The sequence below is a fragment of the Oryctolagus cuniculus genome, chromosome 7 (assembly GCF_964237555.1).
Source record: "Oryctolagus cuniculus chromosome 7, mOryCun1.1, whole genome shotgun sequence".
Taxonomy (NCBI): Eukaryota; Metazoa; Chordata; class Mammalia; order Lagomorpha; family Leporidae; genus Oryctolagus; species Oryctolagus cuniculus.
The window spans coordinates 145344903-145405850 of NC_091438.1; the positions used below are offsets into that span (position 1 = coordinate 145344903).

Sequence of the window (60948 nt, forward strand, 5' to 3'; positions counted from 1 at the left end):
GACAGGCAGATTTTAGACAGTGAGAGAGACAGACAGAGACAGAGAGAAAGGTCTTCCTTTCCGTTGGTTCACCCCACAAATGGCCGCTACGGCTGGTGCGCTGCGCTGATCCAAAGCCAGGAGCCAGGTGCTTCTCCTGGTCTCCCATGGGGTGCAGGGCCCAAGCACTTGGGCCATCCTCCACTGCACTCCCGGGCCACAGCAGAGAGCTGGACTGGAAGAGGGGCAACCAGGACAGAATCCGGCGCCCCAACCAGGACTAGAAACTGGGGTGCCGGCTCCACAGGCGGAGGATTAGCCTAGTGAGCCACGGCGCCAGCCTCGTCTGATGCTTTTGTGAGTAAGAAGCCCTGGACACATGGCTCTCCTCCCTCTCCGACTGGCTCCGTTTCCTGGGAGACTGCAAATACTTAAGCCCCTCAAAGGAGCAAAGAAGTGAGCAAGGGATGAAGAAGCTGGAACCAGAGGAGGGGGTTGGGCAGAGGCAAAGGCCCTGCCTGCTCCCAGCAGAGCTGTTTCCTCTGGGCAGGCACAGATGTCCCCGTCACTCGATTCCCCACCCCGGGAGCCTGGAGACGGCCCCTCTGCTGGCCCTGGCCCTGCCCCCTGGGGCTGTCACAGGGCCGGAGCCAGCAGGTCTGGTCCTGCTGGGTGTCCCCTAGAAAGGCAACTTCCTGGAAGCTCCCCGGTGCCTCCCCGGCCCCATCCCGGTCGCCTGTGTTCCTGGAAGTTAAGGAAATTGAGCCCCGGCGCGAGTACGCCCGGAGCAGGAGGCCTGCCTTTGGCTCTCACCACCCCCGGGAGGAGAGGACAAGGGCTTGGTGCTGCTGGCCCACAGGTTTTGGGTTTCTGCTCTGCGGCTCACTTTGCTGTGTGGCCTGGGCCAAGTTACGTGCGCGCTCACAAGCCTCGGTTTCCCCGTGTGGAGACCCTCAAAGTACCTGAGGCCGTAGCCGTAGGATTGCTGGCAACGAGGAGGGTGACGCGTGTGGCGCATGGTCTGGCGCCCTGGAGCACCGCACACAGGTGGCTGTCACGCCCTTCAGGGGCACGGAGGCGCGGAGATGGGCTGAAATGGCGCTCTTGGCTGCCAGCGGGAGACGCTTTCTTATCGGCACCGACGTCAGAGCCTGGTTATTAATACCCGGCCGGCCCCACCAGCTTTGGATTTAGCTTGCCAAAGACCTGGGAGAGAGGTGGGGAGCGTGGGCTGGGGAACAGGTGGCGGGCAGGGGAAGGCCTCCCTCTGGATGGGAGCACCCTTTCCGGCCTCTGCGGCACCTGGCGCCTGCTCCCCGTGCCAGAGCCCTCCACCTGCAGCCCAGGGTCTGGGAGGGTGTGAAATTCCTGTGTGAAGTCCCGCTCCATGCGGGCAGCTTCTCACCCCTTAAGGGCACAGCTCTGCCCTTCTAGGGATCCGCTGCTCGAGGGAGTCCGGCTGGAGGAAGAGTGGCTCCCGTGTCAGCGGTGGGCTTCGAGAGTCCTGGCAGCCTAAGCAGCTCAGAGCTCGGCTTCTGGCCTCGGAGGACCCCTGTGACTGCGACAGTCTCCGTCCTCACACTCAGCTTTCTTGGGATTAACTGGGAATCCTTACAAGTCTGAACCTTTCCCCGGAACATAAGCGTTTTCATCTGTGCTGGGAGAGCAAATGAAATAATTATTTTCCTTTTATCTTACAACATTCTTTAATGTTTGCATTTTCTTTAACATGTAACATGTCTGCATTCAGTTCAAGTGTAGACACTACATGCATGCACATATACACCATCTCTTCTCAAAAAGAGATTCCAGGGGCCGGCGCTGCGGTGTGGAAGGTTAAGTCTCCGCCTGCAGTCCCGGCATCCCTTAAGGGAGACAATTCGAGTACCAGCTGCTCCGCTTCCGATCCAGCTCCTTGCTGATGAGCCTGGGAAAGCAGTGGAAGCTGGCCCAAGGGGGCCCTTGAATCTATATGGGAGACCCAGATGAAGCTTTTGGCTCCTGGCTTCTGGTCGGCCTAGCTCTGTCTGTTGTGGCCATTTGGGGAGTGAACCAGTAGATGGAAGATCTCTGCATTCTCTCTCTCTATGCCTTCCAAGTAAATAAATAAATCTTTCTTTTTAGATATTAATAGATAAACTTATCTTTTCATTGCATTTTCCATGGACTTTTAAAGTGCCCTTATATTTACTGGGCACTTATTACACACTAATTCCTATGCTTTTTTTTTTTAAAGATTTATTTATTTGTTTGGAAGGCAGAGTTACAGAGAGGCAGAGGTAGAGACAGAGAGAGGTCTTCTATCCACTGGTTTACTCCCCAGATGGCCACAACAGCTGGAGCTGGGCTGATCAGGGGCCAGGAGCCAGCCTCAGTAGAGCAGAGAATCAGAGAAGGGGGATTGGGTGGTATGTGGGACCAGATCATTCGTTCATCCCACAAGCACTGGGTAACTCCTGCATACCAGGTACCATTCCAGGAGACAGCAAGCCCACTCAGTCCCCACACTCCTGGATCAGACCTTGTCTGTGTGTGTATGTGTTGGGGCAGGGGGTAGACATGGACAAAGAAATTGAGTAAAACAGTGATAGGTTGTAATGAATAGTAGCAAAGAACCCAACAAATGCTGACCCTATGAGTAATAGGGTGGGGACCTATCTGAACAGGATGGTTAAGGAAGTTTTCTTTGAAGCTGAGAAGGGGAAGGTGATTATAGGCAGAGCACACAGCCTGTGAAAAGGCCCTGCGGTAGGACATCGGGCAGAAGAGACTCTTCAGGGATTGTAAGTTCAGAAGTCGTTTCAGAGCGCCCTGAGCATGGGACTCTTCCCGCGTCCCAGTCTGCTTTCTCGTCTGCAGTCGAGGGCATTGGTCACTTCCCAGCCAGCTTGCTAACCCGTGCGGTCGCCTCAACCAGCCCCTTCCTCCTCTCCTGCAGCTCTGAGCACTCCCCCTTGCCTGCTGCTGAACACCTGGATTCTCCTTCCTTCCTCCTTCTCCCACAGCCGTCCCCGTCTTGGCCACCTCCAGGGAGACGGCAGGGACCATGGTGTGAAGGCACCACGTACAGCACGTGGAGCACGCAGACCTGGCTTCAGATTCCAGCTCTGCCGTCCAGTTCTTGCCCCCGAGTCCAGCGTTATGGTCTCGGGGCGGAGGGGAGTCCTGTGAGACAACGTGGCGGCACACGTCGGGCTCCCAGCAGGGGCAGTGCCCTGCTCTTTCCCCAGCAGCCTTGGGGCGCTGTTCTGCTTGCCTCCCTGTGTCTGGGAATCAGAGAGATGGTTACAGTTCTGGCTCCCAAATGTCTCTCTCAACAGCTCCAACTATTCCTGTTTCCAAGGAGTTTTTTAAGGTTTATTCTTTTTATTTGTTTGAAAGGCAGAGTGACCAGGGCACAAGGCTGGGAGAGAACAGAGAGAGAGAGAGAGAGAGAGAGAGAGAGAGAATCTTCCATCCACTGGTTCACTCCCCAAACAGTTGCAAGCCAAAAGGCTAAAACTCTGTCTGGGTCTCCCATGTGGGTGGCAGGACCCCAAGCGCTTGGGCCTGCTTTCCCAGGCGTAGTAGCAGGGACCTGGATCAGAAGCGAAGCAGCTGGGATTCAAACTGGTGTTCATATGGGATGCCAGCATTGCAGGAGGTGGCTTAATCCACCACGCCACAATGTTGGCATATTTTATTTTATTTTAAAGCTTTATTTTATTTATTCGAAAGACAGAGATAGAGAGGTAGAGCCAAAGAGAGAGAGAGAGAGAAAGAGGAAGAGAAAGAGAGAGAGAGAGGAAGAGAAAGAGAGAGAGACAGAGAGAGATCTTCCATCCGCTGGTTCACTCCCCAAATGACTGCAATGGCCAGAGCTGCACTGATCCAAAGCCAGGAGCCAGGAGCTTCCTACAGGTCTCCTACATGGGTGCAGGAGCCCAAGCACTTGGGCCATCTTCTACTGCTTTTCCAGGCCATAGCAGAGAGCTGGATCTAAAGTGGAGCAGCCGGGATTCAAACCAGCGCCAATATGGGATGCCGGCACTGCAGGCCGGGGCTTTAAGCCACTGCGCCACAGCGCCGGCACCCGCTGGTATATTTAAAAACAAATAATTTGTCATCGCAATACCTGTCGTTAGCAGGGGACTCCCCACATGCTAAGTGCCTGGTGCGTGCCCTCTCCTTTCAGCCCCACGGAGGAAGATCCGTTACCTCCTATTTTACAGCTCAGGGTACCGAGGCTCAGGAAAGCCAACTGTCCAGCTCAGAGTCAGGCAGCTAGTTAAGTGGGTCTGCATTTTTCTGGCACCCTAAGCCCATGTGCCCAATCACCAGGCCCTCCTGCCTCACAGCCCACTTGGCAAAGGCAGGGAGACACAGCACTGGCCCTTCCTGCACGGCCGGAAGCCCAAGGGGTGAGCGTTTCCTCCGAGTCCCACAATGGCCTGGACACTACGCCAGACCAGGCGGCTGTGGCCCAGGCCCCAAGCCTGCCCCAGCAGAGCGCACTGGGGGGCTGGAGCCGCCAGGGCAGCACCGACCTGCCTGCTGGAGCTGGAGGCTCCCCAGAGCCAGGGACCATACACACAAGTGGCCCTTTCGGCAGCAGGCTGGGCCTGAGTCACTGCGTATTTATAGAGGTGCCGCCTCTGCCCGCCCCAGCGCTGCCAGGGTTTATCAGGTTCGCCTGGGGCTCGGAGGGTGACAACCTGTTTATCATCCAAGGTGCCCAAGCAGGCTGCGAGGAAGAGAACACGACCTGGAGGGCCGCCCGCCTGGGGACCTGACCTGACCCCTCGCCCAGACGGCGCTGCCGCTCCCTACCCCAGTCCTGCCTCCCCCAGACGCACCCCACGCCCACGCCCAGGGAACTCGTGGTCATGGTTAAATGGGTTGGAAACGCTGCTTCTTTCAGGAAGTCCTGGGTTGACCCCGGAAGGTCACGCTTGCCCAAGCCCCCCGTTAAGGAGTGAACCTCTTGTTGGATCAGTCACAGCAGTGGTACTGAGGGCCTCTGTGTGCTGGATACCAAGCTCAGAGTTCCAACATCATCCTCTCAAACCTTCTCAAAGGTTCTAAAATTTGAATATTAATTTAATATCATCTTGATGGTGACACTGATGATCAGAGAGGTTGAGGACCTGGCGCGAGGGCTCACAGTTGTGTAAGTAGCAGAAAATCTAGGTCCTCCTTGGGTGAGCTTGGGGGAGTTCCTTCCTCCCCGGGCCTCAGTTTCTTTATCTGTAAAATGGAGACAGTGATCCTACTTACCTCTCACAGCGTGAGGACGGGATAAACTTGGTACGCAGAAGGCCCCCAGCTACCGGCTGCTGGCCCCAGCCCTCCACTGTCCGCACTTAGCCTGCTCAGAGCTGTGGGACACCCCGCTGGGCCACATCGGGCTCCAACTTCAGGGATTTGAATCCAGGACCAAGGCTGTTCCAGCCCTCACTCATTGCTTCTCCCTGACAGCCGGGCTCTGTGCCCTGGGTGACTCAGAACCCCGGAGGCTGGGGCGGGGTGGAGGGCGGGGCAGGAGATGGAGGGGGTGGGGCATGAGCTGGGCTTTTGGGGGTGGCTGTGGGAGAGGCTTGGTACCCGGGCTGGCTCTGGCTGCCGGGATCTATTCTGGAAGTGGCAGCGTCCACACTGCTGGGAGCTGGAGCCCGAGGTGTCGGTGTGGAGTTAGCAGAGAGGCTCCCGGGGCCAGGCTTGGCAACTGGCTGCAGGCCCAGGCACAGCTGCTTCTGTGGCTCTGAGCCTGTGCAGAAGGCACCCTGCTGCGTCCACCGCCTGCCTGGGGCCCCTCATTGAGGTTCAGACAGAACGGGTTCAAGGCCCGGCTGTTGCGCTGATTAGCGGTGTGTCCTTGGGCAGAGCACTTAACCTTAGCGTCCTGAGGACTGGGGGCGCTGCTTGGGGTCCCTCGGCAGTGCTGGACCCCGCCTTCTCCCCTCTGTGCTGGGCTCCAGGAAGCCCAGGCCCCAGGCCTTGACCTGGCTGTTCGGGGGTCCCAGGGCACCCTTGCCCAGTCCAGACACTTTGATCCTTGGTGCCCCTGGCCTGCCGGCTGGGGCCTGGCTCTAACCGAGCTGAAGTGCAAGCTTCCCTCTGGGCCCCCTTATGGGCCTTTTTTTTTTTTTTTTTTTTTTTGCTTTTCAATATTTTTTTATTTATTTGAAAGTCAGAGTTACACAGTGAGAGGAGAGGCAGAGAGAGGGAGAGAGAGCTTCCATCCACATGGGAAGACTTGGAAGAAGCTCCTGGCTCCTGGCTTGGGATTGGCTCAGCTCTGGCCGTTGTAGTCTTTTGGGGAGTGAACCAGCGGATGGAAGACCTTTCTCTCTCTGCCTCTCCTTCTCTCTGTCTATAACTCTAGCTCTCAAATAAATAAATAAAATCATAAAAAATACTTTGAAATGTGCATATATGAAGCATCTTCAAATGTGTGTTATAAAAAACCCAATAGACATCACTTTTTTAATTTTTTGCACCAAAATAAATATCTTTTCACCCCATCTTCCACAGTGGTTTGAAGAACCCTCATGTTACTGATCACATAATGTATGGGTATTTGGTTTGGACAGCCCATGTCCGTTTTTTTTTTTTTTTTTTTTTTTTTAAGATTTATTTATTTATTTATTTGAAAGGCAGAGTTACAGAGAGGCAGAGAGAGAGAGAGGGAGAGAGAGGTCTTCCATCCGCTGGTTCACAATTGACCACAATGGCTGGAGCTGGACCGATCTGAAGCCAGGAGCCAGGAGCTTCCTCTGGGTCTCCCACATGGGTGCAGGGGCCCAAGGACTTGGGCCATCCTCTGCTGCTGTCCCAGACCATCAGCAGGGAGCTGGATGGGAAGTGGAGCAGCTGGGACTCGTATGGGCGCCCATATGGGATGCCGGCACTGCGGGCGGCGGCTTTTCCGGCTGCGCCAGCACGCGGAGCCCGTCTTGTTTCACAGCTGGAGGAACGTTCATGTGTTTCCTGTTCTGCACCGAGTGTTGGGATGCTTGTGTTTTATTCTTCAGCGAAGCCTTTCTTCAGGTGTGATGCAGGTGGAGACAGCCACGCGGTTCCGTTTCCACGGTGAGCCCCCGTGTCACCCACCCCCGCTCAGGCAGGAGACGCCCCAGCCCTCCCCGGGGGTCACCTTGATCCTGACTGCTCGCGGTGTGGGGCAGCTTTGCTTCTCTCCAGCTGCACGTAAACAGAATCACAGAATGTACTCTTGCACAACACCCTGTGGCTCTCCCCGCGCACTGGGCCGTCTGCTGATTCCGTAGCGCTTCCTCCCACCGTGTGACCACACCACAGCCCTCTACTGTCCCATGGCAGACACTGGCGCGGTGTCCAGGGCTTGGCTACCACGAGCAGTCTTTCACCAAACAGCCTGGTGTGTAAACAGGTTGATACGTTTTAACTATCTGTCATCTGTCTGTCTGCCCCTGTCATCTGTCTGTCAGCCGTACCCTTCTGAGATTTCCTGACACGACGGAGTCCTCAGAATCCAATTGCCTCCTCACGTGAATGCACAGCTTATGTTTTGATTTTGTGAAGTCGCACGCCTCAAGGTCAAGTATAGTGGCAATGCCACCAAACTTGGACATGATTCATCTTTAATATCTTTGTCCATTTGGTAGGAGAAAAATCAGGTTTGATTGGGGTTGAGTGTGATTCTTTTTTTAAAAAATTATATCAAGATTTTTTTTTATTTTTTAACTTTTATTTAATAAATATAAATTTCCAAGAGTGTGATTCTTTAACTTCTTGAGGATTGCCCTTTCTTGGTTTTTGTGTTCGCTCTGGGGGCTTTGGCCGGCTTTGCCCTTGATTCTTTTGCCAGTTGCCTTTTTGTACCCACGCTTGTTCTTGGAACTGCAAGGGACTGTGGATGTTGATGCTTGGTTTTGCTTGTGTCACTAGTGTTTTCTCCCAACTGGTTACTTGTCTTTTCACTTTGTTTCTGGAGCAACTGTTGGTTTAAATATAGTTTGTTTTCCTCCCGCTCACTGTTTATGATCTGGATAGTCCCAAAGGGCGTGTGTGGCAAACCCCGTGTGCGAGCTGATGGAGGTGGGAGAGGCAGGCCCTGCGGAGTGGGCGGCCGGACCCCAAGACTCTCTCTCTGGGGTGCGAACAAAGGAACATCTGGGCCCCACAGTTTGCACGAAGGCTTTGTCCAGTCCTGTCTCCCAGTCTCAGGGCCACCCCGAGCCCCTGGTCGGTGAAGAGAGTCTCAGCCCATGGACTAGACAGGAAGCAGAGGGAGTCGGAGCCAACCTTGTGGGCAGGGGAGGGAGGGTGAGCTTGAGAGCAAGTGTCAGGCAGCCCCAGTCTCTGAGTTCCAGTCCGGAACCCTCTGAGCACAATGCCTGTGTCAGGCCGGGTGGCTTCGCCGACAGATATGTCTTCTCGCAGTTCTGGAGGCCGGAATGTCCAAGGTCAAGGGCCAGCAAGTGGGCTTTGCTCTGAGGCTTCCCCTTGGTTGGCAGGCAGCTGCCATCTCACAGTGCACTCATGGAGCCTTCCTGGGCATGTGCGTAGAGAGAGGGCGGGTGCACTTGGGTCCTGCTGTGCTTCGTGCATTAGCTGGGTGGTGGACGTCTCCCAGAGGGTCTGGTACCCATCGTCTTAATGATAATTGTGCCGGGGGTGATTGGGTTGGAATGGACGTTAGAGTGGGTGGGGTTATCAGAGTCACAGAGACAGAGAGGCTTGCTCCCCCTTGCCAAGTGATGCTCTGTGCCGCCTTGGGGCCCTGGACCAGGAGTGAGAGGCCTCTCCAGGTGCGTGACCCAGTGGGGCCTGCCTGATCTTCGACTGCGAACCTCCAGAACTGCGAGCCACAGTGAGCCTCTCTTTCCTGTGTAAGTAGCTCATCTCAGGTGTTCTGTTACAGTCCCGAAAAGATGACCAGTCCATGGCCCTTCCTATGGGGGCACTGATTCCACTGGGCAAGCGTCCCACTGTCATCACCTCCTCTCGCCCTGGTCACCTCCCGGGAGGCCCATCTCCATGCACCATCCCACTGCGGGTTAGGGCTTCGTCTATGACTTTTGCAAGAGCACAAGTCGTCAGCCCATAACCACACCATTTGCTAATCTCTCTGTGACCCAGCTTCTTCCTCTGTGAAGTGGGGATGAATGTAGTACAGACCTCCTGAGTTACCCAGATGAGTGAGTGCTTAGCCGGCCAGCTCCTCCCAGACCATCCTCAGCAAGTCTTGCCTCCTGACATCCATGGGCTCGTGCCGTCCCCTCCCACGCCGTGTCAGGGCTGGTCCATGTGCCCAGAAGAACACGGAGGAAGTGACGGAAGTGATAGTGTGTGACTGCTGATGTCATCACTTGTCTGGCTTCTTTGGCTCCTCCATTCAGGGGGAGCCAGGCCCCACGTTAGGCGGATGCTCAGGCAACCCCATGGAGAGCCGTTTAAGCTGAGAAACCGAGGCCTCCCAGCGACTTCCCAGCTGGCTGAGCGCACCGTCTTGGAAGTGGATCCTGCAGCTCCGATCAAGCCTTCAGACCAACGGAACTGCAGCGCCAGCTGACCTCCGACTGCAACCTCCCTAGAGACCCTGTGCTGTCCCGCAGGAACCCCCTGCCCAACTCAGTCCTTTGGAGGGAGTTCCTGTGTGACGTAATGAATGGTTTCAGCATTTGAAGTTGCTACGTCTGGGGAGACTTGGTCATGCGGGGTTATCCACGGTGACTGCTCGGCAGGTGCTGGCCGGGCTGTTCTCCCGACATCAGCCGCGTGCCGTGGTCATGGGCAAAGGGTCTGCCACCTCCATGACATCCACTTCCAGCAAGGGGCAGCATGTTGGAGAGCACAGCGACCCCGAACCCTAGAGCCTTGGGGCGGGGAAGGCCCAGCGAGGCCATCACTGTGCTCAAGTGTCATTTTCTGGGTGAGGAAACAGGCACTCAGGGGAGTGAAGTGTCTTGCCCCAGGCAGGAGAGCGGCTCCGCAGAGGAGGCTGGGAACCGTGCTCCTTGGGGGGCCTCTGTGCAGCTCTGTGCCCGCAGTTGCTTTTACAGCTTTGCTGCTGAGGCCCTGCAGACCCTGCCGGCCCCTGAAGCAGCCCTTTCCTCTAGAGACCACCCTCTCCCTAGAGCCCTCGTCTGGACCTGGGACGGCAGCAGGAGGCCTGTGGGGCTTCCGGCACAGGCCGTGAGAGACAAGGGCTCAGGACACACAGCTCCCCTTCTCTGGCACTTGGGTCAGGCCCAGTGGGCTTTGCCATGGCAACCAGGGCATTGCACCGTGCCCCAGACCCCAGGAGCCTGCCTCCAACTGTCGCGGCTGCAGCCTCCGGATCAAATGACCCATTGGTCTGACCCTGGGACGTGGGATGATTCTTCGATGAGGATGTCAGGAAAGCATGTGACAGGGATCTCAAACCGTCAAAGAACAGCGCCTGCCCCACCCTCGGCCCCCCTTCAGAGGGTGCTCCAGGCACCACCCCAGAGGCTGCAGGGGACATCCAGAGCAGAGGCGGGGTGGACCCCACCCTCCAGGGAGGCACCCAAGGAGGACAGGCACATGTATGTGAAAGAGATCTGCTCCGTGACGAAGCCAGGAAGCATTTAAAGAAACCCGAGCTCCGTGACTGTGACAGGGCAGCCGATTTCCTGTGTGTGACAGCGCCCCCGCCCCGCCCCTCCCTGGGCCTCGGGAACCGGCCCCTGGGGACATGGGGGGACCCTCAGAAATCACGTCCTGTGCTCGCTCCATTTGGCAGGTGAAGAAACCAAGGTGCGTGTGCCTCGCTGGGCGTCACACTGCCAGGCCCCGGCAGGGACGGACAGAGCCCAGGTGTCTGGGCCCCAGGCCAGCACTCTCTCTCCTGAACTGAGAGGCATCAGAATCTCAGGTTTCCAAAAAGTCCCCTTTCTAGTGACAAAGAAAAACAGCCCCGACTTTGGGATTGAACACGCCTATTCCAGCTTTGCCGACACCAGCTGTGGGACTGGGGCGACTCCACACGCTGACCTGAGCCTCAGTTTCCTCATCTGTAAAGGGCATAATACGCATGGCCCACGTATTTGAAAGTTGTTGAGAATAGATTTCATGTGTACTCATCACCAACATGTGAGGGAATGCACGTGGTAAGTGGCTTCATTAGCACTTCATGGTACACACGTACACGGACATGTTGAACATGACGGATATTTATGTTTTGTATTTAACAATTAAAAATGTTTTTATGGATCAGTGTTGTGGCGCAGTGAGCTATACTGCCACCTGCAATGGGAACATCCCACATCAGAGAGCCAGTTCAAATCCCAGCTGCTCCACTTCCTATCCAGCCCCCTGCTAATGCGCCTGGGAGAGCAGTGAAGATGGCCCAAGTGCTTAGGTCCTTTCACCCACGTGGGAGACCCAGAGAAGGCTCCTGGCTTTGGCCTGGCCCAGCTCCGGCTGTTGCAGCCACCTGGGAAGTAAACCAGTGGATGGAAGACCCCTCTCTCTCTCTCTCTCTCTCTGTAACTCTGCCTTTCAAATAAATACATAAATCTTTTTTTTTAAAAAGAAGTTGCTATTTTTGTTAAGGGTGACCACAGCGTGTGGATAACATACAAACTCAATGTCAGGACACTAGAGTGTATGTAGGTGAAAGACTGAGTGGCTGAGATTTGGTTTACAATGTCTCAGAAAAGGGGCAGGCAGCTTAGCCCAGCAGGTGCCCCACATCTGAGTGCCTGGCTTTGGTTCCGGGCTCTGGCTCCCGGCTCCGCTTCCTGCCCGTGCAGACTCTGGAAGGCAGCAGTGACGGCTCAGGAAGTTGGGTTCCTGCCGCCTCGTGGAGGTCCTGACTCCTGGCTTTGGTTGTGCCCGAGGGCTGCTGTGCGAATCTGGGACCTAACCCAGCCGATGGGCGCTCTATAGGTCTCTGTCTCTCAAATAAAAATAGATTTTGCGGCACCTCAGAAAAAAAAAAGTGCGGGGGCACAGATGAGATAAAGCTGGGGAAAGGGGCCCGCATGGTGGCACAGTCAGGTAGGTCACCACTTGTGATGCCAGCATTGCACCTTGCAGTGCCAGTTCAAGCCCGGGCTGCTCGGCTTCCCATCTAGCGCCCCGCTAATGCTCCTGGGAAGGCAGCAGAAGATGGTCCAAGTGCTTGGGCCCCTGCACCCACGTGGGAGGCCCCAGTGGGCTTCCTGGCTCCTGGCTTTGGCCTGGCTCAGATCTTGCTGGTGCAGACATTCAGGGTGTGAACCTGGGATTCATAGATCTATCGTGCTCTTCTATCTTCTGTAGGCTTGAAGTTTTCAACAATATAAACAGTCAACACCAGCACGTGCGGGGCGGGGGGGGGGGGGCGCAGGAAAGCGGAGGTGGTGCCGCGCTCGGGTGCAGACACACCGTGCACCAGGGCCCGGCTTTTCTGCTCCCTGGCCAGCACCACCTGACAGTCTGTTCCCATACCTGCTAACAATACTGGTTTGCAACGTTCTGTCACTCAACGGCGGCTGGACCTGGGCCAAGTGACTTTACCTCTCAGAGCCTCTGGGGCTTGGCTAAAAGCAGGGGAAATCGCGATGCCTGCCTCATTCAGAGCATGGGAGGATGGGAGGGAGGGAAAGGGCTGGGCACACGCCGGGCACACGCCGGGCACACAGCAACCTTTCAGTAAGCGCTGCAGTGAGGGGCACGCAGGCTGCTTGGGACGTGAACCCCAGCTCTGCTGCTGGTGGCTGTGTGACTGTAGCCAAGTCACTGAACTCTGGCGCTCATGCTGCCTCCCCACGGGGCTGCTGCGAGGATAGAGTGACAGGACATGTTTTGATGCCCAGCCTGGCCTGCATGGGAGTCTCCTTCCTCAGCCCTCGCCTTTCAGCAGGGCCGGCCTTGCCAGCCCCCAGGCTGGCCTCCGTCCCACTGTCCATTTGCTGGGTTTCTGCACCTGCACTGCCAAGTGTGGCTGGGAACAGTCAACAGGCCCACGTGGACGGCCCCTTGCAAATGACACATCGGAATTGGGAAACATCAGCCGGGCCTGCTGAGCCCAGACAGCCCTTCCACCTCTCTCCAAGGCACACCCTGCTGTGTCCCACACCGGCTGGCAGGGCCTTGTCCCCACCCTGCAGGCCACCCTCCCCGCCGCCTGAGCCCTGGAAGTTGACCTCAACTCTCTCTGGATTGAGCACCTTTCTCTGCGCCTCCCAGTACCCCCGGGCCTCACCTCCGTCCCTTCCTGTCTTTCGTTCTCCCAACCCAGAGGTTGGACATGGAAGTTCCTCTCCTTCCCCGGGCTTTAGACCCCAGCCCCCATCTTCCAGAACTTTCTACTGGCTGCACCGACTCGAGTGCCTCAGTCTTCCCCAAGCCTGACAACAGCCCAGCTGCTCCCGCACTTGACTCGCTCATTCACTCCCCGGCTCGGCTAAGAAGCCGCTGTTGAGGGGCTGTGAGCCAGGCCTTCAGCGTCCATGGGGAGAGTCAGACCCACACCTGGGCGGTAGCCATGTTGTGACAGGGGAGACCCTGAGACGGGAGGGAGGGGGCCCCCGAGCGGATGCTCAACTTCCTGGTTGGTGCCTGTGAGTCGATGGCAGTAGTGCCGTGCCCGGGGACACTGGATTGGGACCGTGGGAGGAGGCGCTGCGTGTCTGGGACGTGGTGAGAGTGGGGATGCCGTGGAGGGTCTCCCGAGAAATGCCCAACAACCCTCCAGCTCAGGGGAGAGAAAGGTCAGAAGTGGAGTTAGCGACTTGAGAACCCCTGGCGTATCTGCGCTGGGGCCCCCAACACTAGCAGGGTGCTCTCTGCTGAGAGTGCCCAGGAGTTACACCATGATGGCGTCCGCTGTCTCCGCCTCAGGCAGTCACAGCTGGATTCGCTGGAGGCACGGTGACGGCCTGGAGACAGCACAGACACAGCTGCCGTGCGCTCTCCCCCCATTCAGAGGCAAGACCGAAGCTTTCTCCTTGCTGACTTTTGTCATGGAGGAACTCCGACGTGTCCTTGGGTCTCCTGGGTATTTGGCCAAAGGGCGTGGAATGAGCAGGAAAGGCCTCAATTAGATGAGACCTCTCTCCCATAGCAGCAGAGGGGGAACAGGGTAGGAGGCCACCGGATGCTCGGACAAAACCGAGGACCCGTGGGCAAGGAAGGGGCCAGGCCTTCCCTCTTCAGCCCCTTTCCTCTTGTGGCCCCCTGCCTGCCTGGCAGCGTCTGTGTGATCCAAACAGAGCACAGCAGAGACGTGTGAGTTTGAATTCCTCGGCCCAGCAGCTCTGGTTCCTGTCCTGGAGCCACCTCTTGCTTGCTGTGTGACCTCCACTGAGCTGTGTTGCCTCTCTGTGCTCGAGCTTCCTCGCCTGGGGAAGGGGGTTTAATGGTTCCTACCCTGCTAGGATGATAAAGCAATCATACAAAGTATGAGGCACAGGGCCTGGCACATAGTAATTGCTCAGCAAAAGCTAGCCGTCGGCGTTTCAGGGGCGAGGACCAAGGCCACCTCCTCTTTCTGCGGTGATTCCTCCTCTTCTCCGGTTTCCTCCCTGTCCTCAGGCTGGCCCCCTGCCCTGGCTACTCAGGGTCTCATGACCCCTTTCCTGAGCTCCCGCACGTTCCTCCTGGATGTCCCATGGCCTCTTAGGCGTAGCCAAGGCCCTGCGGCCGCTGCTCTCAACCTTCTGCTCCAGCGCCTTGGACCAGGCGACCCCAAGGTCCTTGCATGAGGCTCTGCCTTAAAAACCTCCCTTGGGCCTGCTCAAAGGACTTCTACTGCCAAGGTGAAAGATGCCCTTGCGAACGTGGAGGAAGGGGCCGGCGTCGACGCAAAGCAGGTGAAGCTGCCTTCTGCAGTGCTGGCACTGGTTTGAGTCCCAGCTGCTCCATTTCTGGTCCAGCTCCCTGTCAATGTGCCTGGGAAAAGCAGTGGAGGATGGCCCAGTGCTTGGGGCCCTGCACACATATGGAAGATGTGGATGAAACTCCCAGCTCCTGGCTTTGGTCTGGTCCAGCTTTGAATGTTGCACGCATTTTGGGAATGATCCAGCAGATGGAAGATCCGCTCGCTCTCTTTCTCTCTTTCTCTCTCTCTCCAACTCTGCCTTTCAAATAAATAAGTAAATATTGGGGCTGGAGCTGTGGTGTAGCAGGTAAAGCCGCCACCTGCAGTGCAGTGCCGGCATCCCATATGGGTGCCGGTTCAAGTCCTGGCTGCTCCACTTCCTTTTTTTTTACTTGACAGATAGACAGTGAGAGAGCGAGACAGAGAGAAAGGTCTTCCTTCCGTTGGTTCACCCCCAAAATGGCTGCCACAGCCAGAGCTGCCCCAATCCAAAGCCAGGAGCCAGGTGCTTCTTCCTGGTTTCCCACGCGGGTGCAGGTGCCCAAGCACTTGGGCCATCCTCCACTGCCTTCCCGGGCCACAGCAGAGAGCTGGACTGGAAGAGGAGCAACCAGGACTAGAACCCGGCGCCCATGTGGGATGCCGGCGCCACAGGCGGAGGATTAACCAAGTGAGCCATGGCACCGGGCTGCTCCACTTCCTATCCAGCTCACTGCTATGACCTGGGAAAGCAGTAGAAGATGGCCCAAGTCCTTGGGACCCTGCACCCACGTGGGAGACCGGAAGGAAGCTCCTGGCTCCTGGCTTCAGATTGGCACAGCTCCGGCTGTTGCAGCCAACTGGGGAGTGAACCAGCAGATGGAAGACCTCTCTCTATGACTCTGCCTCTCTGTAACTCTGTCTTTCAAATAAAAGAAATAAATCTTTAAAAATAATAAGTAAAGCTTTTTTAAAGTGGAGTAAAATTGAAAATGTGTGCCGAGACCCAGGGGAGCCTTCCGGCCAGTGCTGAGCGTCCAGGCGGGGTTTCCATAAGAGCTGCTCCCCTCTGCTCCTTCCTGGGCTGTGCACATCCCAGGGCAGGAGACCGCTCCTCTGCCTGTCACCTTGGTCCCTGCTGCACTGAAGAATGTCTGGTGTGTGGATAAGGTTCCTGGCTTTGCTGCTAGGAAGTGTAAAGTCTTCTCTTTGCTGGGACTCATTTCAAACTCTATAGAATGAGGGGACTGGACTCAAGGGAGCCCTTTCAGCGTTAAGGGGAATAAGTGGCCAAGAGAGGGAGACAGACACCCCGGGTGGGGCCTCCCCTGTCTACATGAGACGCTGGGCTCAGGTGCGAGGCTCAGAGAGGGGCGGCCCTGTCCCTTATCTTGAGAGCTGCCCAGGACTCCAGGGGAGTGGCAGGCACTGATTTACGTTAATGAGGGGGACAGTGACTATGAACCCCTGAATCCCCGAGGTCCCCTCCCTGGATCCCATCCCTGGCCCAGCAGCCTAGCTAGGGGGACCCAGTTTCTGGAGGGAACTCTGGGTACCCATGCCCCCGCCAGGCTGCCTCCGAACAGGTTGTTCTTGTTTTCGACCCCCTATGCCCGGGGAACAGCGATTGCTCAGGCTTGCGTGTGATCTGAGAGGGCCGCGTCTCCCAGGCTTGGAAGAAACTCAAGCCCCACCGCGCACTTGGCATCGGAATGCTCAGCTGGTCCCCTCCCGGGCTCATGTGACCGAGACCCAGCTATAAATACCAGAGGGGCCCCAGTCCCGGACAGAATTCAGACGCGGGGAGAAGAAGGCCGAGAGATTCCGAGCGGGTGTTTGTGACAAAGGCACAGGTCTCCGGAGCCAGCAGGTGGAGGAGGCAGCCACCCCAACGTTATGGATTACAAGTCGGGCCTGATCCAGGATGGCAGCCCCATGGAGAACCTGGAGAAGCAGCTGATCTGTCCCATCTGCCTGGAGATGTTCACCAAGCCGGTGGTCATCCTGCCGTGTCAGCACAACCTCTGCCGCAAGTGTGCCAACGACATCTTCCAGGTCGGTGCTGGCCATGGCCGCTCCTGGGTCCCTGGGCGGCAACTCGGCGGCCCTTTGCTCTTAGCCGAAGGCCCTGCAATGCGAGCTGATTCTTTCCGCTTCCGAGTGATCCCCTGTGGAGGCCTCTGGCCTGGGCTGGGGCTGGGGCGGTGGCTCTGGCGGCCCCGCTGCCTCTCCATGACGCATGTGTCCCTCCCAGCCTGTCCACAGCTCCCCCGCCTGCCCTGGGCCCGCTGAGGACTGAGAGTCAAATGCCTCAAGTGATAAGGGGGAGGCAGGCAGAGAGGGGAGAGAAACCAGACCCCTGGGGCCCGGCCAGCGCCACAGTGGCAGGGGGCCCGGAGCTGTGGGAGGAGGGGGACGGGCAGGCACGAGGCCTAGAGGGCCCCCCCACCGAGGCTGTCCTCTTCAAGGTGGGAGCCGGAGGGGCTCTAGGGAGGTCTGGCAGGCAGGCAGGACCCAGCGGTCCCCAGGAGCACCGTCTCCAATGCCACTTCACTGCTTCACCTTTGCCCTAATTATAGCACCCATTTCTTGAGTGGGCAAACTGAGGTTTTGAGAGAGAAAGTCACTGCCCAGGGTCAGGCAGAGACGGAAGCCAGGCCTGCTGACTGCTCGGGGGCTCTCCGGGCAGGGGTCTGTTCTCACCTCAAGAGCGGGAGAGACTCAAGAGGGAAGGGGCTGAGGAGGGAGCACTGGCCTCACCTCTACCTTGGCCACCGCAGGCCGCAAATCCTTACTGGACCAACCGGAGCGGCACGGTGTCCATGTCCGGCGGCCGTTTCCGCTGCCCGTCCTGCCGCCACGAGGTGGTCATGGACCGGCACGGCGTGTACGGGCTGCAGAGGAACCTGCTGGTGGAGAACATCATTGACATCTACAAGCAAGAGTGCTCCAGGTCAGCTCGCCGGCCCCGAGACCCTGCCCCCAGAACCCGCCACTAGGGACCCCTCGGGCTGCACTGCCGGGGGAGATGGGAAGCGAGAGGGAGGGACAGGCCTGGGACCTGTGAGGTGGCCGGCTGGGCAGGGAGAGTGCCCAGTGACAACATAGCCAGGAGCTGCAGCGATGGCTACATTGTCTCCCTTGCCAGCCCTGGGGAGGCTCTGCCTGCCTCGCAGCCACCCTGTAGACCGGGAGGGACTTCTGTAATCCCCAAGAAGCCAAGTCAGTGACTCAAGGCTTCCCAGCCGAGAAGGGGGCGAGCTGGGGCTGAGCCTGGCCCATCGGGTGCTGAGTCTCCCTGTTAATAAGAGAGGCAGCATCTGTGAGTGGTGGGGCCGGCTGGAGACACAGCCGCTGCCGGGAGAGCGGTACAAATGAGGACATCCTGACACCACTCCCAGCTGCTGACCTCACAGCCTTTTTGGTCTAAAACCTCCACCAAGCACGTGGCAGCAGGCAGTGGCCTGCCCAGAGGTGCTGCCAACCATGCCCGCGGAGGAAGAGCCCTGGCCTGGGGCCTGTGATGGCCGCTCTGCCCCGTTGTTAATGCATTAAGTGGCCGAAGCGTGGCTGTGACTGTGGGCTAGGACACCGATGGGCAATGTGACACAGTCAAGTGCTCCCTGAGCACACGCTGTGCTCAGGCACTGTCCGGAGTACTTCCTGTCTCAGTCACTCTGTGAGGCATTCGCAGCTCCATTTTCCTATAAGGAAACGGAGGCTCAGAGAGGGTCGGAGATTTTCCCAAGGCCACACAGCTAGAAGAGAGAAGGTGTGACTGACTCCATGGTGAATGTGCTTTTTTCGTTTTAAAAATAATGTATTTATTTGAGAGAGAGAGAGAGAACACATTCCCATCTGCTGGTTCATGCGTGAAATGCCCAGCGGGGGCTGAGTTGGAGCTGAATCTGGGAGCCCAGAACTTAATCTGGGTCTCCTACGTGGGTGGCAGGAGCCCAATTACTTGAGTCATCAGCACAGCTTCCCGGGTCTGCATCGTAGGAGCCCGCGTCAGGAGCTGGAGCCGAGGATCCACCTGAGAACTCAGCTAGGGGGAGCAGGTGTCCCGAATGCCGGGCTCAGTGCCTGTGCCTGGTGCATATTCCTCACCGCTGGTCTAGATTGTGGCTACAGGATGCACACGGGCTGTGGGTCGCTATAAAAGTAGTCCAATCTGTATTGCATGGGAATACCAGCCCCCTCGGGGAGCACCTCCGCTGAGCGCGCTGTGTCGGAGCCCCTGAGGCCTCTCCAAGGGGAGGAGCGTCACAGCCGCTGCGCTTTCCTGGGGCTCTGCTCTGTGCTGGGCACTTCCTGTTCCCGCAGAGAGCTTCGGCAATTCTTCCTCCTGTCGGAGGAAACCAAACCCAGAGGAGCCAAGCAACTTGCTCCAACGGTCTGGACGGAAGCCAGAGGGAAGGATGGGCACCCAAGGGTCAGGGGTCACAGCTTGTCTCTGTGCACCACTGCTGGCCCCAGGGCTCCTCTCCCAGGGCCGGGAGACCCCTACCAGCATGCAGGCCCTGGGCGGCAAGATGCAAGAAGACAAGTCTGGCCAGGGGCTTCTTTAAGAACTGCGGGGGGAGGACAGAAAGCTGGGCTGTGGGCAGTCGTGCAGGCTGTTGGAGGTGAGCCCTTGACACTGAGAGGGAGTTGTCTCCATCCGACACTTGGGAATCAGAAGTGGCGTGGATACGGCGCTGGCTCTAAATGAGTATGTAGGCCAGTTGAGGAGGTAAGATCTGGACTCAAAAAAAAAAAAAAAAATCAAACGTACATGCCATCACTGTGGCTCAGAGGCTTGGGCCACCGCTTACAGTGCCAGCATACCATATCACAGCTCTGTCCGAATCCTGGCTGCTTTGTTTCCAATCCAGCTCCCAGCTCATGAGCCTGGGAAGACAGCGGAAGATGGCCCACGTACTTGGGCCCCTGCACCCACATGGGAGACCCAGAAGCTCCTGGCTCTTGGCTTAGGCCTGGTCCAGACCTAGCTGTTGCATACCATTTGGGGAGTGAACCAGCAGATGGAAGACCTCTCTCTCTCTCTCTCTTTCAGTTGCTCTGCCCCTCAAACAACTACATCTTAAAAAAAAAAAAAAAATAGAACCCAGGTTAGGAAGGATGGGGCTGTTGGAGGCCAGGGCCTGACCTGGGGACACCCTCATGGTGTGCTTACTGGTGAAGCCCTTTGACTTGTATTTAATCACTACCTCCTGGGCACCAGGCACTGTACACTGTCGACTCTGGGAGGGAGGAAACAGGTGAGTTTCCCGATGGAGGTTACAGCCTGCTGGATTAAATACAGAATTCAGTGAGGCCATTAGGATAAACACCCCAGCTCTCAGTGAGCAGGAGCCACCAGGAGCCATGGGGACTATAATTAGAGCGAGCGGGCTCTGGCCTGCCCTGCCCTGCCCTGCCCTTATGTGCCTGGTGACCTTGGGCAAGTCAGTTCACTTCTCTGGGACCCAGCTTCCTCCTGCTTCAAACCTCTTCATCTGCTGATCCTCCCCAACGTCCGCTGCCCTGACAGAGCCGGGGGCTGACTCCAGCACTAGAGTTTGGGTCCCAGGATGTGGGGACATGTGTGATGTCACTGGCTTCCCTGGGCTTGAGTCCCCAGAGGATGAAAGGAAAAGGTTTGGGGCTTGTGTTCTGGCACAACTGCCTGTGGTGTCAGCAGCCCTATGGGTGCCAGTTCAAGTCCTGGCTGCTCCGCTTTTGATCCAGCTCCCTGCTGATTCACCTGGGAAGGCAGCAGAGGGTGGCCCAAGTGCTTGGGCTCCTGCACCTGTGTGGGAGACTTGGGTGGAGCTCCTGGCTCCTGGATTTGGCCTAGATCAGCCCCAACCATTGTGGCCATTTGGGGAGTAAACCAGAGAATAGAGGGTCTCTCTGTCTCTCCTTTTCTCTCTGTCACTCTGCATTTCAAACAAACAAAATAAATCTCTTTTTTTAAGATTTATTTATTTTATTTGAAAGTCAGGGTTACACAGAGAGAGAACGAGAGGCAGAGAGAGAAAGAGAGGTCTTCCATCTGCTGGTTCACTCCTCATTGGCTGCAATGGCTGAAGCTGTGCAAATCCGAAGCCAGAAGCCAGGAGCCAGGAGCTTCTTCCTGGTCTCCCACCTGGGTGCAGGGGCCCAGGCACTTGGGCCATCTTCTACTGCTTTTCCAGGCCATAGCAGAGAGCTGGATTGGAAGTAGAGCAGCCGGGTCTCGAACCAGCACCCATATGGAATGCTGGTACTGCATGCAGCAGCTTTACCTGCTATGCCACAGCACTGGCCCCTAATATAAATCTTAAAAAAAAAAAAAAAAAAAGGGAAAGGTTTGGAGGCCTCCAACCACTGAGAGCCCAGGGACAGAACTGGAGTGAGCTCCAGTGACCAGAGCCGGGCTGAGACGGTCCCCCAAAGCCCCCGTGACCTGTGACGGTTCTCCTTTCAGTCGGCCCCTGCAGAAGGGCAGTCACCCCATGTGCAAGGAACACGAAGACGAGAAAATCAACATCTACTGCCTCACGTGTGAGACGCCCACGTGCTCCATGTGCAAGGTGTTTGGAGCCCACCAGGCCTGCGAGGTGGCCCCGCTGCAGAGCGTCTTCCAGGGCCAAAAGGTACCGGCTGCAGCCGCTGCTGCCCACAGCCTGGGCCTGCAGAGCAGGACCTGCTGGTTCAGGAGGCAGATCTGCTGAGCCGGCCTTTCAGGAATAATCCTGGGGAGGGACTGTCCCGGCTGCAGGGACAGCAGCCGCGGCCTCCCTGGGGGCGCTGACTGAGCTCATGGGTTATACTTAGAGCCACTTGCAAGCACCTGGGTGTGGCCAAAGGCGGAGTCAGACCCCAGGGCCCTCTCAGGCCACACTTCTGGGCCCCAGATTTCACATTCCCCTGCAGCGGGAGGCAGCTGGGAGCCCTCTCCCCGGGTGCAGGGCCGTGGCAGCCCTCCCAGCATGCCCATGCCGTCAGCTGCAGCTCCACCCCTCTGCTCTCCTCCCCACTCCCTCTCTGCTCCCAGTCTCTCCCCCACCACCCTCTGCATGCAGTTCTTGTCTTCGTCCCAATTTACTTAGAACAAGCCCTTCTTCAAGGGCCAGTTCCTTGCTGTGTGTTTTGGGCAGCTCAATCCCCTTCTCTGGGCTATGCCAATAAAACAAAAGACGCAGTAGCTCTTCTTTGACAGTCTCTGCTCTAGACCTGGGCTGCACCCTAGAAGAGGGGCCACACCCCTCCCGGGGGCTTTTTCCGGCAGAGCAGGGTGAGGGTGCTGCGGCCGCCGCCACACCCGAGCAGGTGGTCCTGAGTCTATTTCTGTCCGTCCCCTGCCGGTCCCCTCCTCCCGTGCAGACGGAGCTGAGTAACTGCATCTCCATGCTGGTGGCCGGGAATGACCGTGTGCAGACCATCATTACCCAGCTGGAAGACTCCTGTCGAGTGACCAAGGTGAGGGGACAGAGTGGCCTCGCCCTGGGGCTGAGGCCTTGCGGTGCAGCCCGCTCTCCGGCGAAGGCTCATGCTTGGGTTGGGACTAGAGGTTGGGGCCTGGAGCGTGGGGTGGCTGCGTGGGGATAGGAACAAGGGACTCACCGGTCCATCCATGCACTCAACAGATGTTTCTGGGGCATGGCCTGGTTTCAGGCCTCGACCCACGCCCTGGGGATGGGGGAGAGGGGCAGTGATCAAGACAGACTTGGTCCGTGAGCTCAGGGACCGTCCTGCCAGTAGTTCCCAGGGTGTGCTCAGTGCTAGCAGCTCACACAGCCCTGTTCTCCAGTGCTTCTCAAACGCTAACGTGCACACAAAACGGTGGGCTTTCCGCTCCGCGTCCCCCACAAGCTCCAGGGCTGCCCAGCTGTGGGGTTCAGGGAGGGCGGGAGGGCAGGAGGGAGCTTCTCCAGCTCCGGGAAGGCTCGTGGGAGGTTCCTCTGGCCCTGAGAGGGGACCTGGAGGAGAGACAGGGGCACGAAGGCGCACTGAGAGGAGGGGGTGGAGCTCTGTGATCACCCACCAGCGGCTCCCAGGCCGACGAGCTGGCTAGGATTGTGCCCATTCTTCAGGAAAGAAAGCCGGGACAGAGCATCCGAGTTGGGTGAGGCGGCTGCCGGGGGCAGGGCTGCCCTCCCACCTCTTCCAGGGCCCCATGGCGCGCAGCTGCCCGATCCAGACTTGGCCCTAGAATGGAGGGAGGGACGAGTGTGACGTGGGGCACACCAAGGGCCCAGGGTCTGTGCTGCCACGTGACCCCAGAGTCCCTTGTTGTGAAGAAGGGGCAGCTGTCTCCATGGCACCAGCCTCCACGTGTTACGCGGCTGGCCGTGGCACCTCATAGCTGCCGGCTTCTGGTGAAGCCTTTGTCTCCTCTTCCGTGAAAGGGGGCGGTAGGGAGATCTCTTCACCAGTCCCAGGAAGAGAGTGCTGGGGTGGGGAGCAAGGACCCCACGGGCGTGACGGCGATGTTGCTGTCCCCCAGGAGAACAGCCACCGCGTGAAAGAGGAGCTGAGCCGCAAGTTCGACGTCCTGTACACCGTCCTGGACGAGAAGAAGAGTGAGCTGCTGCAGCGCATCACGCAGGAGCAGGAGGGGAAGCTCAGCTTCCTGGAGGCCCTCATCCTGCAGTACCGGGAGCAGCTCGACAAGTCCACGAAGCTGGTGGAGACGGCCATCCAGTCCCTGGACGAGCCTGGCGGGGCCACCTTCCTCATGGTGAGCGAGGCTAGGAGGGGTGCTGTCTAAGGTTCTGCTTGTGCACCTCCACCGACCACTTATGTGCCCCTAGACAAGCCCTCTACAACGCTGGGAGTCTCGGCTTTCCTATCTGTAAAATGGGCACGCAGCGCTCCCCACCTTTCTCTTGCTGATTTTATGAAGATGAAATAAGAGGATGCTAATGAAATGGCTTTTCCAGCCACCAAGGGCTTGCCCCACATAGACTACTGAGTGACGGCTTGCTGCAGGCCAGGGGACGAGGAGGCGGCACGGCTGCACCCCGCAAGTTCTTGCTGGGGAAGACAGAGAAGGCCCGGCTCTAAGACTCAGAGTTCAGTTCAGTAAAAACTTTCGTGGGCCAGCCTTTGTGCCAAATGCTGGGTACGGGGGGGTGCCTGCGATAGGATTCTCATCTTGGCGATTTCAGGATTTAGCAGGCTTTGAGCTGAGGCCCAGAACCAAGCTCCCACCCAGACGGCAGGGCAGGGTGTGCATGCACAGGGTGTGTGGGGGTGTTGTTTCTAGAGTGATGACCAAGGCCTGTGCAGACCGTGAACCAATGGAGAGAATCCAGCTTCTAGCAGCCCCGGGTGGGGAGCAGGGCAGAAGTGGGTAGGGAATGGCACCAGGTGTCCATCTCCAACACCGGGTCCCTTGGGCTGAGTTCCTGCTTTTTTGGCAATCCTAACCCTTTGTTCTCTCTCCCCCCTCCACAGAGTGCCAAGCAACTCATCAAAAGGTCAGTGTCTGCCCAGGGGCTGTGACCCAAGCCCCCAGCTCCCAGCAGGGTCTCTGACTTCTGTCCGATGCCCCACACCCTGCCCCAGTGCGTTAGGTCTGTGGTGAGGGTCTTACCCTAGCCTGGATATCCTGGTCTTGGTGTCCCTACTGTTCTACTTGAGACTGGAGAGGGGGCACTGCCTCCTGGCTGGGGGCCTCTGGGTGGCAGGCAGTAGGGGGTGGGCACAGCTCATGCACCCGGGGTGTTGGAGCTAAGACTGCCCTTCCTGTCCTGAGCCCTGAGATCACAGCTCCATCTCTGTCTCGCCCACAGCATTGTGGAAGCTTCCAAGGGTTGCCAGCTGGGGAAGACAGAGCAGGGCTTTGAAAACATGGACTACTTCACCTTGGACTTGGAGCACATAGCAGACGCCCTGAGGGCCATCGACTTTGGGACAGGTAAAGTGATGGCTCCATTTGGCTGTTTAACTTGCTTGGCCCCTGACAGCCAGCATTCCTCCCACTGAGCCCCTTAGGGAGGCAGATGGACTACCAAAGAGCCCCAGATTTCACCTGACTCATGCAGGCAACTTCTGGATGAACCAGAGCCTCGCACCGTGCCTGGAGCACAAGCATAGCTCTGTGACTGATGTACAGATCCATGGTGCGAAGCATCATGGGAAGAGCCCAGGGTCTGCAATCAGACAGACCTGAGTTCAAATCCTGGTGCTGGCCATCCACCTCTCTGTGCTTCGTAGCCTAATTTTAGAAATTAGGTCAGGTGTGGGCATTCGGCTTAGGGGTTGGGACACCTGCAGCCCACACTGGAGGGCCTGGGTTCGAGTTCCAGCTCCAGCTCCCGACTCCAGCTTCCTGCTAAAGCAGACTCTGGGAGGCAGCAGTAATGGTCCAAGTGATTGGGTTCCTGCCACCCTGTGGGAGACCTGGATTGGGTTCCTGGCTCCCGACTTTGGTCCTGGTTTGGGGGTTATTGTGGGTATTTGAGGAGTAGGCCAGTGGATAGGAGCTCTGTCTGCCTCTCAATAAAATAAAATAAAATAAAATAAAATAAAATAAAATAAAATAAAATAAAATAATTAGGCTAACCGTGCCCCACGGAGCAGGCCAGGTATTTGCCAAGACACAGCTTGGGATGCCTGCATCCTTTATTGGAGAGCCTGGGTTTGGGTCCTGGCTCTTCTTGCTAGCGTGCCCCCTGTGAGGCAGTAGATGACGGCTTAAGTACTTGGGTCTCTGCCACCCACATGGGGGACCTGGACTGAGTCCGCAGCTCCTGGCTTTGACCTGGCCCAGCCCCGCCTACTGCAGGCACTTGAGAAGTGAACTAGCAGATGGGAGTTCTCTCTGTCTCTGTTTCTCCCTCTCTCTCTGCTTCTGAAATAAAAATAAACAAGTAAACATTTTGCGAAGTGAGCTCTCCAATAATGATTGGTTGGTATTGTCGCAGACATTGCTGCAGAAGGGTTTTGTGGGGTCTGAGATGTCTAGGAGTTACTGCCTACAGCCAGCCTCAGCCTCAGCTTCCAAGTGTCGCCTCGCTACAGTGTCTTCCTTTCTCTTCATAATGCCTTTTCCACAGAGTGCCTGTAAGAATTTTAATAATGTAACTGAAACAATAAGGGGGGAAATTAGGGAACCAGATAAAGAGCAAACATGTTAGTGCTGAAGTTTCTAGAGCTGTAATACAGCTTTTGAGCAACAGAGCGAGGGCCGATGCGATTCTGCTACGTGACCCATTGGTCCGAGAGGCAATGACCAGGGGAGGGGGGGGAGGAGGCAGAGGTGTGCAGGAGCAGGGACCAAGTGAGAAAGAGAAAGGCCTCTCGGTGCCCCCTTCATGGATTCCACTCCTGAACCCCAGACACACGCCTGGGGAGGAACAAAGCTGCGATCCCTGTGGCCTTGGGCACACCTCTGGCTGCGGGGCGTGCTCCACGCTGGCCTCCCTGGGCTGACATTCGCGAGTGGGTCACTCTGCGTGAACCCAATACCGCGAAGATCTGTGCTGCCCTGCGTAATCTCTCTGAGCCTCAGTTTCCTCAAAGGTGAAATGGGGAGAGGACCAACAGCTACCATTGTTGCCATGTCCACATCCCAGGCACGGAGCCCTTGACGTAAACTCCGCCATGCGATAAACTGCGTAAGATAGGTTCTTCATCGTCCCCATTTCATAGCCGGGGAGACCGAAGCCCAGAGAGAGTGAGTAATGGGCAGGGCGGCGCGGCTGGTGAGCGGCCCGCGTGCATTCCCGCCAGCTCTCAAGCTTCCAGGGAGGCTCCCAGGACACTGCGCATCCCATCCCGCAGTGAGCGCTCAGCAAACGCTGTTGTAAGTGACTGTGATCAGTGAGTCGGTCGACAACCACACAGCTCCCTGGGCTATCTCTGATCCCAGGTACTTGGCTGGCATTCAGGCAGTTGTTTTGGAGAAAATGCTGTGACCATGGTGACCCCTCCCAGGGTTCCCCAGGACTAAGGAGGTGGCTTGGGGCAGGGGTGGGGAAAGGGCCTGTTCCCTGCCAGTAGAACTTGAAGGGTGGGAAACGGGACCCAGGCTGCAGCTCTGTCGCCCGTCTACACTGTTGCTCAGCTTCAGGGAGCAATGGAGCACTGATGGCCCCTGCGTGCTCCCCACCCCGTGTGGCCCCTGCGGAGGCTAAGGAATGAGGAAAACGGAGCAGGGTGCTGAGCAAGCCGGCTTCAAGGGCTGAGCGGATTCCCCAGGGACAAGGACTCTGACCCTGCGAATGGAGCTGTTTGGTCCTGCTCTCCGCGGGTGTGGGGTGGGGTGTGTGTGTGTTTGTCTACCTGGGCGATGTGCTAAGTACAAAGTGCACAGCCAGAGTCCTCTCTGCCCACGGGCGGGGCAGGCGACAGGTGCTGCAGCTGCACGGGCACAGGGGAGTGCAGGGAGAGGCAGGTGCAGCGCGGCGGGGGCCAGCCCCTCTCTTGCACACCCGTGGACAGCACGTGCTGGGTGTTGAGGAGCTAGCCCACCCTCACCGGCTTGTTCTTTATCCCAGATGAGGAAGAAGATGAGTTCCTGGAGGAAGAAGACGATCAGGACGAAGAACAGTCCTCAGCAGGGAAGGAAGAAGGTAAGAAATCCATCCTCCTTCATTCATTCATTCATTCATTCATCCCCTCACCCCACAGCAGAGTGAGAAGGCCACTGTGCACCAGGTGCCGCGCTGGACACTGGGGCTCCCAGCATGCATTCTCTTAAAGTCCTGTCTCCTTACCTTTAGAGGGAAAAAAAATCCCCAACTTTGCATAATCAAAAGCATCCCGTTTTACATCTAAATAAGCTTCCTAACCGGCAAGTGCCAAACAGAGGTCAAAGGTGAAAGACTGGGGTCTCACTAGAGAGGCTGGGCCCATGGAGGGCTTTCTTTTTGGCCATTAGTGGCTTTTTTTTTTTTTTTTTTTTTTGGCCATTAGTGTTTAAACTTTTTTTTTTTTAAAGATTTATTTATGTATTTGAAAGTCAGAGGTACAGAGAGGGAGAGACAGAGAGATCTTCCATCTGCTGGTTCGGTCTCCAGATGGTCACAACTGGAGCTGGGCCAGGCCAAAGCCAGGAGCCAGAAGCTTCTTCCAGGTCTCCCATGTGGGGGGCAGGGACCCAGGCACTTGGGCCATCTTTCACTGCTTTTCCCAGGCACTTCAGCAGGGAGCTGGATTGGGAGTGGAGCAGCTGGGACATGAACCAGCACCCAGAGGGGGTGCTAGCATTGCAGGAGGTAGCTTTACCTGCTATGTTACAATGCCAGTCCCTGTTAAAAGTTTCTTAAAATTAGTTGCTAGCATTTTTTAAATTAAGAGATTGCTTTTTAAAGGATTAAAAGAGAAGCAGATTTAAACTAAGAATCTGAATATTCCCACTTCATAGAAAAATTTGGAAAGAGCAGACATTGTTGGAGTTGAGGTTCACCCTCATCCCAGAGAGCTGGCTCTGGGTGGTGGCCTTCCCCTTTAAGTTAGACAAGCTCCCTGCTACTGCACTCTGTCCCACCCCCATCAAAGCTGCCTGCTTCAGAGTCTGCCGGGCCCTGAGCTCACCAGTCTCGCAGAGTTGGGATGAGAGTCCGGGCTCTGAATTGCAGCTCCGCCAAGGGCCAGCTGTGTGATCTGAGAGTCCGGGACTACCCTTCTGTGCGTGGGGGCTCGATGGCCCCATGGACCTCAAAAGGTTATAGCAGGGAGTAAATCGGTCACCCCTAGCCTGGTGTCTGGCGCCTAGGAAGGGTGTGCTTGCTCATGTTATTTTTCAAGCAGTAGTTGTTAGAACTAAATTCCGGTCCTGCTGAAAGATATCCAACAGTGTTTCATAGTTTCAGCCTGGATGTCAGAAGTCAGAGTGTTCAGGCAGCTGAACTCCACTGTGGTGTCAAGAGGAGGGACCACCGTGGGCTGCTAAGCCCAGGGCCCCGGCATCACTGTCTCACCAGTGCCTCTGTGTCTTTTCTTTCCTGCAGGACACCAGTAAGGAGCTGGAGGAGGAGAGACGCTGGAGATGCAGAGACTGGGGAGGGTGGGAATGGGCCAGGGGCCTAGGTGGCAGGCCCAGGGTGGGAGGGGTGGGGGGGGAGGTCTTCTCTGCTCAGAGAGCAGGGAGTAGGTAGGACCCCCCCCAACTGTGTCCAGCAGCCACTGAACCCGGATTGGAAACGTGCTTGAAACCACCACACAGGACACTTTCTTATGTTGGTGCAAAATGGAAGATTTTGTACATTTTTACAATGTGACTTTTTTGTATATACTTGTATACGTATGCCAATTTGGTGCTTTTGTACAGGAATTTTTGTATGATAATGCCTGGTCACGGCGTGACTGGCCATGTCAGACAGAGGGGAAGGAAGCCAGGTCGACAGAGCTGCCCACTTCCTCTCCTTGGTGGGGGGCCTGGGGGCACCTGCAGGCCCAGACCGGGAAAATGTACTGTATTTCAGGGCCATCCCCGAGCTGCGGGCGGGCACTGGCTTTTGTGCTGTCTGTCGTTTCAATAAACGCGCAATGCTCTCTTCCTGTTATTATGGAGGTCTCGGAGGTTCATTCTACCTCTCTTTCTGGAGAGAACTCGGGGTGCATGAACAGAGGCCTGGCAGGTGGGAGAAGGCACTGGCAGGGCTAGGGCTCCGTCCCAGCAAAGCACTTCCCGGTGTGAGCTCCATGGAAAACTGGCCTTGAGATGCGCCTCCAAAAACAGGTTTAGTGTGTTGCGCTCAGCGTCCATCCGGAGACAGAGCCTCAGGGCAAGTTGCGAGGCTTTGGTGGAGGTACAGTCCCGGGGCAGACAGAGGGAAGGAGAAGGGGAGCAAGGAGCCAGTGTGAGGTGTTGCGTAACTGAGCTGGCCCGGCTTCACCAACTCCGCCACGGGTGGCACACTCCTGAGAAGGTCACCAAAAACCGGAACGTGGCAGCCTGTGTTGTGGTGCAGTGGGTTGGGCTACTACCTGCAACACTGGTGGCATCCCATATGTGTGCTGGGTTCAAGTCCTGACTGCTTCACTTCTGACCTGGGAAGGCAGCAGACAATGGCCCGAGGACTTGTCTTGTGCACTTATCATTCATATAGGAGTCTTGGATGAAGTTCCACCTTCCTGCTTCAGCCAGCCCCAGCCCCAAGCCATTGTGGCCAAATGGGGAGTGAACCAGAAGACAGAAGATACTTCTCTCTCTCTCTCTCTCTCTCTCTCTCGTAGCTCTGCCTTTCAAAAAAGTAAAATGAATCTTCAAAACACACAAGCAGGGGGCCAGCATTGTGGCATAGCAGGTAAAGCCACCACCTGCGTCGCTGGCACCCCTGGGGTGCCAGCTCGGGTCCCGGCTGTTCCTCTTCTGATCCAGGTCCCTGCTATGGCCTGAGAAAACAGTAGAAGATGGCCCAAGTGCTTGGACCTCTGCACCCACATGCGATAACCAGAAGAAGCTCCTGACTCCTGGCTTTTTTTTTTTTTTTTTTAATTTATTTATTTGAAAGGCAGAGTTACAGAGAGACAGATGCACAGAAAAAGATAGAGAGAGAGGTCTTCCAGCCGCTGGTTCACTACACAAATGACCGCAATGGCCAGAGCTGTGCTGATCCGAAGCCAGGAGCCAGGAGCTTCTTCTGGGTCTCCCATGAGGGTGCAGGGGCCCAAGCATGGCCATAGCAGAGAGCTGCATCAGAAGAGGAGCAGCCAGGACTCGAACCGGCACCCATATGGGATGCTGGTACCACAGGCAGAGGCTTTGGCCCACCACACCACAGTGCCAGCTCCCCTCCAAGGCCTTAGATTGGTCCAGCTCTGGCCACTGGGGCCATTTGGGGAGTGAACCAACAAATGGAAGATGGATCCCTCTGCTCTCCCTCTCTGTAACTCTACCTTTCAAATAAATAAAATAAATCTTTAAAACACACATGCACACACAATCTTATTCTAAACAGTTCATGAGAGGACTGCACTTCCAGGTGGTGTCACTCGGCCCCTCGGGAAGCTGGTGACTCCCCGACCTGTGTGGTGCCCCAGCGGCTCCACGCTCTGGTGGGGTCAGGCAAGGGAGCCGGAGCTGCTGCCGTTCTCCTCACACAGACCCCATGTCGGGTATTGGAACCGGACTTTCTGTAGGGAAGGCCAGGGCAGACCCCTGCACTGTGGAGCGGCCACAGTGGTGTGAGGCTCTCAGTGGGCAGGGGGCCAAGAGCCTGCGCCTGGGAGGCAGCCATTCGCTAGGGCTGATGCGGTGCGGCCCTCCCCGCTCAGGGAGCACCGCAGACCTGCCGAACAAGGCTGCCAGGAAGGGGACTCTGAGCAGGCCCGTCACACAGGAAGCACCTTCGCTCGGGACGAGGACCACACAATCCGCAGTGCTGGAACAACTGCCTGATCCCGATCCGGACAGCTCCTGACCGCCTCCTCCTCCCTCTCTTCCTCCTCCTCTTCCTCCTCCTCCTCCTTCTTGTTGTTCTTTTTTTTTTTTTTCCTTTTGTGAATTGAATATTTAACCCAGCATTCACGTGACATCCTCCAGCGCTCCTCTCCTATGGAACTCACGCTTAGAAAGTGCTTGAAACTCTCCCACCTCGGTCTGTTTTCGCTTCTGGAAGTTTTTCTAAGACTAACTCAGTCCCTCTCTTTGACTTTTGAGGAATCAAGTTTTAGCTGGCGTTATGGCACAGCAGGTTAAGCCGCTGCCTGAGACACCAGCGTCCCATACAGGCGCTGGTTCCAGTCCCGGCTGCTCCACTTCTGATCCGACTTCCTGCTAATGCACCTGGCAAAGCAGAGGTGAGCTCCCGCCATCCACGTGGGAGACCCTGATCGAGTTCCTGGCTCCTGACTTCGGGCTAGCCCAACCAGGCCTTTGTGGCCATTTGGGAAGCACTGGAAGATTTTTTTACTCTATCTCTGTAACTCTGCCTTTCAAGTAATCAAATGAATCCTGGAAAAAAAAAAAAAAAAAAAGAAGAGGGAATCAGATTTTGCTCTCATTTCCAATCCCTTCTCAAGTGCTAATGTATTTCGATTTTAAAAAATTGTGTAGTAGATAAACAATAAACCACTGTAAGCTACCCAGGCCAAGAAAAACACACTGCCAGCCTGGAAGCCCTCCACGCCCCCTCCCATCACGGCTCCTCCTGCTCTGGGTGGCCTCTGTCTTGTCTGATCTGATGATCGCGTACTCGCTTTTCCTGATCGTGTTCTCTGCTAAAGCGTCCTCCTGTAGGATGGAGGAGACCTGAGGCCAGAAAGCCGGGGCTTTCATCAGCTGGAAGTCACAAGTCACGTGCATCTCAACGCAGGTAGAGCTTCACTGTCAGTTCAAATTCCTGCAAGACAGCTGGGGGTTGCAAATGAGAGGCTCTCTCTGCCACACCGAGCCTCTCTCACTGTCCTTGCACACTAGAGCCCTGGAGGGTGGTGAGAAGAGATCTGAGCCAACAGGCTTCCTGTGGGATCACACTGGCTTCCAGGGGTTTGCAGTGAAGGTTCACTTCCCCCAAATCTCCAGTACTGGGAAGTTAGCTGTATAGAGTTGATGATAAAGGACATTGCAAAGTGTAGAGACGACAAAGAGAGGCAGCAGGCGAGACACACGGACAGGAGCCTGGGGCTACCACGCCTTCTCCAGGTACCTCCATGCATTCAGCTTTCTGGAAGCTCCCCAAACCCCATTTTTTGGTTTTTATGGAGACTCCATTGCATATGCATGAGTGGAACATGGACAACTCTGTAGAACTGAGACTGGATCCAAAGGGTGTCGTCTGTGGCTATGGAGTGGGCAGGGAAGTCCCACAGACCTGCCTGTTTGGATTCTTCCAGGTGTACTCTTTCTCCCTCCTGGGTATGGCAGGACCTCCCAGAACGAGAGTAATTTGTGGCCCAGCAGGGTAAGCCACTGTCTCTGACGCCAGCATACCATATGAGTTCTGACTGCTCCGCTTCTGATCCAGCTCCCTGCTAATGCACCTGGGAAAGCAGCAGAATATGACCCAGGTGCTTGTGCCCCTGCACCTACGTGGGAGGCACAGATGGAATTCTGGGCTTCTGACCTCAGCTTAGGCTCCTCCCCCATTTAAATCCAGCTTTCAAATAAAAATAAATAATTTGTTTAAAAAGTTCATGATTTTACATGCATCATGGGAAAGTATTGCTTTAAAGAAAATTGTTGTTAAAGTTCTTATAAAATGAATATATGTAACAGGGTCTGACTTAAAAATCTGTGTATTGAGAATTTTTTTAAAGCTGTTATTTAATGAATGCAAATTTCATAGGTACAACTTTAAGACTATAGTGGTGGAGCCAGTGCTGTGGCACAGCAGGTTAAAGCCCCAGGTCTGCAGCGCCAGCATCCCACATGGATGCCAGTTCGAGTCCCGGCCGCTCCACTTCCTATTCAGCTCTCTGCTATGGCCTGGGAAAGCAGTAGAAGATGGTCCACATCCTTGGGCCCCTGCATCCACATGGGAGACCCAGAAGAAACTTCAGGCTCCTGGCTTTGGATCGGTGCAACTCTAGCCATTGCAGCCATTTGGGGAGTGAACCAGCAAATGGAAGACCTCTCTCTCTGCCTCTGCCTCTCGTAACTCTGCCTTTCAAATGAATAAATAAATCTTAAAAAAAAAAAGAATATAGTGATTCTTCCCCCCATACCCACCCTCCCACCCCAACTCCCGTCCCACCACCTACTCCCTCTCCCATCTCATTCTTCATTAAGATTCATTTTTAATTAACTTTATATACAGAAGACTAACACTATACTAAGCAAAGATTTCAACAGTTTACACCCATACACACAACATATAAAGTACTGTTTGATAACAAGTTTTGCAGTTAATTCTCACAGTACAACTCATTAAGGACAGAGGTCCTACATGAGAAGTAAGTGCACAGTGACTTCTGTTGTTGATTTAACAATTGACACCTTATTTATGATGTCAGTGATCACCCGAGGCTCTTGCCATCAGCTGCCACTGCCAATGCTATGGAAGCCTTTTGTGACCACAAACTCCATCAGTATTTAGACAAGACCATAAGCAAAGTGGAAGTTCTCTCCTCCCTTCAGAGAAAAGTACATCCTTCTTTGATGGCCCCTTCTTTCCACTGGGGTCTCATTCACAGAGATCCTTCAGGCAGGATTTTTTTTTTTTTTTTTTTTGCCACAGTGTTTTGGCTCCATGCCCGAAATGCTCTCATTTTTTGGCCACATCTGAATGCCTTAAGGACTGATTCTGAGGTCAGAGTGTTACTTAAAGCGATTGTCATTCTATGAATCTGCAGTGTGGACTGCTTCCCATGTGGTACATTCCCTCCTTTTTAATTCTGATATTATTACCAGGCACTTGATGCTATTTATATGATCTCTTTAACACTTAATCCTATCTATATGTTCACTTTAACACTTAATATGGTCACTTTAACAATTAAGGTTGCATTTTTACCACCAATTTTAATAGGATTTGGAGTCCTATGACAAGTTTTAAAACTGTACCCTCATAATTTAAAAAAAAACATTTATTTATTATTTATTTATCTGAAAGGCAGAGATAGAGAGAAGGGAGAGACAAAGAGAGATCTTCCATCTGCTGGTTCACTCACTCCTCAAATGGCAGCAGCAGCCAGGGCTGGGATGGACGGAAGCCAGGTGCCCAAGCTCAGACTCCTTAGCAGCGAGCTGCATCAGAAGTGAGCAGCCAGGTCTTACACCTTGCTCATATGGAATGAGCGTCACAGGCAGCGGCTTAACCCGCCGTGTCACAATGCTGGCCCCATGTGTTGAGAATTTACAATGTGCTTTGCATTAAAGGGAACAAGATATGACACATTTTTGTAAAGTGTAAATGCATTGCCACCAAATAGGTTATAAGTCATCTGAGCATACAGCAGTTTGAAAATGTGAGTACTTCAAAAAATGCAAGAAAAAAGGAATTAATAGATGTTGATTTTGGTGCAAAACCCTTTCGAAATCCTTGAACAGTTTTATAATAGCGGGAATTGCCACAAACATTTTTGAAGACTCCCCGTATGCATCGATTTCAAAAATTGTTTGATAAACTTATACTTTCGTTGCATTTTCCACAAACGTTTTCAAGTATCCTGTACAAGCCACAGCTGAGAAAGCCGAGCAGGAGCTCCTGTGTGTGGCACCCGGCTCACTCCTGTCTGGAAAAGCGGCCAGCCTTTTCGTTGTCTACTTCCTCATTGCAGTTTAGTCCAGAGGTATCGTGTGCCTGGTAGCTGCTGAGAGGAGCTAAAATGGAACAGGTGTGCCAACTCATCTCTCGTCCTGAGGTGTTTATGATCTGGTGGGAGGAGCGGTGAGACTGTGTGAGATGACCAGTGAGCGTGCAGAGGGCATCGCCCCTTGGGAAGCTCAGAAACGTGCAGGCCCCACTCCCATCTGCGGCAGCTGGGCTGGCCGGATGCAGGGACTGTAACCCGCAATTCTTGCCTTCTCCAGGGGCTACTGACCCTCCGACTGCACCTTAAGAAAACCAGGGAGACTGGTGCCGTGGCTCACTAGGCTAATCCTCCACCTGCAGCGCCAGCACCCCGGGTTCTAGTCCTGGTCGGGGCGCCGGATTCTGTCCCGGTTGCCCCTCTTCCAGGCCAGCTCTCTGCTGTGGCCCAGGAGGGCAGTGGAGGATGGCCCAAGTCCTTGGGCCCTGCACCCACATGGGAGACCAGGAAGAAGCACCTGGCTCCTGGCTTCGGATCAGTGGGTGTGCTGGCCACAGTGCACTGGCCGCAGCGGCCACTGGAGGGTGAACCAACAGAAAAGGAAGACCCTTCTCTCCCTTCTCTCTGTCTCTCTCTCTCACTGTCCATCTGCCTGTTAAAAAGAAAAGAAGAGAAGAGAAGAGAAGAGAAGAGAAGAGAAGAGAAGAGAAGAGAAGAGAAGAGAAGAGAAGAGAAGAGAAAAGAAAATCAGGGAGGCTGGCGCCGCAGCTCACTAGGCTAATCCTCCACCTGCGGCACCGGCACTCCGGGTTCTAGTCCCGGTTGGGGCGCCGGTTCTGTCCCGGTTGCTCCTCTTCCAGGCCAGCTCTCTGCTGTGGCCCAGAAAGGCAGTGGAGGATGGCCCAGGTGCTTGGGCCCTGCACCCTCATGGGTGACCAGGAGGAAGAGCCTAGCTCCTGGCTTCAGATTGGTGCAGTGCCCCGGCCGTAGCGGCCATTTGGAAAGTGAAGCAACAGAAGGAAGACCTTTCTCTCTTTCTCTCTCTCTCTCTCTCTCTCTCTCTCTCTCTCTCTAACTCTGCCTGTCCAAAACAAACAAACAAACAACCACCAGGGAATCTGAGACCGCCCACCTCCCCTCTGTGGAAACCCAAGTCAGGCAGGCAAGGCCAGGCCCCACACCCCTGCGCCTTAGGGTGACTCCCGCTGGGGAAGATGCTGAAACAACCACTGGGTGGTGGGGTGAAAGCCAGGGTGGTCGCCAGCCCCCAGGTCTTTCTACAAAAGGGCACCTGTTGGGAGGAGAGGGTCATGGGAGACACTTCAATTGGCTCTGAGCCCAGGTAGGACAAGGGCCAGACCAGTTGCTCCTGGCGGAGACCCTGTCCTCAGACTGGCCGCTTGTAGGGCCTCCTGGACCCCGTGAGTATCTACGGGGAGGCGAGAAAGGCGGTGGCGGTGCAGTCAGTTCTGCTCCGAGGGCGCCCGCGGCCGCTGCCTGACCACACCGGTGTTTGTAGGAGTGGGGACACAGACGAGCGCTTCGGACGCTACACAGAGCCCGTAAGAGGCGCGGACCGGCCACCGCTTCAGGGGCTTGTGTGGGTCGGTCAGTCCCGGGAGGATCCTGCTGCAGACTGGGGCGGGAGCAAACAGAACAAGGGCTGGGGGCACTTCTCCAGGAATCCCGCGCTGGAGACTGCGGCTCAGCCGCCCGCAGTCCGAACCCAGCACCCCGGAGCGGCGGCCGGGCGCAGGTGGCTGCGGGCCCCGGGCGGGCTCAGAAGCCAGGTGCGCAGAGGTCCGGGGCACCGGGACGGCGCCCGGGAATCTGTGCAGCCGGCCACCCCCGCCCTTTCCCCGCGGGCTTTTGCACACGACGCGCCGCGGGCCGCTTCACACGGGGTGGAGAGCGCCGGATAAAGCGGGCGTGAGCGGGGCGCAGCGGCGGCGGCGCGGACACGTGGGAGCGCTCGGAGCGGATCCGGAGCTGGACCCCGAGCCCGAGCCCGTGCAGCGGCGGGCGGGCGCGGCGCGCGGGCCCTCGGCTCAGGTAGTGCGCTCCGCGGAGCGTCCGGTGCGCAACTTCTGGAGCGCCTCTGGAGAGGCAGCAGCGCGGGGCGCGAGGGGCTGCATGGAGGACACGGAGAAGCTGCACCTGCTGGACCGCAGGACTGGAGTCCGGTAAGGCGGCAACCTGGGGAGGGGCGGGAATTTGGGCGGCCGCAGCTCCTCTTCTCAGTCCTGGCTGCGGCTGGAACTAGGACCAGGCAGAAGGGGTGGGGTGAGGTTAGGGAAGAGGAAATTTATTGTGGCCGTCTGACCCTGGCCGCCTGACCCCGGGGATCATTTTCTGTCTGTGGGCCGAGCGCAGATCCTGATTTCCGATCGAGGCAGGGTGGGGGTGGGGGCTCCGATGCTTGGATTCCCCACCCCCACTCTGACTCCAGCCCAGCATTCTGCCCCCCAGGCAGCTGCGCCCTGGGGAGGCTCTGTGTCCCCAAGTGTGCAGGAGGGGGCCCTGCCCTTCTAGAACCAGAGCTCTGTTCTTTCTCCGTGCTCCACTAATCAGCCTGCCCCTTGGCCTGTTCCCAAGGTCTTGGCCTCCTCTAGGCCCTGGAAGGGATGGGGGAGGGAGGAACACCCCAGGGCCAGGGCCCCAAGACTCTCATCCCCTCCACCCCCACTCCCTCCAAACACAGGCTTCTCGTTTGCTTGGGGACAGGTGAGCTTGAACAGGTGGGAACACCAAGACCCCACACAGAACCCTGGCTGGGATCAGCCCTCCCCACCCCCACCTTGGAATTGAGCGTCCCCTCTCCTTCCTCTCTGGCCAGGTCCTACATGGGATCTCTGTGGCAGGAGGGGACCGACTGGACCCCTCTGCCTGGGCCTGGCCTGGACATGCAGGTCATGGAGCTGGCTGCCCAGAGCAACCACTACTGCCATGCCCAGAGGGGTCCACACAGTCACCACGACCCCGAGAGGGAGCAGGCCCGGCGCCAGCTCTATGTGGCCTCTGCCGTCTGCCTGGTGTTCATGATCGGAGAAGTCATCGGTAAGGACTTTTGTGCTCATTAGAGGAAGCTGGTGTCTGGTTGGTCTGGCGTCCCAGTAATAGTAACCAGCAGCCCCATCGACGGAGCGCACACTGTGCTGCTCAGACACACGCTCTCTCACCGGTTCTCTGGACAGTCTTGTGCTGTCATCCGGGTGCTGTTACTCTCCTTAGTTTGCGGAGGGTGAAACTGAGGCATGTCGAGGTTAAATAACTTGCCAGAGATCCCACACAGCTAGTGGGTAAGGGAAGGCTTGAATGTCCAGAGGGAGAGAGCGTTTGCTGAGCGCCCACTCTGCTTTCCAGGCCCTAACTGAACTTGATTTTCACGCTCACTCTCTAAGGAGAGGTTGTTGGCCCATTTCACAGAGTGTGGAAGTTGAGACTCAGAGAGGGTCGTTTATTTGCTCACAGTTGTACTGTTAATGAGGTCTCAAAAGAAGACTGATGCCCCCTGCTGTACCCACAGTCTGGGGAGTCGGCTCTTCAGGGAGCTGGTACCGACCCTGCACCCTCCTGGCCCCACCCCTGCAGGTGGGTACCTGGCGCACAGCTTGGCCATCATGACCGATGCGGCCCACCTGCTCACCGACTTTGCCAGCATGCTCATCAGCCTCTTCTCCCTCTGGATGTCCTCCCGACCGGCCACCAAGACCATGAACTTCGGCTGGCAGCGAGCTGGTGCGTAGCCCGGCTGCAGATGGGCGTGAGAGCGTGTGGGTCTGAGCAGGTTCCAAGGGGCTGTAGTGGGTGGGTCCCTGAGCAAGGCCAGGAGGGTGACTTGGGTCCAGGAAGAGGATGTTCTTCGGGAACTCCCAGGCATCCAGGAGCTCCCAGTCTGCCAGGAAGCCAAGTTCACCTTCCTAAGAAATGCAGTCGCTCAAGAACTTCAAGTGACAATGGCATTAGCATTGTACACAGCTGCAGGGATCAGCTCTGGGGGAGGGAAAGGTCGCGGAGCCCACTGGGAGTGACAGGCTTTAAACTCTCTCTCGTCCACTCCTGGACTGCACTGGCGCTGTCTTCTGTGCGGAGGTGGCCCAGCCGCTGCTCCTTAGTCGTCTCAGTTTGCCAGCTGAGCAAAGGACATTTATTTTACTTACTTGTTTTTAAAGATTTATTTATTTGAAAGAGAGTTACAGAGAGAAAGAGAGAGAGAGAAAGAGAGAGAGAGAGATCTATCCACTGGTTTACTCCCCAGATGGCAGCAACAGCAGGGGCTGAGCCAGGCTGAAGCCATGAGCCTGGAACTCCATCTGGGTCTCCCACATGGGTGCAGGGGCCCAAGCACTCGGGCCATCCTCTGCTGCATTCCCAGGCACATTAGCAGGCAGCTGGATTGGAAGTGGAACAGCCGGGACTCGAACCGGTGCCCATATGGAATGCTGGCCCTGCAGGTAGCAGCTTAACCTGCTGAGCCGCAACACTGACTCCAGGGCATTTATTTCAATACATCGGTTTGTTTCCATGTAAAACACAAATGATTGACCCAGAGACTTCTAAGTTCCTTCCGGCTCTGATTTGTTCAGATGTGAGTGGTGGGAGTGGCTGTCGTGGCTTCAGTGTGTCCCAGAGGACCCAGGCCCTGACTTGGCAGAGGGAGGCAAGTTCAGGGTGGGGGACTTAGGGCCCATGTAAGGTTGGTGCTGGGGCCGGGTTCTTCCGCAGAGATCCTGGGAGCCCTGCTGTCGGTGCTGTCCATCTGGGTGGTGACCGGCGTGCTGGTGTACCTGGCCGTGCAGCGGCTTATCTCCGGGGAGTATGAGATCGAGGGGGCCACGATGCTGATCACGTCCGGCTGCGCTGTGGCTGTGAACATCATGTGAGTGTGGCCCCGGTCCCCCGTGCTTTCCCCTGCTCCCGCCGGTCACGTGTGTCCCCGCGTCTGCTCTCAGTGGAAGGAGGCCAAGCCACAACCTGCAGAGGCCACAGGAACAGAACTTCCTGCTCTGAGCTCTGGCACTGGGAACCTCTGTGTCCTGCTTAGGCCAAGGATATCAGGAGCTACAAATCTGGGGCCGTATGAACTCTCCCCACCCTCCTGCACCTGTCAGTGATAGCCTTGGGGGCTGAAGTGGGAGCCACGAGGCTCACTGCCTCTGGGGCAGGATCCAAGCCCCTGTCCAAGGTGATGTGCCTGAGACCGGTCTCCGTGAGGGGCCTACTTGGGGCTCTTTCTCTCCCTTGCTCAGTGGCCTCAGTTTCCCCATCTGTGACACGATGGGGTGAACCAGGGGACCTCCTCCATTTCGCCCTCCGACTCTGAGATATGGCCCTGGGGCATTGTCAGGCCCAGACCCAGCCTAGCATTGGGACTGGGCCTTGGCTTTCTCCTGTGGCTCTCAGACGGGAGACTTGGGGGGCTGGGCTCCTCAGGGCAGAGGGATCACACAGTGTATCGGGCTGGACACTTTTGGCCCACAGCGAGACCAGCTCCGGAAGGTGGCCCCTACCTGCCCCTTGACATTGTTTCCACTTTTATAGAATGGGGTTGACCCTCCACCAGTCTGGCCATGGGCACAGCCATGGGCACAGCCACGACGCCAGCCAGCCACAGGAGAACCCCAGTGTCCGAGCGGCTTTCGTCCACGTGATCGGGGACTTTCTGCAGAGCCTGGGTGTCCTGGTGGCAGCCTATATCTTATACTTCAAGGTCAGAGCTGGGGCTGGGGTCGGGGGAGAGGGTGGGGGTGAGGCAGGGGAGTGTGGAGCATCTTGATCTCTGCACAGGACCCCTCCCAGCTTTTCAGTCCATCCCAGTTCTGGGCACAAGGGTGGGGAGAGGGAAGGAACGTTTCTCCAGCACCTGCAGGGCAGGCAGCTCAGAAGGGGTCAGTGAAGTTGCACAGCTGGGAACTGCTGCTGAAGCCTGGGCGTGGCCCACTGTATTGCGGCAGGGAGGTGTGGTGGGAAGAGCTAGACATTTGCTTGGAAGCCTGGCTCTCCCCCTGGCCGGCCGTTGGATGAGCCTCACTTTCCCCATCTAGAAAATAGGGATGGTGGCCCACATGGTATCTAGGATTCCTGTTAGCTCTGCCCATGTCTCAGCCCTCGGGCAGGGAAGGTGGAAAGGGCCCGTGCCTGTCCCTGAACTGTGCCCCGTCCTGTCTGTTCTTCCAGGTACGCAGTGAATGGTAGAAAGCTGGGGGGCAGGGCCAGGGTGAGGGGCAGGCCCACCCTGCAGAGGCAGCCCCTCTCCCCCCAGTGCTGGGTGGGCAAGGAGAAGGGAAGTAAGGGGTGGGTGGTGACCCCCAGGTGTGCCTTCCTCCCGTCTCGCAGCCCGAGTACAAGTATATAGATCCCATCTGCACCTTCCTCTTCTCCATCTTGGTCCTGGGGACAACCTTGACCATCCTGAGAGATGTGATCCTGGTGCTGATGGAAGGTAACAGCGTCAGGGGCTCCCCTTTTGCTCTTGGCTCTCAAGCTCTAAGCCTGAAATGGGGTGTGTGTGCGGGTCAAGGGGATCCCAGCCTGCTGGCCGGGAGCCACGGTCTGGAGCGTGGCGTTGGCCGGGAAACCTCCAGGGTGGTGAACAAAGCAGATGGCCCTGCTCTCTAGGAGGGGACAGTCAATGAACACAGCCACCTCAGTGCAGGAGTGAAGCAGACGACGGAGCCAGCTGATCCGATGGGGAGGGCGCTGGGTACCGTCCTGCTGGCCAGGGGCACTTGGAGGAGGAAGCGCCAGCCCCGCACCTGTGGGTACAGGAGGGGCAGCTGTTTCTTTCGCCTCTGTCCCTGCCGTCCTTAGGAACCCCCAAGGGCATGGACTTCACAGCTGTGCGGGATCTGCTGCTGTCGGTGGAAGGGGTGGAAGCCTTGCACAGTCTGCATATCTGGGCGCTGACCGTGGCTCAGCCTGTGCTCTCCGTCCACATCGCCATCGGTGAGTGGCTGGGGCACTCAGGGCAGGGAGAGGAGGAGAGGTAGCCAAAGGCCTGGGGCCATCCCCCAGGAGTCTCGACCGTGGATGCAGGCACTGCCCGTGCAAGGACATTGGCACACGAGTGTGCAATAGGCCCTGCCCTGTTTTGCTGGGGGGAGGGTATGTGACTTGGGCTCCTGGCTGTCCCCAAAGAGCAAGAGTGAGTAGACATTCTCGGGTGCCCTAGGTGAGAATGCAGATGCCCAGGCTGTGTTGAAGACGGCCAGCGCCCGCCTCCAGGGGAGGTTCCACTTCCATACCATGACCATCCAGATTGAGGACTACTCCGATGACATGAAGGACTGCCAGGCGTGCCAAGGCCCCTCGGACTGACCGCCTGGCCAGGCACCCACAGAGGCACCCACAGGACCTGCAGGTGGCCGGCCAGCCAGGACTCTGCCTATCCCGGCTGTGTTATAAGCCACTCTTGCTCCAGGTGCAGGAAGGAGCCTTGCACCCCTCCAGGAGTAGGGCTCTTCCTGGGCTCCCCCACCTGATGACAGCCAGCCCCAGGGCTGCTGGGATCCGGCACCTGCTGCTCCGCTCCCAGCAGGACCATGTCCAGGCCGCACCCGCAGCCAACGCTGTCCTAATTTCACATGGGTAGCACCTGGGCTTTCCCTGGGACTGAAGGCAGCGTGGAGGGTGCGGGGTTGTGAGGACCCCGTAACCGCAGAGGAGTTCCCCTGGGTAGGGAGCCAGGCGCGCCAGAGGCCTGAGCCCTGGTCCCTGCAGCTGGGGGCCAAACACGACCCTTTCCTGGTGGGGCTGGAGGGGTTTCTTGGGTGAGGACCTGGCTTTTGCCCCCTTTCCTGCTTTCCCAGCCCAGGAAGCTGCATCGGGGTGTGGGCACGTCTGAGATTTCAGCTGGGGTCCTACAGCCTTGCCCCAGGCCACTTCCCCTGCCCTGAGAGCAGCCCAGGGCATGGCAGAACCTGAACTCTGACCTGACTGAGCCGGCTGTGTTGCCTGAACGGCCTGATGTGGGTCTGGACACAGCCCAGTGGCCCTGGAAGCAGGAGACTCAGGCTTCCCGGGCTGGGGGAGGCACAAAAGGGGAGGCCTGTCCCCCGTGCCCGGGAGCCCTGGGTCTCGGGTCTGTTCCCGGCACTGCAGTGACCAAGTACCCTTCGCCCAGCTGCCCTCGTGTCTCTGTCTCACCTGGAGACGAGCAGGTTGGCGCCTACCTCGCAGGGTCGTTGTGAGGCCCAAAGCCAAAGTCTGCTCAGGAGCTGGAGAGTGGTTCCCTGGGTGCTTGTCCTGGAGAGAGGGGACCCTGCTACAAAGCCCTCTCCCAGGCAGCTCGGAGTTCACCTCTGTTCCTGCCTGGGGCAGCTGGCCATTTGCCTCTCCCTTTCCACCTCTAGAAGGGCCTTTCTTGCCTCTGTAGCACCGTCACCACCATGCCTGTGCTCCAGGCCCCAGGGTCCTTCAGCCCCGTAAGGTCTGTAGGAAGTCAGGGTTGGCCTGGAGTCGGGGTGGGGGCTGCTGGAGGCTGTGTCCTCCCACCTCACCATCTCACAGCCATCAAATCCCTAGCCCCTGGAGCCCGGGCTCTGCTATGTGCCAAGTCCTCACCCCCCTCTAACGGGACGGTCACTGCTGACCTCCATTATAGAGGGGGCTCAGAGAGGCTGAGTTATTTGCCTCAAGTCACACAGCCAGTGTGCGGCAGGTTTCTGCCTCACTCACCAAGTGTGTCCACTGCTGTAGGGGCTGGGGTCCTACTTGGAGCTGTAGGCTGCTGCAGTGTGAGAGTCTCAGGCCCTCCCACAGGCATGGCAGTGCAGGGGCTTGTGTGGGGCGGCTGGGACCGGAAAGGTGCCCGTCTCCCGGCTGGGCTGGCACTCGGAGCCCTCTGCCCTGGGAAGGCTGCCTGTGCTGCAGCTGTGCTGTGTGCCCCCCCCCTCCCCCCGCTGTCCTTGACTCTCAGCCAGCCCTGCCTGCCTTTAACTCTAAACCCCCTGCACCTCAGGCTCTGGAAGCCGGGGCCCAGGGCAGCCAAGGAGCACCCACTCTGCAAGTCCAGCTGTGACAGGCCCCAGGGAGAGCCCGAGTCAGCCGGGGCAAGGGGTCAAGCTGCAGGCCAGGGCTAGGAGTCTTAGGGGATGGTATGTCCAGCCAGCGAGCCAGTCACGGGAGTTTCCAGAGCCGCGAGGCCACCAAAGCAGAAAAACATCTGACACCCCCCCCTCTCGAAGTCACCCCCCCCCCCGAAGTCGCTCCTGCGCCCAGGCGACTCCTGTGTTCCCTACGCAGCTGCCGTAAGGGTATTTATAGCCTGGGCGTGAGGGGGCAAGGGCAGGAGCTTTATTTCGGAAGTGATAATTCCAGTTCCAGGTGGGTGAACCCGGGAGAACTCCGAGACCTCTCCCGCTCCAGCCCTCACCTGCAGGGCCCTCAGGACACAAACCCCACTCCTGTCCAGCCCAGCCTAGAAATGGCCCCTTGCTGAGTTGCAGGTGTGCAGGCCAAGGGGGCGGGGCTGTTTCCAGAGGTCCTCGCTCGCCGGGTTTTCGAGCTTCGGGCTGCAGACGGCTCTGATTGTGCGGGTGCTAAAAACTCGGTTCGGCTTCCAGGCGGAGGCAGTGCGGAGCGGCGCTGCCCTCTAGTGGCACAGGCCGGGAGCACGGAAGAGCCAGGGCGCGCGGGGCTTGGGCGGACCACCTGCGTTCCATTCCCCTGTCGTCCCCCGACCTCTGGCTTCCTCACGCCCTTTGCTCCTTCGCTGGGACGCGAGGGTCGAGCCCGACAACCCACGCGTCTGCGGATGGCTGCCTGTCCATGCCCAGGGGCTAGGGGACCGGGTTTTGTCTAGGGCACGGCCTGTCCACGGCTTTGCGGGCACCGGGGGTGTGCTGGGGACTGGGGCGGCCCCGCTCCGCCGGGGGTCTGGCTGCGATTGGCTGGCCCGGTCTGACGTTTGCCGCCGGGTTGCGCTGACTGGTTCTCCGCCGTCCCGGGCGCGGACTCCTAGCGCCCCTCCAGGCTGCGATACTTCTTGCGCTGCACCGACACCGGGTCCTTGAACAGCACCGGGTCTAGGCGCAGGCGAGAGGTCACCAGGGGCATGTGGCCGAACTCTGCTGCCAGCTGGTCGACGCAGTCCCGGGCTGGGGGCTGCGACTCCGGCCCGGAGCCGGGGCCCGCAGGTGCCTAAGAGGGTGGGGAGGGGATAGGGGGAAGAAACGCGTTGATTGGCTTCTCTGCCCTGGCGAACCCTGTGCTCCCTGCCTCAAGGGTTCGGATTCGCCGGTTCCTTCCCGGGGCAGCAGGTGCCGCCCAGCCTCTCACCCGCGGAGCCGCCTCGTGGTGCCGCTTGGCCTGGGGCACCTTGATCGGGGGCAGTTTGGTGACTGCTGCTACTAGGAAGTTCATCAGGACGTCAACGCAAGCGGGGGATCCGTCTGCTAGGGTCCTCAGAGCTTTGGGCAGGGAGCGCGTGAAGAGAGTGTGGTAATACCTGGGCGGGGTGGGGGTGCGGGTAAGAGAGGAACAGGCTGCAGCGAGTCCACCCCTCCGCCAGCTCCAAGCCTCTTGGAGCAGCCCAGGTCCCCTCTGAGCCCAGGCTGTCCCAGCGGCCCCATGTCCAGGACCAACAGCTCCCACTGTCTTGTACCCGACTGCAGCCAATGGTGCTCTCTGTCCTGCTCCTCACAGCTCCTTTGGGCTGGGAGGATAAGCTGGTTTCTAAGCCACCAAGCATGGCCCCCCAGAAGAGCAGCTGCTGATTGGCCAGAGCCTGGGTTCCTCTGCAGGACAGCCCCGCCCACCCCACAGGCATGGGATCACCCTCCTGAGAGCTCCCGCTGAGTTTCTGGGTCATGTACAAGAGGCTCCAGTTGACACATACTTGGTTTAAAACTGTGTAAGGGCCGGCGCCGCGGCTCACTAGGCTAATCCTCCGCCTAGCGGCGCCGGCACACCGGGTTCTAGTCCCGGTCGGGGCGCCGGATTCTGTCCTGGTTGCCCCTCTTCCAGGCCAGCTCTCTGCTGTGGCCAGGGAGTGCAGTGGAGGATGGCCCAAGTGCTTGGGCCCTGCACCCCATGGGAGACCAGGAGAAGCACCTGGCTCCTGCCATCGGATCAGTGCGGTGCGCTGGCCACAGCGCGCCAGCTGCGGCGGCCATTGGAGGGTGAACCAATGGCAAAAAGGAAGACCTTTCTCTCTGTCTCTCTCTCTCACTATCCACTCTGCCTGTCAGAAAACAAAACAAAAAACAAACAAACAAAAAAAAAAACAAACAAAAAAACTGTAAGGAGCTCCTTAAAGAGGCCCTCCAGAATCCAGCCCCTGCCCCAAGGCTGGGGTACCTCAGGCGATTTCTAGAGGGGCTCAGATGATCCCTAACCCATTGCACACACACTCAGGGCATCAGAACCATTCTGTTGGGGCTGGTGTTGTGGCAGCCACCGCCGATGCTGGCACCACGTCAGCCTGACGGAGTCCTGGCTGCTCTGCTTCTAGCCCAGCTCCCTGCTAACGTGCCTGGGAGGCAGCAGCAGATGCCACCCACATAGGAGACCCAGATGGGGCTCCAGGCTCCTGGCGTTGGCCTCGCCCAGTTCTGGCCGTTGTAGCAATTTGGGGGGTGAAACAGTGGGTGGAAGATCTCTGTCTCTCCCTACATCACCCTGCCTTTCAAATAAATAAATGTCAAAAAAAAAAATCTCTTGTTGCCTGACCACCGTCAACACCACGCCCACACACTGTCCTTACTCTGCAGTCCTACTTAACGTCACGCTAGCTGGGACTTGTGTGCCGGGGGCTATGTCCTGATCACGCCAGCACTGGGGTGAGGACGTCCCATTTTACAGATGAGAAAACTGAGACCCAAGGGGACCAAGACTTTCTCAGGCCACACAGCTGGGAAGGGGCTGATCTGGGCCTTGAACTCCAAGCTCTAGGGACCGGCGCATTCTTGGTTCAGGGAGGAACCCCGATTCTCTGATCCCTGTGCCAGGGTGGGGTCTGTACCGATGGTAGAAGGCGGCCGTGGTGAGAACCATGGAGAATTCATTGGCCGTCTCGGCAGTGTAGCCCCAGCTGCCCCGGGCCTCGTCCCAGAAGTGGCTCCATGTCACAAAGCCCACCATCCGCTCTGGGAAGCTCTGCCACACCCCAAAGGCAAAATCCACCTGGAGAGGGATTTAAGTGAGCCGTGAGGAAGGACTTCGCAGCCACCTGGGAACAACCAGAGATTGGGAAGGGAGGCCTGCCTGGTTGAGGGGCTGAGGCAGGGCCTGGGGGAGAGGAGATGGGAGCTGTTGGTTGGGATCGTCTAGGAAACCATGTTCTCAGGAGTCCCTGCCAAGCCTCTGCCCCAGAGAGCCCGACTCCCTGATTTCTCAAGAGGAAGCCGCCTGGCTTGCTGGGAGGCCTCTGACCGGTGGTCCTGCTAGCTCTGGGAGCTGGGGGGCTGCCAGGGTCCCCGGGCTCTGCCCCGGCGCACAGTGGGCTGCTCTTGGGCCCAGCCCTCACCTCACTCGTGGAAAGGCTGCTGTGGGGATCAAGGCTGAGGATGGCGTCGGTGCTGATGGCGCTGTACGGGAAGAAGCGGTCGCTGGCCTGCAGCGGGAGGGGTGGGAGTGACTCGGTGGTGGGAGCCCCTCCCCACCCTGGTCCAGTAATAGGTAACTCAGCCGTTCCTACGGTCCAATAATAGGCTTGGAGCAGAAGGAAGAGCTGTGAATACAGCAGTCCTGCCCAGAACCCACTCTGGGAGCCATCCACTTTTACCTGTCTGAATTTCAGTTCCCCTTCGGAAAAAAGGGGCGTTTGGCCTCTAGGGGCCCTTGGAGCTGTGTCAGCTCAGGATTCCTCTGTTGTCACATTAGATGCTCTGAGCAAGCATCGTTGATTTGAAAGAACCAGGTCTGAGTGAGCGAAAGGACGTGGCCAGGCGCACACAGCCGGCAGGTGGCACGCACCAGCCTTGCCCAGCCCGAGGGGCTGTCCTCAAGCACGGTTCCTCCAGACCCCAGGCTCCCCCCGCCCCCTGCTGTCCCTCTGAGAGACATCAACGGATCCTCCGCCTGCCCCTGTCACCTGGGCCCCAGTGCTCCGGAAGCACAATTCACAAGGGCCAAACGCATTTGTACTGGGCCCGCAGCTACAGCCTCTGCCTGATTTCTCCAGGCGCAACCTGACAGCCAACCTGGGCTCAGGAGAAGCTCAGCACCCCATGGGCACCCCCCAGTTCCCAGCATGGGCCCAGCCCTCCCGTGCCCCTTCCTGTCCCTCACCTTCCTGCGCCCCTCAAGGACTGTTAAGGGTACTGATGTCTCCGGCCACCTGGGTGGGGATGGCCTCTCACTGCTCCATAGAATCAGGATCTAGGAGGGAAAGGTGTGGGGCGGTTCCAGAAGACTGGGGTCTTGGGCAGACGCGGGGCTCCCAGCAGTGAGCTTGTTCGGGGTGGGAGGATGGCAGAGTGGCTGCACACGGGAGGGTGGCCTGGCCGGGCCCCGGGGTCTTCCACAGCTGCCGTGTCCTTGCCTCGGGGTTTCCAGAGGGCAACGTTTCGGGAGACGCGAAGGTACCTGCGGGGCCCTGGCTCCAGGCCACAGCCCCACCTGCTCCCTAAGGTTTCCTTTTCCTCCGGCCCCTCAATCATGCCCACCCCAAAAGTCCCCTCTGCACCCCGCTGAGCTCATGGCCTGCTTCCCTTCCAGCTGCTGGCTTGTCCGGGGCTTCTCCCCGGAGCTTGGCCACCATGCTGGGAAATGCTAACTGCATCCGAATCCTGGGCAGAGTCCTCTCCTGTCTATTTTTGGCCTCCTCAGGGTGGAGCCCAGGCCCTGGCCTCATAATAGTCTGAGTGAATGAATGAATGGTTCTTTTCCAGCCTCCCCAAGTGGCAGCTGGTTTTCGGGCGGCTTCACCACTTTCCATGGGGGTGAGGAGGCAGCGGGAGCACTGGAGATTCCCTTTCGCCCCTCCTCAACCTGGGGGTCTCCAGGGCCCTGCCCGTCCCTTGTCCCCACCCTGGATCCCAGGACTGCAGCTGGCGAGGAGGCAGGACCTGGGCACAGTGCTGGGACGCAGCCACGGCCTCGATGAGCTTCAGTGGGGGCTGCCCGGGGGCCTCCACCCAGATCAGGGCGCTGAACCTGCCCTCAGGACTAGAGCCTGGGAGGAGGAGACACGGTTGTCAGGGAGGGAGGGGACAGAACCCCTGGGAGAGTGGCCGGAGTTGGGGCCCTGAGAGCCCAGAGCAATGCTGGGGGCTTGGGGAGGGTCTTTATGGAGCTCCGGGGGGGGGGCATGCATGGGGGAGAGTTGAGGGGACTTCCAGTTGTCCCACCCCCAGGGCATACCCTGCTGCAGGTGGTAGAAGGGAAAGTCCTGGGGGTGAGTGGAGTAGGTGGGCAGGGCCAGGAGTGCCCCGGGGGGGCTGTTCCACAGCAGCCAGGGCTGAGCAGACGCTCCGAGGATGCGGGCCTGGAGAATCTGGAATGAGAGACCGTGCAGAGGAGGGGCCAGCCCAGCGCGGCCTCAGGGAAGGCAGCAGGTGCAGCGCCTGACCCCTGTGGCCCCTGAGCTGAGAAATGGAGACCCTGGTGATGAGGGTCCAGAGGTGGCAGATGGGGACAGGCCGGCCGTCCCCCTTCCCTTCCCTACTGGGCAGACATCACTGGCAGGTCACCATCTTTTTCCCGGACCCTGGACCCCTCCCAACACAGTGTCCACCCCAGGCACTGACCGCTGCCCACCTGGACTCTGCACCAGCTTTGAAATCTACAGGCCGCAGCTCCGGTGGGAGGGGGGCAGTGTCCAGGGCTTCACAGCCGAGCCTCAGATCACCCCGGGAGCATATTCAAGAGGGAACCCCGGGATAAGAGAATGGAGAGGGGGCCAGGATGAAACAGCGCAGGGCCCAGGCCCCCGCTCCGGGGAGCACCGCTCACCTCCAGCATGGTGTGGATGACCTTCTCCACGGAGGAGAAGTAAGCCGCCCACAGAAACTGTGTCTGCTGGCGTAGGCTGAGGACCCGTGCTAGCGGCATCTCCTGGAGGGCAGCCAGGACCTGGGCACAGACAGAGACAGTGCAGAGCCCTCGGACCTCGTCCAGCCCTGGTTCACAGGGAGGGTATCCGGGTGTCCTGTGGCTCTCAGGTGGGTTAGCAGCGCCACCCCGAGGCCAGGGCCCAGGGAACAGAACAGCCAAGAGTCAGGGTCTGCGCAGAACTGGGTTTAAATGTCACTTGGTAGCCATGACTGGTCTCAGTTTCCTCATCTGTCCAATGGGGGTGAAGAGGTTAAAGTGGATGATGCATGCACACTGCTTGGCCCAGGAAAGCAGCGGTGACAGCGCCTGCACCATGCCCCTCCCCAGGGCCCTGGAGGAGGAGGGGACATCGCCTCGTTGTGCACTGTGTCAATCCCCTGGAGGCTCTCTGACTTCGGATTTCTGGGGCAATCTCCCCTTAACTCTTAACAGTCGAGGCAGCTGTGAACCATGGGAGATGGGTGTGCCCAGGGATCACCTGGTCCAGCTCAGCCCACTGTAGAACTGGGGAAACGAGGCTGGAGGAGGGCCAGGACTTGCTCTCGGAAGCCCGGGCGATCTCTACCTTCATCAGGTGCCGCCTAGGGGAAGGAGAGCTTGGGAACCTCGTTGAGGAGCATCAGAGGGGAGAGGAGCGAGGACCGAGGCCAGCCTGGCGCCAGGGTTCTTGGCTCCCGCACCAGCCCGCGTCCTGAGCTACCTGCCGTGGTTGCCTCTCGTCCGCTATGATGGTCGCCTTGGTCCAGTCGATGCGCTCGGAGAAGGGCAGCTCCCAGAGAGGGCTGAGAAGCACAGGGATGCAGCCGGCCTGGGAGGCAGGGAGGCACAGGGGCTGGGGCGCAGTCCCACCCTGCCCGGACCTGCCCCTCCCACTTCCAGGTCAGCAGCAAGGGGCAGAGAGGCACACAAGGACTGTGGGAGGGGAGGGGCGGTGAGCGTGGCCACAGGTGCACCGGGGCCCAGAAATGGGCAGCCCACTGCCCCTCTCCCGTGGCCTGTGCCCAGAGGACAGTGCCAGCTCAGGAGTGGGCGGATGGAGGACGAGGGAAGCCCCAGATGGGGTTTTACCTGTAGGGCTTGCAGGAAGCGCCAGGCGTCAGAGCGGTGGCCAGGGATGAGGCAGAAGGTAGCATTGGGCAGCGTCTCTGTGGGCTGGCTCCTAAGGTGCAGCTGGGCCTGAGCCAGTGCCCCTCCCCCCACCAACACTCCCCCACTCACAGGTGTACACACGCCGTCCTGGGCTCCCGTACTACCGACACCCGTGTGCACGTGCAGCCACGCACAGCCGCACTCGCACAAACACAAACCACGCACCGGCCCCTTATGGGCAGTGGGACCACCAGGCAGAAACCCTGGGTGGCCTTGAAAACCTCCCTCCCCTACTCGGGGCCTCCGGTGTCCTGGTCTGCAGGGTGGGAGGGGCAGGAGCCACTGACTCCAGCGGGCACACGTCTGTCCTGCCACCACCCTGCCACACGCACTCTCGAGGGGCCTCGGCGTCTCCAGCTGCCCCCGGCTGTGAAAGGCTGCTCTGTGCCGAGGCGCCTGGGCTCGGGGCCTGCAACCGCACAGGAAGCCTCTGCCCCAGGCCCTGGGCGGTGAGGACAGGCCTCCTCTGTTCCTCCCGGCCCTGTGTGTGCCTCCCCACAGCACCTCCCTGGAGGTGTGGCGGGAACCACTCCCCGGGCCCCAGCTGGGCAGGCGTGGGGCGGGGGCTGCCGTGGGGAGCAGGCCCGGAGTTGTCCCGCCTGGGGCCTTCCGGGGCTGCGCTCCCAGAAGCAGAGCTGGGGGTGCTCAGGCAGCCTCTGGACCAACCCCCATGGAACACGGGGAGACTGAGAGACCTGGGCACTGGCTCAGGGGCCCAGAAATGGCTGAGGTAGAGCTGGGCCTGCTGCTGACCCCAGGACGTTTGAAACACCCCAGAGCTACTGAAAGGTGTCCGCAGGCCCCCGCCTTCCTTCTCCCCACCTTGATGCATCTTCCAGGCTCCCCTGGCGGAAGCAACAAGTCAACGAAAAGCCCAAGTGCCTGCGACAGCCGACCAGGGCAGGCCCCAGGCTCTAAGGGCTGTGAAGCCCTGGGCGACGGCTTCACGGAGACCAGAAACTGGGGCCTGCTGAACACACAGCACTGTGCCTTTGTGTGTCCTTTCCTCACCCTGCCAGCCTGCGGAATTCTCTCGTCCTGTCCAAGTGCAAAAGTCACCTCCTCTAGGAAGCCCTCCTTGATCTCTCCAGAGGTGCCTCTCTCTGCTTCCACCTCCTGGTACGCTGTCATAATCGTGGTCCAAGCTAACCTTTATTGAGCACGTGTTTTATCCCAGGCACAGTTCTAAGTGTTCACTTCATTCTCACAGCAGCTCTCTGAGATGGGAGGTCTGCACTGTTAGCCCATTGGACAGGTGAGGAAGCTGAGGCCCCAAGAGGTCCCACAGCTCTTCAGTCGAGCGGCCAGGCAGGCAGCTTGTGCAGCCTCTCTCTGTCAACGTGTGTCAAACCACCGACTAGTCTGTCTCTCCTGCAAGGCTGGACTCCTTAAGGAGGCCGTGCCTCCTTCTTCTCAGTATCCCTGGAGCCTAGCAGGGTGTCTGGCGGAGAATGGGTGATCGCTGGGTGCCAAGTGAATGAATGCCCCCTGTGGCGACACAGAACAGATCCAGGAGCAATGGACCCAGGGTCTGGGGGCTCAGTTTGTGCACATATCCTAGTGATGGAACTGAGAGTTCAGCCAACCAGTGGCCCTGTGAGGTGGTGAGCTCCCCATCACAGGAGGTAAGTAATCACAGGAGGGAGTGTGCTACAGAGAGAGCCGAGTGGTGATGCCATTTGGGATTCCGGGACCCTGTGAGGTCCACATGGACTCAGGTCTCGGGGCCCAGGGCACAGTGGCTTAGCTGGTAAAGCCGCTGCCTATGTCACTGGCATACCATATGGGCACTGGTTCGTGGCCTGAGTGCTCCACTTCTGATCCAGCTCCCTGCTAATGGCCTGGGAAAGCAGTAGAAGATGGCCCAAGTGCTTGGGCCCCTGCACCCACGTGGGAGACTGGGAGGAAGCTCCTGGCTCCTGGCTTCAGCCTGGCCCAGTCTTGGCCATTGCAGCCATCTGGATGGAAGATTCTCTCTTTTCCTCTCTCTCTCTCCCCTTCTCTCTCTCTTTCTCTAACTCTGACTTTCAGATAAATACTTCAAAAATTTAAAAAACCAACAATAGCTTATATTAAGTGATTTTCTTTGACTTGAAAGTTCATGTTTGTCCTCGTGAGTGTCAAAGAATTGAAAACATTTGCTTGGGGTCCTCAAAGGCCCTCGACAGGGCAGCTCGTGTGCCCGGCTGATCCAGGCTGGGGGCTTTCAGACACGCGTGAACGGATGGACAAGCCGGCGCGGGCAGCCTGGTTGCACACTGCTGTATGCGGTCAGTTCCTCCCAACAGACACCCGAGAAACTGGCAGCAGCCTTTGGCTCCAGGAAGCAACAACCGGCAGTCAGGAGGCAGCGGTAGGAGGGAGGCTTTGACTGTGTACCCTCTTGTACCTTTGGAATTCTGTGGCCTGTGGATGAATTACCTATTCATAAAAATGAATAAATAACAACTCCAGTGGGTGGAGCCTTATTCCAAAGCAACAGGGAAAATACGGGTTTTGAAGCCAGAAGTACAGTACACTGCCTCCGAGCGCCTGATGAGGAAAGCGAGGGGCGGTCGTCAACAGAGGTGCCTGCCCCAGAGGCCCTGGGCTGGCGCAGGTCCCCTCTCTGATCAGTTTCCTATCCCTTGGAATGGAGAGAAGAGGATCTCACTTGCAGGGCGCTTGGCAGGTGCAGCGTCACTGGGCCCGGCCCCAGGCCCGAGGCGAGCGTTCCCCAGGGAGCAGCCTCCTCCACCTGAGCGACAGTGGGCCAGTGGCAGGGACCGTGAACCGCCTCTCTCTCTGACCAGCGCTTGTCTATTCAGGCCTCCTCCTCTCACTCTGTCCCTGTCCCCTCTGCCTGGCCCAGGCGGCTGCCGGGCACTTCTGGTGACCCCAGCGATTATGGGTACTGCCACCTGCAGACAGGCTGAGGTCAAAGGCAGAACCCCTGGCAGTCCAGAGGACAATGCAAGGTCGGCCAGGCCTCACCCCGGGGAGATGACCGTGTGGGACCTGCGACTGCGGAGTGACCCATGCTGATTAGAAACCCTGGCCAGGCGTGGCCAGTTTAGGGACCATGGAGACAGCGGCTGCCCGCTGAGTGCGGCTCCCTCACTTTCGGTTTCTCAGAGAAATTCAGACTGAAATAAGCACTTCTAAGGGCCATGGAAAAGTGGAATTAAACATTTATAGGAAGGGCATTTGGTGCAGTGGTCAGGATGCTGCCCGGGACGCCCACATCCCATACCCGGCTGCCTGGATTCGAGTCCGACTCCGCTTCCAGTCCAGCCTCCTGTGAATGCGCACCCTGGGAGGCAGCAGGTGATGGCTCAAGTACGTGGGTCCCTGCCCCCGACATAGGAGACCTGCGCTGAGCCACAGCTGTGTTTTGAGGGGAGGATGTGAAGCAGCGGCTGTAAGACTTCCGTGTCTGAAGCTGTCTCCCCACCTTTTTTGTTGTTGTTGTTGTTTAAGATTTATTTATTAATTTGAAAGGCAGAGTTACAGAGAAAGAGAAGGAGAGACACAGAGAGAGATCTTCCAGCCACTGGTTCATTCCCCCAAAGGACCGTGATGGCCGAGATGGGTCAGGCTGCAGCCAGGAGCCCGGGATTTCATCTGGGTCTCTCACATGAGTGGCGGGAGCCCAGGGACTTGGGCCGTCTTCCCCTGCTTTCCCAGACACACTGGCAGGGAGCTGGATAGGAAGTGGAGCAGCCGGGACTCAATATGGGATGCTGGCACTGCAGGAGGCTGCCTAACCCGCTCCACCACAACACCGGCGCCTGTCTCTCTGCCTTTTAAATAAATTTTTAAGTATTTTAGAAAGATAAGTTTATTTTGGTATAAAATCTTTTGAAATCCATGCATATGAAGGGTCACCAAAATTCATGGAATATGCACGTGATGAAAACGCTATGCATGGATTTCAAGAATTTTTTGCAGCAAAATAAACACCTCAGTGACATTTTCCATGAACTTTTTGATGTGTCCGTCTCGTTTTCAGATTCACCAAGGACTGCATGGAGTTATGATAGCTAAGGTGAGCAGAGAGAGGATCAGCCGGGGAGCAGGAAGAGCTGAGCCCTCCTCAGGCAGGTGGGGTGGGGCGTGGTGACCAGAGCACCTGGTCACCAAAGTGACCCGGCATCTCAGGTTAGGGCAGCACCTGCGCACTGCACGTGATCCCGACAGGAGGGCTGTGCGTGGGGCTGCAGGGGATGCTCCATTCTGACCCTGGCTGTGGGCTCCTTGCCTGCAGGAGGCACAGGGATCCCATTCCCACAAGAGCCCAAGCAGAGGCAAGAATGGAGCTTGGCAGGGGAAGAATTCCTGAGAGGGAAGTGGCGCTCAGAATAGCTGCTGTTGTTCAAGCAGAGATCAGAGAGGGCCCGAGGGACCCAGCAGAGTGACGGTCTCCAGCTCGGGTCTGCCCTGGGGGCCCGGGCAACCTCGGAGGGACGGCCATCCTTGCCTGCCCAGCCAGCCTTTGGAGCTGCTGGCCTCTGGGGACGCAGAGGGACAAGATGCTGCCTCACCGGGGTGTGTCACTTGGACGAGCCCCGGTGGAGAGAAGTTTGTGTAAGGTCCCCAGGTCCAGCAGGCCCCCTCCCCTTGTACATAATCAGACACTCCCACCGGCGGGAAGTTCTTCCTCCCATCCGCCCTAGGTCACCTCTGCTGGAAACGAAGACTGCTGTTTCCCGGTGTGGTTAATCCCCACGCGGCACAGGAGCAGCGGCCTGCTATGGCCCGTTACTGATCTCCACAGCCCCTGCGAAGCATGTCACAGGCCGATCGCACACTCCCACTTAGAACTGACAGCTCGCATACCCTGGGCTTCGGAGACAGGCGATTCTGCACGGAAACACTGGCTGCATCCCTTCCAGCTGAGCGGCCTCAGATAAGTTACTTAACCTCTCTGAGCATTAACACCTCGTGATCACAGCTAACATTATCACAATAGGTATCTCAAAAAGTGTTGGGCCACCCAGTATCGGCCAGGGTAGGAGGGGCTGGACTATAGGGAAGGCAGTGAACTCCTTTTCCTGGAGTTCCCGAGACAGAATTCCCAAACTTGCCTTTGACTCGCTTTGAGGCCAACCGACAGCTGAGGCCAAAGTTTGCCAGGACCAGCGGGTTCTCGATCTTAACGCTGCCCTTGACCCTGGTCTCTGGACTCACTCCCATCTCGGTTCCCCTCCCATCCAGCCCCCACGGGGACAGGTCACTTACAGCTCGCCTCCAGGGTCCTGCTCACAGCGCCCGTCCCAGGAACAGGCAGAGGAGTTGGCATCTGCCGTGCGCCACCTGCCTCTCTCGCTGGCCAGGGCTAGCAGGGCAGCCCTGGGGTGGGGGCTGTGCTGCCGCAGCTGCCCAGGAGCCCCGGCTCGCAGAGGGTGGGCTTCAGGGAGGAGCGGGAGCGCCACATCGCAGCCGGGCCGGAAGGTGTCCACCGTGGGGCTGGCCTCCGCCACCATCGCCTGTGCCAGCTGGAAGGTCCGGGGGCGGGGGGCCGGGTGGAGAGTGAGCACCAGGTGGTTCCTGCCCCCGTTCCACTGCGGAGGCACCGGGCTGCGCTCATGGGGGCCGGGGAGGAGGAGGAGGAGGAGGCAGGCCTCGGCGGCGCTGCGTGTGTGGTAGCGCGAGCCCTCCACGGAAGCCAGGATCTTGCGATGAGTCTCAGAGATGGGTCCAGCCACCGGGTACACGAACACCTTGAGCCCATCGCTCCCGCACTTCGAGGTGTCCAAGCAGGCTCCCCGCTGGCAGCTTTCCCCCCGGGCGGCTTGAAGTTGAGGGACGTCTTCCAGGAGCTCCTCCGGCTGGGAGAAACTCTGCAGGAGCCCCGCATCCAGCCAGCGGGGCCAGCCTTGGGGGGCTCCCAGCCCAGGCCTGGGGGGCGCTGCCAGGCGGAGAAAGGGGGAGACCCCCAGGAGGACGAGGAGCAGCCAGGAGGCTGACAGTGCCAGCCACAGGGACTTTCTTCCCCAGGATTGCATGTGGCCACCCACAGCTGGGGCTGGGGAAGCGGCAAGCGTGGGCTCCTGGAGCTGGGGTCGCCCTCCTAGTCTAGCGCCCTCATTGTACAGATGGGAAGACTGAGGCCTGCTGAGACAGGCTGCCTGTGCAAGGTGGAACAGCAAGTCACGGCCAGGCAGGGGGAAGCCCCCAGCTTCCCGGACTTGCTTTTCTGTTCTCCGGACTCTGCCTCCTCTGCCTCAGGACAGCCAAGCCCTAAGAGCAGGGCCCCTGCCACTGGGCACTGCTCAGGCTGATGCAACCCCTGTCCAGACCACAAGGCCGTGTCCCTCTGCCCTCCTGGCCACATTCCCTGACCTTGTCCTTGACCCAGAGGAGGGCTGTCTGCCAGGCCATGTAGGAGTGGCCAGGGCTCCCACAGAGGGTGACTAGCCAGGGCAGGACTGGGAGGAGATGGGGCCGAGCAGCCCCAGCCACCCCTGGCCCCACTGGCAGGCACTCCTGAGCTATGGCCCTGTGGCTGGAGCTAAAATTAGACCCTGAGCCCTGTGTGGGCCATTGGGGGTCAGCTGAGGTCAGGGCCTGGGTGTAGCTAGTGCCCCCCTGGGGTGCGGGAGCTGCTGGGAGGGCTTGAGATCCTGTTGGCTTCCAGTCTGTCGCTGTCGCAGTCCAGCCAGCACAGTGCTCCCTGTCCTCAGCCCTGCAGCTGCCCTGCACCCCTGGCTTGGAGCTGTCAGGGTGCAGAGGCCAGGGCCGCCGCTCCAAGCCCCTGCCCTGCAGCGTCCCCGGAGCCCTGGTGCCCCATCCCTCTCCGGGCAGCGTCTGAGCCTGTCTCGCTCTCTTTCCCGACAGCAGCCGGCTCCTCCCCTGCCAGCGCTGATTCGCTCCTGGCTGGGAGGTGGGGTCTTGACTTAACCCTTTCCGAACCAGTTCCCTCGATTGCTAGAATAATAACCAGCAGGTGCCACACCCCGCAGCTGGCCGGAGCCCCGGCAGCCTCTGGCTCCTCCAGCAACCCTCCGAGGCAGAGGGTGTCTCATTTTTTACAGGTGAGAAAACTGAAGCTCATAGACGGTTGGAAGCTTCCGGAGGTGGCCCAGCAAAGAAGTGGCAGCTGGGGATTGGAAGCCTGAGCTCCTGACCCCGTGTGATGGGCACCGGGTGTGTGTGTGGGGGCATCTACAATTCAGCAGATGAAGAAATCTTCAATAAGTGAGGAGTCAGGGGTGGGAGCGTGTGAATCGGACAATGAGCCCCCATGATTGGTCCCCTCCCCCACGCTCGCTCTCTCATCCAGCCCTTATGGGATGTTCTGTATCAGTCCACGCCCCGGTGAGGGATCCCCCTGGTGGGTTCCTCGGTCTGTGCTTTGCAGGAAGAGTTGGGAAGGGGGGCTGTCATTCACTGAGGAATTGCCAGGCTGATGGGGGAGGCAGACCCTGGCTGCCAGGAGCCCCAGTCTGATGAGGGAGGCACAGGGAGGCAGACTTGAAACAGCTCTGCCTCTACCCCCAGACCTGCTGGTTGCGGCTGGGCCTCTGGCCCCGTGTCTCTAGGGTGGTCATATATAACAAGAGCTGGTTCCCAGGTCTGTCCCTGGGGTCCCTCACCGAGGGGGGCTGGGCTGAGCGAGAGCCACCATGGGGACCTGTTGCCTCCCGTGAGTATCCAGTCTGCAGTGGGCACACACCGGAGATGTCCTCAGAGGGGCCAAGGAAGGGAACACTGGCTTCTTGGCGCCGACGGTGGGTCACTCGGGCGTGGACTGTGCCCCTGCCCACGTCAGGCGCCTTGGGCTCAAGGAGGCCCTTGCGGGTGCTCTCTGCTGCCGGCTCGGGTCACTTCCTTTCTCCCAGGCCACCCTCTCAGGCTTACTGTCGGAGGAAATAGAGTGGGCAAACAGTAGTTGCAGAGGGAGGGAGGAACCAGGTCTGGGGCAGGGGCACACAGAGGGGCTGCCTAACCCAGGGGACCCGCGAAGGCCCCTGAGGCAGCCATCCCAACAAACCCACCAGGAGAACAGTAGTGTATGTTATAAAAATCACTGTGGGAGCTGGTGCTGTGGCATAGCGGGTGAAGCCGCCGCCTGCAGTGCCTGCAGGTTCGAGCTTCAGGGCGCTGGTTCGAGTCCCGGCTGCTCCACTTCAGATCCAGCTCCCTGCTATGGCCTGGGAAAGCAGTGGAAGATGGCCCAGGTCCTTGGGCCCCTGCATCCATGTAGGAGGCCCAGAGGAGGCTCTTGCAGAGGTGACGGGGACTGGAGCGAATGTCAAGGGAGATCCGTCAGGCCGGAGGGCGGCCAGGACACAGATTCTGAGGCAGGCGTGACCTGGCCTTGGCTGCCCTGCACCCCGCAGACCCCAAGGAAGAGGACGTGGGGTCTCAGGCTTTAGCGCAGGGGAGGAAGGATGGCGGGGCTGGCAGGTGTGGGAAGGGGGATCGGCTGTGAGGCTTGGCCGGAGCCACAGGCAGGATGGGGCTGTGGGCAGCTGAGATGGGGAGACGGAGGGGGCGCAGTTTGAGAAGATCAGGAAAGGTGAGCGGTTGGGTCCCATTCATTCCATCATCCCGGCACGAATCAGTGAGTCCAATGAGCGGTTGAGGAAGGAGAGGAGGATGGATGGCCAGGAGCCAAGGCCAGCAGGCTGAGGACGGGGGTGCTTGGGGGGGCACCAGCACCCCACCTCCAGGCCTGGGCCCCCGGGCTGGCTCCAGTGCGTGCCCACATTCAGGCACCACGCAAGTCCTCTCCCACCCTCATCCCTGCAGGGGAGCTTCAGCCGGCTGCCCCAGCTTGTCTGGGCTGGGGTTCCCACGGCTGCCCTGGGGCTTGGATGGAGGAGGAGAAGGTGGGGGCATCCTGGCAGGCAGAACTGAGCCCTACTCATCCTATAAATAGATCTCTGGGACCTGCCAAGGGCTCCAGGGCCTCCACCAGGCTCTTTAGTCAAGTCACCAGGAGTCTTTGTCCTGTAGCTGGGCTCTGAGGGATGGGACAGATGCCAACGCTCTGGGGGGTGGGTGTGGGTAGGGCAGGGGGGGAGAGGGCAGCACCGCAGGGGAGGAGGAGGCGGCCCGACTACTGCCTTGGTGTGGGAGGCTTCCTGGAGGAGGCAGGGCAGGGCTGAAGCAGGCCCTGGTGTGGACCGGGGGCACGCAGGGCTCTGAGCACAGCAGGGCCTGTCTCTGAGCTGTGGGCGGTGCTGCCTCTCCCTGCCTGGCAGCTGCGTGGGCACAGGGTTGCTTCCTGCCTAATGCGCCACAGAGCCCAGGCAGGAAATGGGGTCTGAGTGCTCCCCCTCTGCACCCTGCCTGGCCTCCCCCACTCCTCCCCTGCTCTCCAGGCTCCAGGCTCCAGAGAGGAAGGGGCCCGCAGCCCTGCAGGGTGCTGGGTGCTCTGAACAAGCTGTGTGTCCCAGGGCAGGTGACTACATGTCTCTGAGCTTTTGCTTCCTAGATGACAAGGCAGGGATGATGACCATGGCTCTTTCCTTCAAGGCTTGCTGGGAAGAGGACTGAGTGAGGTGGTGCACAGCACCCGGCACGCGAGGAGGCCCAGGGAGGCGACGACTTGCCCACGTTGGGGTTTCCCTGCAGGATTAGGGCGTGCGAGGGCTCCGGCATCCCATGTGCTTGAGCCCTCGCACACTTGGGCACAGATAACCCCAAATTGCGTGCATTTCCCCAGGTCTCTGCAGCACCGACCAGCTCCCGCCTGCAGGAGGCAGAGCGGCTCCTGCTCACGGTGTGCAGCCCATACCTCGCCGGCCTGGTGCAGGCCAGGGAGGCAGGGAGTGCTGGGGAGCAGGTTCTGGCCTCCGCTCCTCTCCCAGCACGGCTGTGTGACCTCGAACAAGTCACCGCTTTTCCTCTGGGCCTCTTTGCTTAGCATCAGCCTAAAGTGTAGCAGGGCTAGGCTTCCTAGAGAAAAGACCAGGATTCTTGCTCAGATTGGAGGTCAGACC

General features: G+C 58.3%; 3 protein-coding genes and 1 long non-coding RNA gene across 5 annotated transcripts; 2 read left to right on the forward strand and 2 right to left on the reverse strand.

Moving 5' to 3' along the window:
- The first annotated feature begins 16499 nt into the window (after positions 1–16499).
- On the forward strand, positions 16500–29238 carry TRIM63 (tripartite motif containing 63). Its single transcript, XM_051856858.2, has 9 exons — positions 16500–16807; positions 17533–17705; positions 21207–21375; positions 22106–22201; positions 23229–23462; positions 24182–24204; positions 24520–24644; positions 27229–27303; positions 28684–29238. The coding sequence occupies exons 1-9, from the start codon at positions 16649–16651 to the stop codon at positions 28692–28694; spliced, it is 1065 nt and encodes a 354-aa protein (XP_051712818.1). The 5' UTR covers positions 16500–16648; the 3' UTR covers positions 28695–29238.
- Positions 19347–22175, reverse strand: LOC138850708 (uncharacterized). Its single transcript, XR_011390831.1, has 2 exons — positions 20908–22175; positions 19347–20501 (listed from the first exon to the last, which is right to left on the reverse strand). It is a non-coding gene; the product is annotated as an uncharacterized lncRNA (long non-coding RNA).
- Positions 29239–36791: 7553 nt separating the features above from the next.
- On the forward strand, positions 36792–44670 carry SLC30A2 (solute carrier family 30 member 2). Its single transcript, XM_002716104.5, has 8 exons — positions 36792–37053; positions 37707–37927; positions 38462–38608; positions 39596–39749; positions 40412–40580; positions 41207–41312; positions 41681–41815; positions 42042–44670. The coding sequence occupies exons 1-8, from the start codon at positions 37004–37006 to the stop codon at positions 42185–42187; spliced, it is 1128 nt and encodes a 375-aa protein (XP_002716150.1). The 5' UTR covers positions 36792–37003; the 3' UTR covers positions 42188–44670.
- Positions 44143–57819, reverse strand: EXTL1 (exostosin like glycosyltransferase 1). Of its 2 annotated transcripts, XM_002716129.5 has the most exons (11): positions 56237–57819; positions 50936–51026; positions 50568–50675; positions 49766–49885; positions 49175–49307; positions 48880–48986; positions 48101–48190; positions 47337–47423; positions 46833–46993; positions 45149–45317; positions 44143–45010 (listed from the first exon to the last, which is right to left on the reverse strand). In XM_002716129.5, the coding sequence occupies exons 1-11, from the start codon at positions 57001–57003 to the stop codon at positions 44828–44830; spliced, it is 2016 nt and encodes a 671-aa protein (XP_002716175.2). In that variant the 5' UTR covers positions 57004–57819; the 3' UTR covers positions 44143–44827. The 2 variants fall into 2 exon arrangements, with proteins under 2 accessions (XP_002716175.2, XP_069935149.1); XM_070079048.1 differs by lacking the exon at positions 45149–45317.
- Positions 57820–60948: the final 3129 nt, after the last annotated feature.

Bases quoted from the DNA above. Each gene is read 5' to 3' on its own strand.
- EXTL1 (XM_002716129.5), bottom strand. From the start codon at position 57,003: ATGCAATCCTGGGGAAGAAAGTCCCTGTGGCTGGCACTGTCAGCCTCC. The intron at 51,027-56,236 runs GTAAGTGACCTG...GCTGCACCTTAG, and splicing joins CAGGACCCTGGAGGCGAGCT to GAGCCAGCCCACAGAGACGC. The intron at 45,318-46,832 runs GTACAGACCCCA...CACCCCGCCCAG, and splicing joins ACGGCCGCCTTCTACCATCG to GTATTACCACACTCTCTTCA.
- TRIM63 (XM_051856858.2), top strand. From the start codon at position 16,649: ATGGATTACAAGTCGGGCCTGATCCAGGATGGCAGCCCCATGGAGAAC. The intron at 21,376-22,105 runs GTACCGGCTGCA...CCTCCCGTGCAG, and splicing joins GCGTCTTCCAGGGCCAAAAG to ACGGAGCTGAGTAACTGCAT. The intron at 24,645-27,228 runs GTAAAGTGATGG...TCTTTATCCCAG, and splicing joins GGCCATCGACTTTGGGACAG to ATGAGGAAGAAGATGAGTTC.
- SLC30A2 (XM_002716104.5), top strand. From the start codon at position 37,004: ATGGAGGACACGGAGAAGCTGCACCTGCTGGACCGCAGGACTGGAGTC. The intron at 37,928-38,461 runs GTAAGGACTTTT...CCACCCCTGCAG, and splicing joins CATGATCGGAGAAGTCATCG to GTGGGTACCTGGCGCACAGC. The intron at 40,581-41,206 runs GTCAGAGCTGGG...CCCGTCTCGCAG, and splicing joins CCTATATCTTATACTTCAAG to CCCGAGTACAAGTATATAGA.